Raw genomic sequence first — 60,052 nt, forward strand, 5'->3', positions numbered from 1 at the left:
ACCTCTTTTTCGGTCCGTGTCTTAAAGGCCCGTGCCTTGGCAGACTACTAAATCGGTCTGAGACACCTTACCCCATATCGACTACCCGAACATAAAAATACGTTTAAAAAATGTACGTCACTAAAATAACTAACATACTTGCGGCAAGTCCCTGTTATGTCTGCGTCCACAAGTACAATGTTTTGTTCTGTGTGTCATTTGTAATTTACGTCGAAAAGAATTTTTGAAAATTCCAAGATTCTACCAAGATCTATGTCCACACTTAATTATGACTGAAAGAAGGATCTCTCACTGGCAGGGATGGATTAAACTTTACAAATAAAGGTATAGTGTTTTTTTTTATTTACATGAATATAAACCTGTATATTCAAGTGGGGGTAGGGGTGACCCTAATTTACGGCACCGAGTGACATCTATACAGTAGCTCCAGTACATTGGCATAACGTTCTTGACAGTAGATTATTAAACAAATAACTAAGTCACATTGTCATATATTACATAGGCACACAGGTCGCAAGTTTATTATGTTTCCTTTCAAACCATTTAAAGTTATAATACATAATACAGAATTACAAAACACAAAATGAAATCGTTTTATGTTTATTAAACATGCTTTTATTTTTGTCTAAATACCAGTCATAAGTACGTTCAAACAATGTGATTATAAACTAGTGTCACTGCTGAAATTTTTAAATAGAAAAAAAAATCTCACTACAAATAATCTAGCGTCATTATTGATTTAAGAGCGCTCCTCTAACAAATATTTACTTTTAAAAACGTCCCACTGATGACTCTTTTCGTTCGATCAGATTTAAGAAAAACTACTTTAACTCTTATCATAACTCAAACAAACAAAAAAAAATCTAGCCTTACCGCATGCGATAAAACTTACATTTATTTTGATTCTTAAATTGAGGGGTGTTTTTTTTGGGGTTTTTTTTTTGCCAATAATTTTTTTTATCTGAAAGTTAAAATAAGTACCTAATTTTATAAGAGTGCTAAAGCTTCCTTAGTCGTGATAATGATAGCTAATCGTCTCCGCCAAAAACTGTTCCATCCAGTTTTTTAACCTTTGGACATTTTTTCCGAAATTCATTGAACCACTTCCCTGACTCCGAAAGCTCTTCCTCAATTGGATTCCCTATCTAAAAAATAAATAAATGTCACTCATTTTTGAAATAAATGATAATCAGAGATTGAAGGGGTGGGGGAAGTAAAGGTTGGGGTGTGGACTGCACCGTGTAACAAAATTGGTGTGTGGGTGGGGGTGACACCAAAAAATTTGAAAAATTTACAGATGAAAAATGCTTTTTGACATAAAACTGAATGATTAATTAAAGTTAAATTTTAAGTACAAATGACGACCCCGAGAAAGGAGGGTGTGACACCATGACATAAACTTGCTAACCATAGAGAACCATAGAGAAAGCTATGCTACATTCAGTTGTATTAATAACATTCAAACACACACAGACACACAAACACACACACACACATACACACACACGGTTACATGACAAATGATCTCAGTACAAATGATCTCAGGACAAATTTTGATGTGAGATATTTTGTCTGAGATATTTTGTCTGAGATCAATTGTCCATGGTATCATTTGTCCTGATATATTTTGTCCTGGTATCTTTTGTCCTTGAGATCATTAGTCCTGAGATCATTAGTCCTGTCACCACACACACACACACACACACACACACATATATATATATATATATATATATATATATATATATATATATATATATATATATATATATATATATATATATATATATATATATATATATATATATATATATATATATATATATATATATATATATACACTTTTTCTTGTATGGGGGTTATTGACACCATGAAGTTCCGCACCAGATAGCACCCGTTCGACCCAGCGACGCCACTGAACTGAACGTAAACTTAACTCACTATCACCACCACCCCCCCCCCCCCCCCAACCTTACCCACCAACATTAAGCCTCAAACGTATAACTAAGTTAAAAATGTTACTCACCAACAAATAAACCTCGAACTTTACTCACCAAGAGTACATCTTCCAGTGTTGAAATTCCTGAAAGTTTACCAACTTCTGCCAAATCAGATACTTTGTTGTGTGCCATAAATAAGACCTGCAACCGTAAAGTTACTGGTAAGACCGTGGTAGAAGCATTGTTTATCTCATTTTACAAGTAGAATTAGCATTGTGTAACTCATTCAAAACGTAAGAATTAGATGGTTTAACTTTAACTCATTCAGAACGTAAGAATTAGATGGTTTAACTCATTCAGAACGTAAGAATTAGATGGTTTAACTCATCCAGAACGTAAGAATTAGATGGTTTAACTCATTCAGAACGTAAGAATTAGATGGTGGTTTAACTCATTCTGAACGTAGGGGTGACATGGTTTAATTGATTATGAACGTAGCAGTAAGATTTTTAACTTATGTCGTTATAATTACATATATATATATATATATATATATATATATATATATATATATATATATATATATATATATATATATATATATATAATATATAAAGCTAAGTTCTGTATGTAATGCATTTGTATGTCGTTGGAATTGTACGAATTTAAGTGTTAGAAAATTATCGTGCGCATTTGTCTAAATTTATGAGCTAAAAAATTACCATTGAAAGTGTTGGGAAATCATTTTCATTTTTCAAATTACAGTAATAATTGTCGGCATGTTCATTAAACACAAGTTTAAAAAAAATATCATCTTTTAAAAAAATTCTAATTATGTCTTTATTTAGTCCTATAGCACTTACTTCCCTTTGATAAATTAGGAAAACAAAATTACTTCCCTTTATAAAACCATTGCATTAGTCGAAAATAATTTACTTTTTAATTACTTTGTTTTGGTGTTGGGAAAAAAAAATAATTACTTAATTAGCGGGGATTGATCAAGTGCAAATGTTGTAGGTATTTTACGGATAAGCTTGGAGTATTAAAATTGTTCATCAAATTGAAACAGGCGCGTTCGTTTAAGTGAGTGCAAAAGACTTTGAATAAGTTGGGGTACTATAGTCGTTCATTAAGCTAAAACAGGTGATTCCACCCCGGGCGTTTATGTTCGCGTTAGTGTTTTCTTTGTGTTTAGGTGGGTTAGCGTTAGTGGTTGCGTTTTGATTTGGTTCGTTTTTGTTCTTTCTTTTTTCGTTTTTGTTTGTGTTTTTTTGTTTGGGTTTGTATTTGTGTTTTTGGTTGGTTTTGTGTTTGGATTTGGTTTGTTTTCGTTTGCTTTTTCGTTGTTTTTTTTTTTTTGTTGGTATTGGTGTTTGTGGTTGGGTTTGTTGTTAGGTTTTTGTTTTCGTTTGCTTTTTTGTTTGTTTTTTCTTTGTGTTTGTATTGGTGGTTGTGGTTGGGTTTGTTGTTAGGTTTTTGTTTTCGTTTGTATTTGTAATTGTGTTAGCGTTATGTTTGCGTTTTGTTGTTTTTGGTTGGTTGTGGTTTGGGTGGGCAATGCCGGGTTTATGATGATTACTAAACACACAGGTAATGGTCTTTAACAGAAAGGTTTTTCACAGAAGCCAGAGCAGGGCCTGGCCGGGACGGCTAGTATATATATATATATATATGGTGACAGGACAAATGATCTCAAGGACAAATGATCTCACGGACAAAAGATACCAGGACAAAATATATCAGGACAAAAGATATCATGGACAAAAGATCTCAGACAAAATATCTCAGAAAAAATATCTCACAGCACAATTTTAAAAGTGTATCGGATAATTTTAGTTGATCTGAACATTTTTTTATTGACTGACATATGGTTTTGTTTACTATGTTTAATATTATTTATAGGCCTATACAATAATTGTAAGAAATTTTTGCCGTATAAATTTGCCAAAATGTACTAAGCATTTTAAAATTAAGATTACTAATATAGTATGCGAAGATTTAAGAATTTGTTTCGACAGATAGCGTAGGTGGGCTTGACAAACATCGCGGAGCTAAGTTTGTCGTAGCGTACATGCAAACAAACCAGTGTTAATGGTGATTACTCAGCTATGGCATCTTTCTTGACCTCGCAGATAGGGTATAGGGCATTAGTTTCTAATGAATTTCTGTTTATAAAAGCCATAAGTAGAGCAGCAGACAAAGAGATTTGGAAATGTCAAGTAAGAATATGATCACATAGTATTGGAAATGTGTGATCAAAACGATGTACCTGCCAGCAAAGTAACGTAAACTTCATTTTTGTGTTGAAGATGCAGTAAAAATAACAGTTTCAAGTGACGAACCTGAAGACCCATTCACATTTGTTTGTTAAGTTTAACAAATTCATTTTATAACAATCAATTACAATGCGTAAAAAGAGTAAATAAAACCATATTAACAGTCAATTAAAAAAAAAGTTCAAATCAACTAAAATCATCGTACATACTATTAAAATTTTGCTGTGAGATATTTTGTCTGAGATATTTTGTCTGAGATCTTTTGTCCATGATATCTTTTGTCCTGATATATTTTGTCCTGGTATCTTTTGTACGTGAAATCATTTGTCCTTGAGATCATTTGTCCTGAGATCATTTGTCCTGAGATCATTTGTCCTGAGATCATTTGTCCGTGAGATATTTTGTCTGAGATCATTTGTCATGGAACCATATATATATATATATATATATATATATATATATATATATATATATATATATATATATATATATATATATATATACTAGTTTACCCGTTATCATTAGATAACTGTGGGTTTCGGGGGTCATCCATATATGACATCACGTCTGTCACTTATCATCACAAAATAACCAGACCCCACATTCAAAAAGGCGTCACACCTCAGACGTTTTTGTCTTTAAAAGCACAGACTTCGTCTGAGCATGGGTCTAACAACATAATCTTTTCATATGCTGAGGTCACAAAAACAGGTCAACTCTACTTCACCTGCCCAGTGTCCTCCCAACTCAGACATGTTTTTATCTGTGAAAACACAGATTTTGGCTGAGCGTGGGTCTGACCACTCTATCTCTTCATATGCTGTCGTCACAGGTGAACTTTACACCTACCCAACACTACTTCAACTGCCCAGTGTTCCGCCAAGTCTCAGGCAACATGTTTTATCTTTTGGAAAAAAAAATATTCCGGCCGAGCATGGCTCTGACCACACTATCCACGTTACATACTGAGGACAAAGAAACAGGTGAACTCTACTTATCATTCACAACTAAAAAAAAACAAAAACAAAAAACACCGACATATCTAGAACCTATGCCACCCGCATATTAGCTTAATGTGCTAACCTCTTAGCTATCTAGACTCGTACTCTGAAAAAGTTAATAACTTATATATTTTACTTCTAAGCGGCGTAAGAATCTAGACCAGGGGTCGGCAACCTTTTGAAGCGGAAGAGCCAAAATTACAATTTTCAAAATTTCCCTGGTTTTAAAGAGCCACTAACATTTTTTTTATTTCAAATATTTTATTTTTTTATAAAGATTATTAGTATTTGTTCAAGGAGCTGGATAGCCGCATCTTGATATCAAAAGAGCCGCATGCGGCTCGCGAACCGCAGGTTGCCGACCCCTGATCTAGACATATTTCTGTAGATCTAGAGAAATGTGTTAAATAAAAAGGTTAAAACATTGATAATAGTGTTGAAACTTAATAAAAATTAGAAAACGAACGTATTGTTAAAGTTATAGCCGACAGAAAATTAGTTTAAGAACGCGTTAAACATCTGAATCGGCAACTAAATCTTGGATTGAAGCCGCCATTTATTGTACTAAAAAGTAAACAAATCATGTGACATCACTATTATTCCCACAAAGTAAAGTCAATGTTTTAAACTTTTAAAATTAATATGATTAATCTACCTATGAATAAATCAATAAATTGATTAACGTCTGTAAATAAATTTGTGATTAACAGTCTGTCTGAAAACAAAATTTTTTCTCTACCTACATACTATTTTACATCTCTCCACATAGAGCAAATTCTCTCCAGTAGTCAATCAGACAAAAAAAAAACAAATAAATATTCAATCATGTAAACAAATTTGAGTTTTAGTAGTATCTATATATATAATTCACTTCTGGGAGCCGTTAGAAAACAAGCTGCAAGCGCCTTCTTGCAGTCCCCTCTCTTTCTCTCTATCACTATCACTACCACCCCCACCCCACCCCCACATTGTCTGGTGAGCTGTTGTCACGCTAAATGTTTACAAAGCTAAATGATTACAAATCGTAGCGCCGTAGAGTCGGGTTTCTATTAGGGGCAGATAATTTAGTTCGATTTTAAACTTACAGGAGGTAACTAAGAAATAACTAAGAGGAGGCTGCTTTCACGGGGGGGGGGGGGGGGGTGTAGGGTCGGGGTTAGGGGAAAGGGGGGGAGGGGGTAGTGTTTTAAAGCAAATATTTTCAGTGGCAGCATTGGTACTGTCGAATTCACAAATTATGAATTACTGAAAAGTAGAAAATAAAACAACTAAATAGCGGCGTATGATACGCTGCGGGTCGGCTCGTAGAGATATAATTCTCTACATGGGCGCACGCAAGCCGACTATCTAACCCTCACCCCACCCCCCTCGCTCTCCAGGCATGCGCAACTACCAAATCGCTATCATATCTGGTGAGCTGTGGTTCACGCCGACGCCGAATGTTTACAATCGTAGAGCCGGGTTTAGTGACGGCTATTAGGGGCAGATAATTTAGTTTTAAAAACGATGTTGAGGTAACACGTTCTGCTTGATCTTTTCGTTGTCGTCTGTAAACTGTCTTCAGTGACACACACCGAGCCCTACGGACACAATTGCAAAGCCCAGTTTTTCCGACTCGATGACGCGTAAAATGCCGAGATTTTGATGCAATGACCAGCCATGCAATGTCCAGACATGCAATGACCAGACATGCAATGACCAGACACGCAATGACCAGACACGCAATGTCCAGACACGCAATGTCCAGACATGCAATGACCAGACATGCAATGTCCAGACATGCAATGTCCAGACATGCAATGTCCAGACATGCAATGTCCAGACACGCAATGTCCAGACAGACCTTTAGCTTTTTCATCCCAGTTATTCCCTTGAATCTGTCGATCTGATTGTAGGAGCACCAAAGTTCCTGAAGTGTGTCGTTGCATGCCTCGATTCCAGCAAGCGACTTGAGCGAGTTTCTGCCAATAGACAGCACTCTAAGGTGCTTCAGACCGTTTAGGTTGGCTATCTTTTCTATCTTATTTGTAGACAAAGACAGGTGTTCACACGCCTAGGTAGAGGTAAAGGAATTCTTTTGTTAAACAAAACCGGAATACGTCAAAAGCTGAGTAGAGGCGAGTGGTAAGTGCTGAGTAGAGGCAAGTGGTGAGTGGTGAGTAGAAAAAAGTGGTGAGTGGTGAGTAGAGGCAAGTGCTGAGTAGAGGCAAGTGGTGAGTGGTGAGTAGAGGCACGTGGTGAGTGTTGAGTAGAAGTAAGTGGTGAGTGGTGAGTAGAAAAAAAGTGGTGAGTGGTGAGTAGAGGCAAGTGCTGAGTAGAGGCAAGTGGTAAGTGGTGAGTAGAGGCACGTGGTGAGTGGTGAGTAGAGGTAAGTGGTGAGTGGTGAGTAGAAAAAAGTGGTGAGTGGTGAGTAGAGGCAAGTGGTGAGTGGTGAGTAGAGGCAAGTGGTGAGTAGAGGTAAGTGGTGAGTGGTGAGTAGAGGTAAGTGGTGAGTGGTGAGTAGAGGTAAGTGGTGAGTAGAGGCAAGTGGTGAGTAGAGGTAAGTGGTGAGTGGTGAGTAGAGGCAAGTGGTGAGTGGTGAGTAGAGGTAAGTGGTGAGTGGTGAGTAGAGGCAAGTGGTGAGTGGTGAGTAGAGGTAAGTGGTGAGTGGTGAGTAGAGGCAAGTGGTGAGTGGTAAGTAGAGGCATGTGGTGAGTGGTGAGTAGAGGCAAGTGGTGAGTGGTGAGTAGAGGCAAGTGGTGAGTGGTGAGTAGAGGTAAGTGGTGAGTGGTGAGTAGAGGTAAGTGGTGAGTGGTGAGTAGAGGTATGTGGTGAGTGGTGAGTAGAGGCAAGTGGTGAGTAGAGGTAAGTGGTGAGTGGTGAGTAGAGGCAAGTGGTGAGTAGAGGTAAGTGGTGAGTGGTGAGTAGAGGCACGTGGTGAGTGGTGAGTAGAGGTAAGTGGTGAGTGGTGAGTAGAGGCAAGTGGTTAGTGGTGAGTAGAGGCAAGTGGTGAGTAGAGGTAAGTGGTGAGTGGTGAGTAGAGGTAAGTGGTGAGTAGAGGCAAGTGGTGAGTAGAGGTAAGTGGTGAGTGGTGAGTAGAGGCAAGTGGTGAGTAGAGGTAAGTGGTGAGTGGTGAGTAGAGGCACTTGGTGAGTAGAGGTAAGTGGTGAGTGGTGAGTAGAGGTAAGTGGTGAGTGGTGAGCTGAAAAAAGTGGTGAGTGGTTAGTAGAGGCAAGTGCTGAGTAGAGGTAAGTGGTGAGTGGTGAGTAGAGGCAAGTGCTGAGTAGAGGCAAGTGGTGAGTGGTGAGTAGAGGCAAGTGGTGAGTAGAGGTAAGTGGTGAGTAGAGGCAAGTGGTGAGTAGTGAGTAGAGGAAAGTGGTGAGTAGAGGTAAGTGGTAAGTGGTGAGTAGAGGTAAGTGGTGAGTGGTGAGTAGAGGTAAGTGGTGAGTGGTGAGTAGAGGCAAGTGGTGAGTGGTGAGTAGAGGCAAGTGGTGAGTGGTGAGTAGAGGCAAGTGGTGAGTAGAGGTAAGTGGTGAGTGGTGAGTAGAGGCAAGTGGTGAGTGGTGAGTAGAGGCAAGTGGTGAGTAGATGCAAGTGGTGAGTGGTGAGTAGAGGTAAGTGGTGAGTAGAGGCGATGGGTGAGTGGTGAGTAGATGCAAGTGGTGAGTAGAGGTAAGTGGTGAGTGGTGAGTAGAGGCAAGTGGTGAGTAGAGGTAAGTGGTGAGTAGAGGCAAGTGGTGAGTGGTGAGTAGAGGTAAGTGGTGAGTAGAGGCAAGTGGTGAGTGGTGAGTAGAGGAAAGTAGTGAGTGGTGAGTAGAGGTAAGTGGTGAGTAGAGGCACGTGGTGAGTGGTGAGTAGAGGTAAGTGGTAAGTGGTGAGTAGAGGTAAGTGGTGAGTGGTGAGTAGAGGCACGTGGTGAGTGGTGAGTAGAGGTAAGTGGTAAGTGGTGAGTAGAGGTAAGTGGTGAGTGGTGAGTAGAGGCACGTGGTGAGTGGTGAGTAGAGGTAAGTGGTTAGTAGAGGTAAGTGGTGAGTGGTGAGTAGAGACACGTGGTGAGTGGTGAGTAGAGGTAAGTGGTGACAGTGAGTAGAGGTGAGTGGTGAGTAGAGGCAAGTGGTGAGTAGAGGTAAGTGGTGAGTAGAGGTAAGTGGTGAGTGGTGAGTAGAGGTAAGTGGTGAGTGGTGAGTAGAAAAAAGTGGTGAGTGGTGAGTAGAGGCAAGTGCTGAGTAGAGGTATGTGGTGAGTGGTGAGTAGAGGCAAGTGGTGAGTAGAGGCAAGTGGTGAGTGGTGAGTAGAGGCAAGTGGTGAGTAGAGGTAAGTGGTGAGTGGTGAGTAGAGGTGAGTGGTGAGTAGAGGTAAGTGGTGAGTGGTGAGTGGTGAGTAGAAAAAAGTGGTGAGTGGTGAGTAGAGGTAAGTGGTGAGTAGGTGCAAGTGGTGAGTGGTGAGTAGAGGTAAGTGGTGAGTGGTGAGTAGAGGCAAGTGATGAGTGGTGAGTAGAGGCAAGTAGTGATTGGTGAGTAGAAGTAAGTGGTGAGTAGAGGCACGTGGTGAGTGGTGAGTAGAGGTAAGTGGTAAGTGGTGAGTAGAGGTAAGTGGTGAGTGGTGAGTAGAGGCACGTGGTGAGTGGTGAGTAGAGGCAAGTGGTGAGTAGAGGTAAGTGGTGAGTGGTGAGTAGAGGCAAGTGGTGAGTAGAGGTAAGTGGTGAGTGGTGAGTAGAGGTAAGTGGTGAGTGGTGAGTAAAGGCAAGTGGTGAGTGTTGAGTAGAGGCAAGTGGTGAGTAGAGGTAAGTGGTGAGGGTTCCATGACAAATGATCTCAGGACAAATGATCTCAGACAAAATATCTCAGACAAAATATCTCACGGACAAATGATCTCAAGACAAATGATCTCAGGACAAAAGATCTCAAGGACAAATGATCTCACGGACAAAAGATACCAGGACAAAATATATCAGAACAAATGATATCATGGACAAATGATCTCAGACAAAATATCTCAGACAAAATATCTCACAGCAAAATTTCAATAGTTTTTTTAATGATTTTAGTTGATCTGAACATATTTTCTTTATTGACTACAATATGGTTTTGTTCACTTTTCTACGCATAATAATTGTGAATAAAATGAATTTGTTAAACTTAACAAAACATCAAAAGATTTATTAAACTTAACCTTTGTAAAAGCATTTGATTTGAAAGTAAAAATATAAAGAAAACTTACTCCTTTAGCCTGAAAGGTTTGATAAATGATAATGTATAAAAAAAAATAAAGTTATTTATACAACATTAATGTTCAAAACACGCGAAATATTTTTCAAAAATGTGAATGGGTCTTCGGGTTTGTTACGTAAAACTATTATTTATTGTATCATCAACACAAACATAACGCTTACGTTTCTTTACTGGCAAGTACATCGTTATGATCACACCTCTCCAATACTATGTGATCATCTATTGTGTGAACTCTTTCGCGACATGTTTTAACTTCACATTTGCAAATCTCTTTGCCTGCTGCTCTACTTTTGGCTTTTATACACATAAAATCACAAGAAACAATGTCCTAAAACCTTTCAGCGAGGAAACAAAATCACCACTAATACTGTTTTGTTTGCATGCACACTACGACAAACTTAGCTCCACGATGACCGCTGTCGTTTAACTAAGCATTTGTAACCTGATCACTAAGGTGTGACCGACGCATAACTATTGACTTTAGAGGCTAGTTGTATTATCCATCGAGGGCGGATGTCTTTCCAATAAGGCATGTCTCTGCGGTCAAAGCGGGCGGCCACCTTGATACGAAGGTGTTTCTTTATTGTTATTTCATTCCCTTTGATCTAGTTTTTTCCACCTGACATGGTAAGATTGTCTCATTTTTGGCAAGCCCACCTACGCTGTCTATCGAAAAAAATGCTTTAATCTTCGCATACTATATTTGTAATCTTAATTTGAAAATGTTAAGTGCAATATGACAAATTTATACGGCAAATATTTCTTACACTAATTATACAGGCCTGTAAACAATATTAAACATAGTAAACTAAACCATAAGAAAGTCAATAAAAAAAACTGTTCAGAACAACTACAATCATCCAATACACTATTAAAATTTAGGTGTGAGATATTTTGTCTGAGATATTTTGTCTGAGATCAATTGTCCATGGTATCATTTGTCCTGATATATTTTGTCCTGGTATCTTTTGTCCGTGAGATCATTTGTCCTTGAGATCTTTTGTCCTGAGATCATTTGTCCTGAGATCATTTGTCCGTGAGATATTTTGTCTGAGATATTTTGTCTGAGATCATTTGTCCTGAGATCATTTGTCCTGTCACCGTGGTGAGTGGTGAGTAGAGGTAAGTGGTGAGTTGTGAGTAGAGGTAAGTGGTGAGTAGAGGTAAGTGGTGAGTAGAGGCAAGTGGTGAGTAGAGGTAAGTGGTGAGTGGTGAGTAGAGGTAAGTGGTGAGTGGTGAGTAGAGGTAAGTGGTGAGTAGAGGCAAGTGGTGAGTGGTGAGTAGAGGCAAGTGGTGAGTAGAGGTAAGTGGTGAGTGGTGAGTAGAGGTAAGTGGTGAGTGGTGAGTAGAGGTAAGTGGTGAGTGGTGAGTAGAGGTAAGTGGTGAGTAGAGGCAACTGGTGAGTAGACGTAAGTGGTGAGTGGTGAGTAGAGGTAAGTGGTGAGTGGTGAGTAGAGGTAAGTGGTGAGTGGTGAGTAGAGGCAAGTGGTGAGTGTTGAGTAGAGGCAAGTGGTGAGTAGAGGTAAGTGGTGAGTGGTGAGTAGAGGTAAGTGGTGAGTGGTGAGTAGAGGTAAGTGGTGAGTAGAGGTAAGTGGTGAGTAGAGGCAAGTGGTGAGTAGAGGTAAGTGGTGAGTGGTGAGTAGAGGTAAGTGGTGAGTAGAGGTGAGTGGTGAGTGGTGAGTAGAGGCAAGTGGTGAGTGGTGAGTAGAGGCAAGTGGTGAGTAGAGGTAAGTGGTGAGTGGTGAGTAGAGGTAAGTGGTGAGTAGAGGTAAGTGGTGAGTAGAGGCAACTGGTGAGTAGAGGTAAGTGGTGAGTGGTGAGTAGAGGTAAGTGGTGAGTGGTGAGTAGAGGTAAGTGGTGAGTGGTGAGTAGAGGCAAGTGGTGAATAGAGGTAAGTGGTGAGTGGTGAGTAGAGGCAAGTGGTGAGTAGAGGTAAGTGGTGAGTAGAGGTAAGTGGTGAGTGGTGAGTAGAGGCAAGTGGTGAGTGGTGATCAGAGGCAAGTGGTGAGTAGAGGCACGTGGTGAGTGGTGAGTAGAGGCAAGTGGTGAGTGGTGAGTAGAGGCAAGTGGTGAGTAGAGGCACGTGGTGAGTGGTGAGTAGAAAAAAAGTGGTGAGTGGTGAGTAGAGGCAAGTGGTGAGTGGTGGGTAGAGGTAAGTGGTGAGTGGTGAGTAGAGGTATGCGGTGAGTAGAGGCAAGTGGTGAGTAGATGCAAGTGGTAAGTGGTGAGTAGAGGTGAGTAGTGAGTGGTGAGTAGAGGTATGTGGTGAGTAGAGGCTAGTGGTGAGTAGATGCAAGTGGTGAGTTGTGAGTAGATGCAAGTGGTTTGTGGTGAGTAGAGGTAAGTGGTGAGTGGTGAGTAGAGGCAAATGGTGAGTAGATGCAAGTGGTGAGTGGTGAGTAGAGGTAAGTGGTGAGTGGTGAGTAGAGGCAAGTGGTGAGTAGATGCAAGTGGTGAGTGGTGAGTAGATGCAAGTGGTGAGTGGTGAGTAGATGTAAGTGGTGAGTGGTGAGTAGAGGTAAGTGGTGAGTGCTGAGTAGAGGCAAGTGGTGAGTGGTGAGTAGAGGTAAGTGGTGAGTGGTGAGTAGAGGCGAGTGGTGAGTAGAGGCAAGTGGTGAGTGGTGAGTAGAGGCAAGTGGTGAGTAGAGGTAAGTGGTGATTGGTGAGTAGAGGCAAGTGGTGAGTGGTGAGTAGAGGCAAGTGGTGAGTAGATGCAAGTGGTGAGTGGTGAGTAGAGGTAAGTGGTGAGTAGAGGCGATGGGTGAGTGGTGAGTAGATGCAAGTGGTGAGTGGTGAGTAGAGGTAAGTGGTGAGTGGTGAGTAGAGGTAAGTGGTGAGTAGAGGTAAGTGGTGAGTAGAGGCAAGTGGTGAGTAGAGGTAAGTGGTGAGTGGTGAGTAGAGGTAAGTGGTGAGTAGAGGCAACTGGTGAGTAGAGGTAAGTGGTGAGTGGTGATTAGAGGTAAGTGGTGAGTGGTGAGTAGAGGCAAGTGGTGAGTGTTGAGTAGAGGCAAGTGGTGAGTAGAGGTAAGTGGTGAGTGGTGAGTAGAGGTAAGTGGTGAGTGGTGAGTAGAGGTAAGTGGTGAGTAGAGGTAAGTGGTGAGTAGAGGCAAGTGGTGAGTAGAGGTAAGTGGTGAGTGGTGAGTAGAGGTAAGTGGTGAGTAGAGGTGAGTGGTGAGTGGTGAGTAGAGGCAAGTGGTGAGTGGTGAGTAGAGGCAAGTGGTGAGTAGAGGTAAGTGGTGAGTGGTGAGTAGAGGTAAGTGGTGAGTGGTGAATAGAGGTAAGTGGTGAGTAGAGGCAACTGGTGAGTAGAGGTAAGTGGTGAGTGGTGAGTAGAGGTAAGTGGTGAGTGGTGAGTAGAGGTAAGTGGTGAGTGGTGAGTAGAGGTATGCGGTGAGTAGAGGCAAGTGGTGAGTAGATGCAAGTGGTAAGTGGTGAGTAGAGGTGAGTGGTGAGTGGTGAGTAGAGGTATGTGGTGAGTAGAGGCTAGTGGTGAGTAGATGCAAGTGGTGAGTTGTGAGTAGATGCAAGTGGTTTGTGGTGAGTAGAGGTAAGTGGTGAGTGGTGAGTAGAGGCAAATTGTGAGTAGATGCAAGTGGTGAGTGGTGAGTAGAGGTAAGTGGTGAGTGGTGAGTAGAGGCAAGTGGTGAGTAGATGCAAGTGGTGAGTGGTGAGTAGATGCAAGTGGTGAGTGGTGAGTAGATGTAAGTGGTGAGTGGTGAGTAGAGGTAAGTGGTGAGTGCTGAGTAGAGGCAAGTGATGAGTGGTGAGTAGAGGTAAGTGGTGAGTGGTGAGTAGAGGCGAGTGGTGAGTAGAGGCAAGTGGTGAGTGGTGAGTAGAGGCAAGTGGTGAGTAGAGGTAAGTGGTGATTGGTGAGTAGAGGCAAGTGGTGAGTGGTGAGTAGAGGCAAGTGGTGAGTAGATGCAAGTGGTGAGTGGTGAGTAGAGGTAAGTGGTGAGTAGAGGCGATGGGTGAGTGGTGAGTAGATGCAAGTGGTGAGTGGTGAGTAGAGGTAAGTGGTGAGTGGTGAGTAGAGGTAAGTGGTGAGTAGAGGTAAGTGGTGAGTAGAGGCAAGTGGTGAGTAGAGGTAAGTGGTGAGTGGTGAGTAGAGGTAAGTGGTGAGTGGTGAGTAGAGGTAAGTGGTGAGTAGAGGCAAGTGGTGAGTGGTGAGTAGAGGCAAGTGGTGAGTAGAGGTAAGTGGTGAGTGGTGAGTAGAGGTAAGTGGTGAGTGGTGAGTAGAGGTAAGTGGTGAGTAGAGGCAACTGGTGAGTAGAGGTAAGTGGTGAGTGGTGAGTAGAGGTAAGTGGTGAGTGGTGAGTAGAGGTAAGTGGTGAGTGGTGAGTAGACGCAAGTGGTGAGTGGTGAGTAGAGGCAAGTGGTGAGTAGAGGTAAGTGGTGAGTGGTGAGTAGAGGTAAGTGGTGAGTGGTGAGTAGAGGTAAGTGGTGAGTAGAGGTAAGTGGTGCGTAGAGGCAAGTGGTGAGTAGAGGTAAGTGGTGAGTGGTGAGTAGAGGTAAGTGGTGAGTAGAGGTGAGTGGTGAGTGGTGAGTAGAGGCAAGTGGTGAGTGGTGAGTAGAGGCAAGTGGTGAGTAGAGGTAAGTGGTGAGTGGTGAGTAGAGGTAAGTGGTGAGTAGAGGCAACTGGTGAGTAGAGGTGAGTGGTGAGTAGAGGTAAGTGGTGAGTGGTGAGTAGAGGCAAGTGGTGAGTGTTGAGTAGAGGCAAGTGGTGAGTAGAGGTAAGTGGTGAGTGGTGAGTAGAGGTAAGTGGTGAGTGGTGAGTAGAGGTAAGTGGTGAGTAGAGGTAAGTGGTGAGTAGAGGCAAGTGGTGAGTAGAGGTAAGTGGTGAGTGGTGAGTAGAGGTAAGTGGTGAGTAGAGGTGAGTGGTGAGTGGTGAGTAGAGGCAAGTGGTGAGTGGTGAGTAGAGGCAAGTGGTGAGTAGAGGTAAGTGGTGAGTGGTGAGTAGAGGTAAGTGGTGAGTGGTGAATAGAGGTAAGTGGTGAGTAGAGGCAACTGGTGAGTAGAGGTAAGTGGTGAGTGGTGAGTAGAGGTAAGTGGTGAGTGGTGAGTAGAGGTAAGTGGTGAGTGGTGAGTAGAGGTATGCGGTGAGTAGAGGCAAGTGGTGAGTAGATGCAAGTGGTAAGTGGTGAGTAGAGGTGAGTGGTGAGTGGTGAGTAGAGGTATGTGGTGAGTAGAGGCTAGTGGTGAGTAGATGCAAGTGGTGAGTTGTGAGTAGATGCAAGTGGTTTGTGGTGAGTAGAGGTAAGTGGTGAGTGGTGAGTAGAGGCAAATTGTGAGTAGATGCAAGTGGTGAGTGGTGAGTAGAGGTAAGTGGTGAGTGGTGAGTAGAGGCAAGTGGTGAGTAGATGCAAGTGGTGAGTGGTGAGTAGATGCAAGTGGTGAGTGGTGAGTAGATGTAAGTGGTGAGTGGTGAGTAGAGGTAAGTGGTGAGTGCTGAGTAGAGGCAAGTGGTGAGTGGTGAGTAGAGGTAAGTGGTGAGTGGTGAGTAGAGGCGAGTGGTGAGTAGAGGCAAGTGGTGAGTGGTGAGTAGAGGCAAGTGGTGAGTAGAGGTAAGTGGTGATTGGTGAGTAGAGGCAAGTGGTGAGTGGTGAGTAGAGGCAAGTGGTGAGTAGATGCAAGTGGTGAGTGGTGAGTAGAGGTAAGTGGTGAGTAGAGGCGATGGGTGAGTGGTGAGTAGATGCAAGTGGTGAGTGGTGAGTAGAGGTAAGTGGTGAGTGGTGAGTAGAGGTAAGTGGTGAGTAGAGGTAAGTGGTGAGTTGAGGCAAGTGGTGAGTAGAGGTAAGTGGTGAGTGGTGAGTAGAGGTAAGTGGTGAGTGGTGAGTAGAGGTAAGTGGTGAGTAGAGGCAAGTGGTGAGTGGTGAGTAGAGGCAAGTGGTGAGTAGAGGTAAGTGGTGAGTGGTGAGTAGAGGTAAGTGGTGAGTGGTGAGTAGAGGTAAGTGGTGAGTAGAGGCAACTGGTGAGTAGAGGTAAGTGGTGAGTGGTGAGTAGAGGTAAGTGGTGAGTGGTGAGTAGAGGTAAGTGGTGAGTGGTGAGTAGACGCAAGTGGTGAGTGGTGAGTAGAGGCAAGTGGTGAGTAGAGGTAAGTGGTGAGTGGTGAGTAGAGGTAAGTGGTGAGTGGTGAGTAGAGGTAAGTGGTGAGTAGAGGTAAGTGGTGCGTAGAGGCAAGTGGTGAGTAGAGGTAAGTGGTGAGTGGTGAGTAGAGGTAAGTGGTGAGTAGAGGTGAGTGGTGAGTGGTGAGTAGAGGCAAGTGGTGAGTGGTGAGTAGAGGCAAGTGGTGAGTAGAGGTAAGTGGTGAGTGGTGAGTAGAGGTAAGTGGTGAGTTGTGAGTAGAGGTAAGTGGTGAGTAGAGGCAACTGGTGAGTAGAGGTAAGTGGTGAGTGGTGAGTAGAGGTAAGTGGTGAGTGGTGAGCAGAGGTAAGTGGTGAGTGGTGAGTAGAGGCAAGTGGTGAATAGAGGTAAGTGGTGAGTGGTGAGTAGAGGCAAGTGGTGAGTAGAGGTAAGTGGTGAGTAGAGGTAAGTGGTGAGTGGTGAGTAGAGGCAAGTGGTGAGTGGTGAGTAGAGGCAAGTGGTGAGTAGAGGCACGTGGTGAGTGGTGAGTAGAGGCAAGTTGTGAGTGGTGAGTAGAGGCAAGTGGTGAGTAGAGGCACGTGGTGAGTGGTGAGTAGAAAAAAAGTGGTGAGTGGTGAGTAGAGGCAAGTGGTGAGTGGTGAGTAGAGGTAAGTGGTGAGTGGTGAGTAGAGGTATGCGGTGAGTAGAGGCAAGTGGTGAGTAGATGCAAGTGGTAAGTGGTGAGTAGAGGTGAGTGGTGAGTGGTGAGTAGAGGTATGTGGTGAGTAGAGGCTAGTGGTGAGTAGATGCAAGTGGTGAGTTGTGAGTAGATGCAAGTGGTTTGTAGTGAGTAGAGGTAAGTGGTGAGTGGTGAGTAGAGGCAAATGGTGAGTAGATGCAAGTAGTGAGTGGTGAGTAGAGGTAAGTGGTGAGTGGTGAGTAGAGGCAAGTGGTGAGTAGATGCAAGTGGTGAGTGGTGAGTAGATGCAAGTGGTGAGTGGTGAGTAGATGTAAGTGGTGAGTGGTGAGTAGAGGTAAGTGGTGAGTGCTGAGTAGAGGCAAGTGGTGAGTGGTGAGTAGAGGTAAGTGGTGAGTGGTGAGTAGAGGCGAGTGGTGAGTAGAGGCAAGTGGTGAGTGGTGAGTAGAGGCAAGTGGTGAGTAGACGTAAGTGGTGATTGGTGAGTAGATGCAAGTGGTGAGTGGTGAGTAGAGGTAAGTGGTGAGTAGAGGCGATGGGTGAGTGGTGAGTAGATGCAAGTGGTGAGTGGTGAGTAGAGGTAAGTGGTGAGTAGAGGCAATGGGTGAGTGGTGAGTAGATGCAAGTGATGAGTGGTGAGTAGATGCAAGTGGTGAGTGGTGAGTAGAGGTAAGTGGTGAGTGGTGAGTAGAGGTAAGTTGTGAGTAGAGGCAATGGGTGAGTGGTGAGTAGATGCAAGTGGTGAGTGGTGAGTAGATGCAAGTGGTGAGTGGTGAGTAGAGGTAAGTGATGAGTGGTGAGTAGAGGTAAGTGGTGAGTAGAGGCAAGTGGTGAGTTGAGACAAGTGGTGAGTGGTGAGTAGAGGTAAGTGGTGAGTAGAGGCAATGGGTGAGTGGTGAGTAGATGCAAGTGGTGAGTGGTGAGTAGAGGTATGTGGTGAGTGGTGAGTAGAGGTAAGTGGTGAGTAGAGGCAAGTGGTGAGTGAGGAGTAGAGGCAATATGTGAGTAGAGGCAAATGGTGAGTGGTGAGTAGAGGCAAGTGGTGAGTGGTGAGTAGAGGTAAGTGGTGAGTGGTGAGTAGAGGCAAGTGGTTAGTGGTGAGTAGAGGCAAGTGGTGAGTAGAGGTAAGTGGTGAGTGGTGAGTAGAGGTAAGTGGTGAGTAGAGGCAAGTGGTGAGTAGAGGTAAGTGGTGAGTGGTGAGTAGAGGCAAGTGGTGAGTAGAGGTAAGTGGTGAGTGGTGAGTAGAGGCACTTGGTGAGTAGAGGTAAGTGGTGAGTGGTGAGTAGAGGTAAGTGGTGAGTGGTGAGCTGAAAAAAGTGGTGAGTGGTTAGTAGAGGCAAGTGCTGAGTAGAGGTAAGTGGTGAGTGGTGAGTAGAGGCAAGTGCTGAGTAGAGGCAAGTGGTGAGTGGTGAGTAGAGGCAAGTGGTGAGTAGAGGTAAGTGGTGAGTAGAGGCAAGTGGTGAGTGGTGAGTAGAGGAAAGTGGTGAGTAGACGTTAGTGGTAAGTGGTGAGTAGAGGTAAGTGGTGAGTGGTGAGTAGAGGTAAGTGGTGAGTGGTGAGTAGAGGCAAGTGGTGAGTGGTGAGTAGAGGCAAGTGGTGAGTGGTGAGTAGAGGCAAGTGGTGAGTAGAGGTAAGTGGTGAGTGGTGAGTAGAGGTGAGTGGTGAGTAGAGGCAAGTGGTGAGTAGATGCAAGTGGTGAGTGGTGAGTAGAGGTAAGTGGTGAGTAGAGGCGATGGGTGAGTGGTGAGTAGATGCAAGTGGTGAGTGGTGAGTAGAGGTAAGTGGTGAGTAGAGGCAATGGGTGAGTGGTGAGTAGATGCAAGTGATGAGTGGTGAGTAGATGCAAGTGGTGAGTGGTGAGTAGAGGTAAGTGGTGAGTGGTGAGTAGAGGTAAGTTGTGAGTAGAGGCAATGGGTGAGTGGTGAGTAGATGCAAGTGGTGAGTGGTGAGTAGATGCAAGTGGTGAGTGGTGAGTAGAGGTAAGTGATGAGTGGTGAGTAGAGGTAAGTGGTGAGTAGAGGCAAGTGGTGAGTTGAGACAAGTGGTGAGTGGTGAGTAGAGGTAAGTGGTGAGTAGAGGCAATGGGTGAGTGGTGAGTAGATGCAAGTGGTGAGTGGTGAGTAGAGGTATGTGGTGAGTGGTGAGTAGAGGTAAGTGGTGAGTAGAGGCAAGTGGTGAGTGAGGAGTAGAGGCAATATGTGAGTAGAGGCAAATGGTGAGTGGTGAGTAGAGGCAAGTGGTGAGTGGTTAGTAGAGGTAAGTGGTGAGTGGTGAGTAGAGGCAAGTGGTTAGTGGTGAGTAGAGGCAAGTGGTGAGTAGAGGTAAGTGGTGAGTGGTGAGTAGAGGTAAGTGGTGAGTAGAGGCAAGTGGTGAGTAGAGGTAAGTGGTGAGTGGTGAGTAGAGGCAAGTGGTGAGTAGAGGTAAGTGGTGAGTGGTGAGTAGAGGCACTTGGTGAGTAGAGGTAAGTGGTGAGTGGTGAGTAGAGGTAAGTGGTGAGTGGTGAGCTGAAAAAAGTGGTGAGTGGTTAGTAGAGGCAAGTGCTGAGTAGAGGTAAGTGGTGAGTGCTGAGTAGAGGCAAGTGCTGAGTAGAGGCAAGTGGTGAGTGGTGAGTAGAGGCAAGTGGTGAGTAGAGGTAAGTGGTGAGTAGAGGCAAGTGGTGAGTGGTGAGTAGAGGAAAGTGGTGAGTAGACGTAAGTGGTAAGTGGTGAGTAGAGGTAAGTGGTGAGTGGTGAGTAGAGGTAAGTGGTGAGTGGTGAGTAGAGGTAAGTGGTGAGTGGTGAGTAGAGGCAAGTGGTGAGTGGTGAGTAGAGGCAAGTGGTGAGTAGAGGTAAGTGGTGAGTGGTGAGTAGAGGTGAGTGGTGAGTAGAGGCAAGTGGTGAGTAGAGGCAAGTGGTGAGTGGTGAGTAGAGGTAAGTGGTGAGTAGAGGCGATGGGTGAGTGGTGAGTAGATGCAAGTGGTGAGTAGAGGTAAGTGGTGAGTGGTGAGTAGAGGCAAGTGGTGAGTAGAGGTAAGTGGTGAGTGGTGAGTAGAGGTAAGTGGTGAGTAGAGGCAAGTGGTGAGTGGTGAGTAGAGGTAAGTGGTGAGTAGAGGCAAGTGGTGAGTGGTCAGTAGAGGCAAGTAGTGAGTGGTGAGTAGAGGTAAGTGGTGAGTAGAGGCACGTGGTGAGTCGTGAGTAGAGGTAAGTGGTAAGTGGTGAGTAGAGGTAAGTGGTGAGTGGTGAGTAGAGGCACGTGGTGAGTGGTGAGTAGAGGTAAGTGGTAAGTGGTGAGTAGAGGTAAGTGGTGAGTGGTGAGTAGAGGCACGTGGTGAGTAGTGAGTAGAGGCAAGTGGTTAGTAGAGGTAAGTGGTGAGTGGTGAGTAGAGACACGTGGTGAGTGGTGAGTAGAGGTAAGTGGTGAGTGGTGAGTAGAGGCAAGTGGTGAGTGGTGAGTAGAGGCAAGTGGTGAGTAGAGGTAAGTGGTGAGTGGTGAGTAGAGGTAAGTGGTGAGTGGTGAGTAGAGGCAAGTGGTGAGTAAAGGTAATTGGTGAGTAGAGGTAAGTGGTGAGTGGTGAGTAGAGGTAAGTGGTGAGTGGTGAGTAGAAAAAAGTGGTGAGTGGTGAGTAGAGGCAAGTGCTGAGTAGAGGTATGTGGTGAGTGGTGAGTAGAGGCAAGTGGTGAGTAGAGGCAAGTGGTGAGTGGTGAGTAGAGGCAAGTGGTGAGTAGAGGTAAGTGGTGAGTGGTGAGTAGAGGTGAGTGGTGAGTAGAGGTAAGTGGTGAGTGGTGAGTAGAAAAAAGTGGTGAGTGGTGAGTAGAGGTAAGTGGTGAGTAGGTGCAAGGGGTGAGTGGTGAGTAGAGGTAAGTGGTGAGTGGTGAGTAGAGGCAAGTGATGAGTGGTGAGTAGAGGCAAGTAGTGATTGGTGAGTAGAAGTAAGTGGTGAGTAGAGGCACGTGGTGAGTGGTGAGTAGAGGTAAGTGGTAAGTGGTGAGTAGAGGTAAGTGGTGAGTGGTGAGTAGAGGCACGTGGTGAGTGGTGAGTAGAGGCAAGTGGTGAGTAGAGGTAAGTGGTGAGTGGTGAGTAGAGGCAAGTGGTGAGTAGAGGTAAGTGGTGAGTGGTGAGTAGAGGTAAGTGGTGAGTGGTGAGTAGAGGCAAGTGGTGAGTAGAGGTAAGTGGTGAGTGGTGAGTAGAGGTAAGTGGTGAGTGGTGAGTAGAGGTAAGTGGTGAGTAGAGGTAAGTGGTGAGTAGAGGCAAGTGGTGAGTAGAGGTAAGTGGTGAGTGGTTAGTAGAGGTAAGTGGTGAGTGGTGAGTAGAGGTAAGTGGTGAGTAGAGGCAAGTGGTGAGTGGTGAGTAGAGGCAAGTGGTGAGTAGAGGTAAGTGGTGAGTAGAGGTGAGTGGTGAGTAGAGGTGAGTGGTGAGTGGTGAGTAGAGGCAAGTGGTGAGTGGTGAGTAGAGGCAAGTGGTGAGTAGAGGTAAGTGGTGAGTGGTGAGTAGAGGTAAGTGGTGAGTGGTGAGTAGAGGTAAGTGGTGAGTAGAGGCAACTGGTGAGTAGAGGTAAGTGGTGAGTGGTGAGTAGAGGTAAGTGGTGAGTGGTGAGTAGAGGTAAGTGGTGAGTGGTGAGTAGAGGCAAGTGGTGAGTAGAGGTAAGTGGTGAGTGGTGAGTAGAGGCAAGTGGTGAGTAGAGGTAAGTGGTGAGTAGAGGTAAGTGGTGAGTGGTGAGTAGAGGCAAGTGGTGAGTGGTGATTAGAGGCAAGTGGTGAGTAGAGGCACGTGGTGAGTGGTGAGTAGAGGCAAGTGGTGAGTGGTGAGTAGAGGCAAGTGGTGAGTAGAGGTAAGTGGTGAGTGGTGAGTAGAAAAAAAGTGGTGAGTGGTGAGTAGAGGCAAGTGGTGAGTGGTGAGTAGAGGTAAGTGGTGAGTGGTGAGTAGAGGTATGCGGTGAGTAGAGGCAAGTGGTGAGTGGTGAGTAGAGGTAAGTGGTGAGTGGTGAGTAGAGGTATGCGGTGAGTAGAGGCAAGTGGTGAGTAGATGCAAGTGGTAAGTGGTGAGTAGAGGTGAGTGGTGAGTGGTGAGTAGAGGTATGTGGTGAGTAGAGGCTAGTGGTGAGTAGATGCAAGTGGTGAGTTGTGAGTAGATGCAAGTGGTTTGTGGTGAGTAGAGGTAAGTGGTGAGTGGTGAGTAGAGGCAAATGGTGAGTAGATGCAAGTGGTGAGTGGTGAGTAGAGGCAAGTGGTGACTGGTGAGTAGAGGCAAGTGGTGAGTAGATGCAAGTGGTGAGTGGTGAGTAGATGCAAGTGGTGAGTGGTGAGTAGATGTAAGTGGTGAGTGGTGAGTAGAGGTAAGTGGTGAGTGCTGAGTAGAGGCAAGTGGTGAGTGGTGAGTAGAGGTAAGTGGTGAGTGGTGAGTAGAGGCAAGTGGTGAGTGGTGAGTAGAGGCAAGTGGTGAGTGGTGAGTAGAGGCAAGTGGTGAGTAGAGGTAAGTGGTGAGTGGTGAGTAGAGGCAAGTGGTGAGTGGTGAGTAGAGGCAAGTGGTGAGTAGATGCAAGTGGTGAGTGGTGAGTAGAGGTAAGTGGTGAGTAGAGGCGATGGGTGAGTGGTGAGTAGATGCAAGTGGTGAGTGGTAAGTAGAGGTAAGTGGTGAGTAGAGGCAATGGGTGAGTGGTGAGTAGATGCAAGTGATGAGTGGTGAGTAGATGCAAGTGGTGAGTGGTGAGTAGAGGTAAGTGGTGAGTGGTGAGTAGAGGTAAGTTGTGAGTAGAGGCAATGGGTGAGTGGTGAGTAGATGCAAGTGGTGAGTGGTGAGTAGATGCAAGTGGTGAGTGATGAGTTGAGGTAAGTGATGAGTGGTGAGTAGAGGTAAGTGGTGAGTAGAGGCAAGTGGTGAGTTGAGACAAGTGGTGAGTGGTGAGTAGAGGTAAGTGGTGAGTAGAGGCAATGGGTGAGTGGTGAGTAGATGCAAGTGGTGAGTGGTGAGTAGAGGTAAGTGGTGAGTGGTGAGTAGAGGTAAGTGGTGAGTAGAGGCAAGTGGTGAGTGAGGAGTAGAGGCAATATGTGAGTAGAGGCAAATGGTGAGTGGTGAGTAGAGGCAAGTGGTGAGTGGTGAGTAGAGGCAAGTGGTGAGTGGTGAGTAGAGGTAAGTGGTAAGTGGTGAATAGAGGCAAGTGCTGAGTGGTGAGTAGAGGCTAGTGGTTACTAGAGACAAATAGTGAGTGGTGAGTAAATGAACGGCAAGTTCGGTGTGTTTCTCGATCAATAAATTTAAATAATGAGAACTGTTGTTAACAAAGCCTGGATAGAACAATGAATTATTCAAGCGTGTTGGTACAAACATCCATATGACTTTCACAACTGGTACACACCCCTGTAATTCACACAAGTGACTCACACATACATGTGACTCACACAACTGGTACACACATCCCTGTAATTCACACAAGTGACTCACACATTCATGTGACTCACACAACTGGTACACATACATCTGACTCACACAACTGGTACACACATCCCTGTTACTCACACAACTGGTACACATCCCTGTAATTCATACAACTGGTACACACATCCCTGTTACTCACACAACTGACTCACACATCCATGTGACTCACACAACTGGTACACACATCCCTGTTACTCACACAAGTGACTCACACATCCATGTGACTCACACAACTGGTACACACATCCCTGTTACTCACACAACTGACTCACACATCCATGTGACTCACACAACTGGTACACACATCCCTGTTACTCACACAAGTGACTCACACATATGGTACACACATCCCTGTTACTCACACAAGTGACTCACACATCCATATGACTCTTACAACTGGTACACACATCCCTGTAATTCACACAACTGACTCACACATCCCTGTTACTCACACAACTGGTACACACATCCCTGTAATTCACACAACTGACTCACACATCCATATGACTCACACAACTGACTCACACATCCATATGACTCACACAACTGACTCACACATCCATATGACTCACACAACTGACTCACACATCCCTGTTACTCACACAACTGGTACACACATCCCTGTTACTCACACAACTGGTACACACATACATCTGACTCACACAACTGACTCGCACATTCATGTGACTCACACAACTGGTACACACATACATCTGACTCACACAACTGACTCGCACATCCATGTGACTCACACAACTGGTACACACATACATCTGACTCACACAACTGACTCACACATCCATGTGACTCACACAACTGGTACACATACATCTGACTCACACAACTGACTCACACATCCATATGACTCACACAACTGGTACACATACATCTGACTCACACAACTGACTCACACATCCATATGACTCACACAACTGACTCACACATCCCTGTTACTCACACAACTGGTACACACATCCCTGTTACTCACACAACTGGTACACACATACATCTGACTCACACAACTGACTCGCACATCCATGTGACTCACACAACTGGTACACACATACATCTGACTCACACAACTGACTCGCACATCCATGTGACTCACACAACTGGTACACACATACATCTGACTCACACAACTGACTCACACATCCATGTGACTCACACAACTGGTACACATACATCTGACTCACACAACTGACTCACACATCCATGTGACTCACACAACTGGTACACATACATCTGACTCACACAACTGGTACACACTTCCATGTGACTCACACAACTGGTACACACATCCCTGTAATTTACACAACTGACTCACACATACATCTGACTCACTAAACTGACTCACATATCCATGTCACTTTAATGACTCAGAAGCTGGTATGTAATAATATGTAAGAGCTTGGATTTTTTGGTATGATTATACGTTGATTTTTTTTTTTACATTAAGATTATGGTTGTATATTTCATTCTACAAGTTTATGATTATATTTCTTACCCAGCATCAAGGTTATGGCTACATGGTTAGCCTACATTAAGTACTTGGTTAAATGTTAGCTTACGTTAAGTACTTGGTTAAATGTTAGCCTACATTAAGTACTTGGTTAAATTTTAGCCTACATTAAGTACTTGGTTAAATGTTAGCCTACATTAAGTACTTGGTTAAATGTTAGCCTAAATAATTACTTGGTTAAATGCTAGCCTACATTGAATACTTTAAATACTTTTTTATTGATAAAAAAATTTAATAAAACATTATCAAGGTTCGCTCGTGCATCAGTCCGTATTTATAATGCATGAACGAATATTATTTATGTGTTTTGATTTGGGAATGGTTAAGCTGTAAATGATACATTGAGTAAGGCTGTAAAGGCGTAGGCCAGTTTATTGCTAGGGTTTCAGATAGTATTCACCTCTAGTTGCGATAAGCTGGCGTCCATTTTGTCGATGAAAGGTATCCTTGCTATGAGCTTGACCACTTTAGCGTCTTTAGCTTTTTCCTTGCTCTCCTCTTCAAACTGCTTCAACGCGTCTTTGATGGCCATCCCCTTAGACATTTTCTGCTGTGGATGCTGCCTGTCTGATCAATGAAGCAAGATAAGATGCTAGATATATGTTCTAGCTAAGTTTGGTCTTTTAGCTTTCGTTTTCATATAAGTTTACAAAAGTGGTGCTATTTGGTGCGTCACAAATGATTGGGAATTGCGAGCTTCTAATTTTCTACTAAAGGATGTGATGCTTAGAGGGCAAGTCAAGTTTTTTTACTAGCTTTTATTTAATTAGCCGTTGGTAATTTGTGCTATTTACTCATCAGTTCGTGTTTGCTATTTGTTGTTGTTTTTACTGCGTGAGACGTTTTGATTAAACGAAATTGTATTATTTTTCTAATTAGTAATATCTTAAGTGTAGCAAAGCTTTTTATGAATTCTTTGTGAAAAAAATCAAAGCTATTTTATTATAAATTAACAAAGCCTAGACTGTTTTATGGTCTGAAATAATTTAGCTTAAAAAAACAGTAACTAAATCTGACGGCACAAATTAGGATAATATACAAAGCGAGCGTAAGCGTTCTTGTATCCTTGGATATTTTGTTTTCTAAGGGTTTCTCATGAGTATTTTTCTCCGACTTACTTACTTTATATTACTTACTTTCTTACATTATATTACTTACGTTTTACAATATATTTTACTTTCTTACATTATATTACTTACTTTCTTACATTATATTACTTACTTTCTTACATTTTGTTACTTTCTTACATTATATTACTTACTTTCTTACATTATATTAATTACTTTCTTACATTATATTACTTACTTTCTTACATTATATTACTTACTTTCTTACATTATATTACTTACTTTCTTACATTATATTAATTACTTTCTTACATTATATTACTTACTTTCTTACATTATATTACTTACTTTCTTACATTATATTACTTACTTTCTTACATTATATTAGTCGGATGGTAGAGCTTACAACTGCTAACCAGAAATTTCTGTAGGACTTCCCTGAGTATACTCAGCTCTGATGGGTACCAGGCGCACGTTAAGAAAACCAAGGCGGGTATAGTGCTGACCACACTATTCCCCCTGTATGCCGTGGACGTTGAAAATGGTTAACTCTACTTAATCTGCCTCATATGTCTTGGGTGCGAACGGGAAAAGACTTATTTTAAAATTCTATGCTTGTTTGAGAAATATATTATATAATAGTTATTGATAAAAACGAAAAGTGCTTTACTCCGTGTTGGAAGATATTTGTGACAAAATATGGAAGGAACTTAAAAGCTAAAAGTCATTGTGTTCTGATATAGATCAAAGTTACTATATTAGGTAAAAAAATAAAATTTAGTATTGTTATAAATAAAATCATTTCCCAATTTTACTTACTCCATTGTCAAGTGACAGAGATTAATATAACTGATTTAGTTTTCTGAAATAACTGAATTTTAAAAAATACTCAGTAACTTTGTGAAATCGTACCATAATGGCAATCAAGCGAAAGATGAAATTTCCGACACATTTAATATAACATGCGCTGCCCATTCCAATTAGAAAAATTAAATGCCCAAACTGCCCAAAGTGTCATAAATAATTCCGCTAAAAAATCATAAAAAACGTTTTAATAACAAGCTTTTTATGTAATAATGCACTAAAAAGTAGAAAATAAATTATAGACTACTATTTAAATAACTGTAAAGAAAAGCGTAGGTGTCTTCCTTAACATTACTAAAGATATCCAATAGATACTAAAATAGTTATTTAAATAGTAGTCTATAATTTATTTTCTACTTTTTAGTGCATTATTACATAAAAGCTTGTTATTAAAACGTTTTTTATGAATTTTTTTTCAGTACTTTACATGTTTTATTTACAATAGCCTTACATGACTGAAAACCATTGCTCGCCTACTGAACGTGATGGCGCAGCCATTGAACGTGATGGCGAAGCTATTGAACGTGATGACGCGTGTGGTGTGGTTGGATAGACATGCTTATTAATTCGGTCCAAATTTTAAATAATTCATAAAAAAATAATTAGGCATCCAACTAAGTCAAATTTAATTTCAGATTGTATTGTCTTCATGTCTTGACCCACGTGCCAAATGTGAATTGTATCGGTCAAGTAGAAGTGTCCGAATTTTCACTCCGGCGTTTCGATCTAGACAGACAGACAGACAGAGGAAGTGAGTTAAATAAAAGCTTGTAAAAAAATTCATAAAAAAAAACATGAAAAAATTCATTAAAAAAACGTTTTAATAACAAGCTTTTATGTAATAGTGCTCTAAAAAGTATAAAATAAATTATAGACTACTATTTAAATAACTAGAAAGAAAAGCGTGGGTCACTTTAGTATCTATTGGATACCTTTACTAATGTTAAGGAAGACACCCACGCTTTTCTTTCAAGTTATTTAAATAGTAGCCTATAATTTATTTTCTACTTTTTAGTGCACTATTACATAAAAGCTTGTTATTAAAACGTTTTTTTATGAATTTTTTTCCAGTACTTTACATGTTTTATTTACAAGAGTTATATGACTAAAAATCATTGCGCGCCTACTGAACTTGATGTCGCAGCCATTGAACGTGATGGCGCAGCTATTGGAAGTGATGACGCGTGTGGTGTGGTTGGATAGACATGCCCACTAATTCGGTCCAATTTTAATTAATTCATAAAAATTAATTAGGCATCCAATTAAGTCAAATTTAATTTCATATTGCATTGTCTTCATGTCTTGACCCACGTGCCAAGTGTGAACCATATCGGTCAAGTAGAAGTGTCCTGATTTTCGCTCCGGCGTTTCGATCTAGACAGACAGACAGACAGACAGAGGAAGCGAGTTAAATAAAAGCTTGTAAAAACCTGGTCATTTATTGGTATTTCTGTTATTTTCTAAACAATTTTTTACTTATTATTGGCCGATAAAACTGTGATATTATCCTAGACGTCAGCCTTGACAAGTCTAAACAAAATATGAATGTAACAGTTTATTTCTTCATATTCTCAAATTGGAAGATGTGTGGAGCGTATCTTATAAAAAAATGTATAGTATTGTTGGCAACTCATTGAAAAAAAACAACCAATGGCATTTATTGTTAAGCTATAGGCGACACAATAATACGTTAGAAAGTAGTAAACTTTTCAATTGAACACCCTAGTAGTGCTGTAATGTTGGGGGGAAATACATTACTTCTCAGGTTGCATAACTACATGACGTGTGTTATTACACTGTTCATTTGGTACGCATATCTCTAGGCGATTACACTCTGTTAAAAACACTTCTCTTTTTCTCTCTCTCTCTATCTCCCCCCCCCCCCCCCCCCCGCAACATTTTTGAGGCTATGTGATCAGTATGTTCAGCGATATATGGAGAACTTAAAAAATACGGAATTTTTTTGAAAATAATAGATTGGATGTTTTAAATGTATAAACTAAATTTTATTTAAAGAAAGAAAAGTAATATAAAGGCACATTCGAATGTAGAAACACATTTTTAATTATGCAACTGGAAAAGTGTTTATTGTTGTGACAAGAGCGCTAAAAACACTGACGTCAAACAGAAAGTACACAAAACTGATGGCGCCATCTTCCAATTTTAGAATATGAAGAAATGAACTATTTCATTAAAATTTGATTTAGATCTATAGATCTACTTATGAAGACGTACGCTATGAAATGTCTCCAATTTTCTACGCAAAAATTAATACAAATTACTTTAAAAAAAAAACATAAATACCATTGAACAGCCGGGTTTTTAACAGAATCATTTAAGTCTCTTAATCAGTTTGTACATTTAACATGGTTTTGTGTTGACTAATAAGGTATTTAATTTGGTTTTTCTAATAGTTATTGGTACCCTTTGTTATTTTAAATGTTTCGGTTTTTATCTTATTTGTTATTTCTTTGCTTTGTCACTAATATTGTTCAACGTGTAGTAAAGCACATTGCGTTTTAACCAATAACTATTTTATAAAATATTTTTCTCAAACAAGTATAACATTAAAATATATAGGCTTTAATTCACATGCAACGGGTACCCTAACCCTAGGGGAGATGACTCACGTTTTATTATTATTTTGTCTTCTGTCTTTTTAAGTCGTGACGGGTCTAAACTTGCGAGAGAAATGTCAACCATTTCTAAGAGTCGATTTCCTAACCCTAACCCTAACCCTAACCATCAGATAATTATGTTTTAATTTTTAAGTATATGAAAGATAAAATACTTTACATATGTTTTGATTTTTTTTAATATATGAAAGATAAAATACTTTATATTTCGTGCCATAAGACGAAGTTGGTGCTTATTTGTTACGAATGCATTTTTTCTATGTGTTGGGGTTTATCCGCATATACATAAACTGTGTGTGTACATATACATAAGCGTATGTGTGTACATATACACTAGCTGTGCGTTTAATTGTGAGTATAGTTATTTAACGGGTTTGCCAGTCAAATTGTGAATGTTTGTGTGTATGTTTGTAGGTGTGTGCGTTAGAGAGAGAGAGAGAGAGAGAGGGAGAGAGAGAGAGAGGTCACAGCAGGAACATTTCCACATCGCAACCACTAGAGAGACCAGTTACTTTGTGAGTAGGGTCAGGTACTAGCACGCGAGGAGGAGTTTATGCATCTAATTATCTAACGATGGCGACAGATGCTACCACCTGTGGCAGGTGTCAATGTTTTGTGCATCAACGCCATTTACAATGTAGCGGCTAGATGTAGTTATAAATCGACATCGGCATTAGTTTACTCAAATTCATGTAGGTGGATTGTTTTTTCATTCGTTGGGAATCTAAAGTCCATTAAAGTCTGAAGAAAGCAGCTTTAATGAATGAATTTTCTCAAACAATTTTTTATAGCAATTGATGGATTAACTAAAGATATTGTGACATAAATAGGGTTTAAATCATTACTATTATTTAAATAACTCTAAAGAAAAGCGTGGGTATCTTCCTATATAAATATTAGTAAAGGTATCCAATAAATAATTTAGTAACCCACGCTTTTCTTTATAGTTAATTAAATACTAGTGTCTTATTACACATTTAAAGAATCATTTATTCTCTCTTTTATAGTGCATTATTACATTTTTATTACATTGTGTTGTGTTGACTAAGAACATAATTTGGTTTTAATTTTTCTCTTAGGTATTGGTAGTCTATGTTATTTTAAAAATTAAATGTGTACGTTTTTAGATTTGTTACTAATATCGTTCAATTTGTAGTAAAACACATTGCGTTTTGACCGATTACTATTTGATGAAATATTTTTCTCAAACGAGTAAAACATTTTTAAAATATACTAAACTTACCCATCATCCCTTGGATGACTGTGGGTTTGGGGGTCATCCATAAATGACATCATGTCTGTCACTTATCATCACAAAATAACCAGACCCCACATTCAAAAAGACGTTTTTTATCTTTTAAAAACACCGATATCGGCTGAGCTTGGGTTTGACCACACTATCCCTTCATATACTGACGTCACATGTGACCTGTTAAAAGTTCTATTAATTTTAATGACACCGACTTTAAAATTTAGTCTTCATTCTCCAAAGCAAATTTTTAAAATGCTTTTCTGGCATATCTAGCCGTGGCCACATATAGCATGTTTATATAACACGAAAACCCGCCATTTTGCTCGTGGTAAACATTTTTAATAGTAATTCTAAGAAGGTCTCTGGAATTTGGCCTAAAAATTGTCGGAAGTCATGCGTCCGGTCCGGACGTCAAATTGTTGTTAGCAACTGACCACGCCTCCAAGTTAGCGAGTGATCCTACTATATCTAGATCTAGAACCTAGATAGACAACTCCCATGCATTCTCGAATTAGATGATCATTGAAGCTAAACAAAGATTTATATAAAATAATTAAGGCCTGAAATAGATTCTAGATGTAGAATTTACATTAAGTCTAGTGACCTAGATCTAGATCTAGATTCTAGATTCATAACTTTTTCTGGTAATCTATCGTTTTGGGTACGTAAAATCGCCCGCGATTTGTAATGTGAAAAACAGGTGACTCCTTAAATTTTAATAATTATTTCACATTTTGATGAGGATTTAAGTTTTAAAAAATTCAAAAATGTTTCCTTGATTCATTTATGTACATGTTTTTAAACAATTGAATTAAAACTTTTCCGTAATTAATGAAGACTAGCGATGTTTCCAACAGATGCAACAATGCTCATTTACTACAGCAGCCATCTTGTCTAAGTTTTATTTTCATAAGCTTTTAGCGCCAGATTCAGGGGGAAGCCATTCTATTTTACAAATGGCTGCTGTTTATATAGCAAATCTTGCTCTCAGACACTGCTGTTTAAAATTAATTTCTGGCCTATATCGATATATTTAGCCATTGATTTAGGTTTATTATTCATTTATCTATAATATTTGACACAAACATATGACAATATAATTCTATTAAAGCCTTGACAATGAGGTAACGTTTTCGTACATAAATAGCCGCGGGCGATTTTACGTACCCAAAACGATAGATTACCCTTTTTCTTCCTTCGACAGCTGATCTGTAGATCTAGAGAAATTTATTGTATAATAAAATAAAAAGAACTGTTAAAACATTGATAATAGTGTTGAAATGTAAAAAAAACAACAGCAAACGGACGTATTGTTAAAGTTATAGCCAACAGGAAATAAGCTTTAGAACGCGTTAAACATTGGAATGGGAACACACTCTTCGATGGAGGCCGCCATTGTTGACGTAAAAAGTAAACAAATCATGTGACGTCACTATTCACTCAAAGTAAAGCCATCTTTCTAAACTTTTATAATTAATGTGGTTAATCTACCAATGAATAAATCAATTAATTAATTAACGCCTTTAAATAAATTTGTGATTAAAAGTTTGTCTGAAAACAAAAATTGTTCTCTACCTACATACTATTTTACAGCTCTACACATAGTGCAGATTCTCTCCTGTAGTCCTCTATCCAATAGATTTTGAGATTTGCTCAGGGGAATTCACTCCCATTTTATTTAGAATAGTTTAAGACGTCTCATTCAGAGCTGGTAAGTATGCTTTGGAGATCAATAAAAATATCCAGCTAGCCATTGATTTGACGGTCTTATATTTGAACTTACAACAGATGTATCTGTGGCTCTGATGTTTGAAGTAAATACAATTCTGTCTACACAGATTCGTGGGTTTTATTACAGTTTAAATCATTTGATTTTAAAAAAAAAGTTTTCGTTTTTTTTTTGTGATCACTTGTGTTTAACAAACGTCGAGATATTAACATTCTCATTTAACTTTTAGACAAGAGAGAGACATGAGTGAGACAATACCATACAAAGATAGCAATACTGAAAGTATTAGTTTTAAATGTGATTCTTCTGGAATTTTCCACAGTCAGGAGAAACCAGAAATCGGCAGGAAATTTTCGGCCAGTGGTCAGCGTCAACAGGGGCAGGTAGCTATCCTTGCGACGGATAGTGTCCATGAGAGGGACATCAGTGCCCATGAGAGGGACATCAGTGCCCATGAGAGGGACATAAGTGCCCATGAGAGGGACATCAGTGCCCAGGACAGTCAATCAAAAAACTATTATTTCGCCCTATTTCTTGGCTACAAAGCTCCCGAATCCCAGATTTTATTTGACAATACAAGCAGTTCTCGCGTGGGCAGTTCGTTTGGAGGACTAATATTTAAGCGATGTTCTTCAAGTTTTTCCAGACAAGTTCCACGAAAATTTTTAAGAACTTGTAGTGACCAAAACTGTCCAAGAAAATCACTAGGTACTACATGTGAACCAAGTTCTCAAGAGCTTTTAGATACTGTCAATAAACACAAGAAATTCATTGAATCATTCAAGCTTTTGGACTATGTGCACAATATTTCATACCTCACACAACACTTGAAACAGAGTCTGAATGTTACTGGATGTTCCAACCCTTCTTATGAGAGCCTACAGGAATCCTTTAAAATTAGCCTGAGCAAACATCGCTTAGATCAATCAGAAGCTATGGACCGAATTCGAAGACAGTCTAGTTTGCCGCCTCAGCCACTGAGTCAGATTTTACGAAGCGATGAGCCCAGAAAGCCCGCCGTTAGGACAGAACGCAAACTCTCCCCTATAAAAAAACAGACGACGCTTTCAGAGACAGGGAATCGTGGGCTCGTCAAGGTTCGAAAAACAGCAGGGAACCACGAGGATGTCTATGGGAACATGGAAAAAGAACAAGGTGCAGAAAAGGCAACAGCGCAGATGTTCCATATCAAGTTCTCGGAAAACAATCTCTCGCGACAGAAAACCACTGACAGATCTCTACCTTCTCCAACGGGCGATAATTCGGCGAGTTCACACGCGTCTTCCGATGTCAGTTGTAAGAGGTTCCATCTGCGTCACAGCACCCGTCAAGAGTCGACTGATCAGGATTTAGGCAACGCTCATTATGTAACGCCACTAAAACGAAGCCAACTAGAAGTCAAAGAACTCAGAAGCGAGGTTAGTTTGTTGATTCATTTAATAGCCGTCCTAAATAAACAATACAAGTCAATTTGAAAGAAGTATATCAAGTCGAGCATCCATCCCCCTCTACCCAATCCATCTCAACTCAATGATTTCCACCCAACCTCACACACAAACCTCTCTCCCTCGTCCTCAACCCACATTTTTTAAACTGTCATCCCCGTCCCCAGCCATTTCACTACCAGCCTACCCTCAATCTAGATCGCAATTGTAACAGATATTCTAATGGCTAACTATCACGTTAAAACATCTTTTACTTGCTACAACATCACGTAAAATATCTAAATATTTGTACCATCATGTAAAATACCTAAATATTTGTACCATCACGTAAAATATCTAAATATTTGTACAATCACGTAAAATATCTAAATATTTGTACCATCACGTAAAATACTTAAATATTTGTACCATCATGTAAAATATCTAAATATTTGTACCATCACGTAAAATATCTAAATGTTTGTACCATCACGTAAAATATCTAAATATTTGTACCATCATGTAAAATACCTAAATATTTGTACCATCACGTAAAATATCTAAATATTTGTACAATCACGTAAAATATCTAAATATTTGTACCATCACGTAAAATACTTAAATATTTGTACCATCAGGTAAAATATCTAAATCTTTGTACCATCTCGTAAAATATATAAATCTTTGTGCCCTCACTTAAAATATCTAAATCTTTGTGCTATCACATAAAATATCTAAATATGTGTACCATCACGTAAAATATCTAAATCTTTGTACCATCATGTAAAATATCTAAATCTTTGTGTTATCAGATAAAATATCTTTATCGTTGTGGCCTCACCTAAAATATCTAAATCTTTGTGCCCTCACCTAAAATATCTAAATCTTTGTGCTCTCACATAAAATATCTAAATCTTTGTGCCCTCACCTAAAATATCTAAATCTTTGTGCCCTTAAATAAAATATCTAAATCTTTGTGCCCTCACATAAAATATCTAAATCTTTGTGCTCTCACATAAAATATCTAAATCTTTGTACTATCACGTAAAATATTTAAATCTTTGTGCCCTCACCTAAAATATTTAAATCTTTGTGCTCTTACATAAAATATCTAAATCTTTGTACCATCACATAAAATATCTAAATATTTGTACCATCACGTTAAATATCTGAATCTGTAATCCATCAAGTTCTGACATCTGACTCTGTTTAATTTATGTGGTATCTGTTACACATGTTTATTTTGTTATAGGTCGCCCAGCTGTTACAGGAAATCGAAGAAAAAAAAGCCGAGGTAGTGTCCCTTACCAGTAGCCTCGAGAATGAGAAAGTAAAATCTGTAGCTGAGCGAGATAAAGAAATTGAAGAATTGAAAAGGATTTTAAACTTAATCGAACGACAGAGGGATGATTGCACGAAAGAAATCAATGCGCTTAAAGAAGAGCTCAGAAAAATGGATAAAAGATATTCGGATTTAAAAGTTAGTATCTTAGCCAGTCGGTTGGTGGGTCCGTGTGTTTGTCTGTCTGTCTGTCTGTCTGTCCGTCAAGTTCTTTAATTGACAAAGCACGTAAATACTTTATTAAATACCAAAACTGATTTATTGACCTTTAAAAAATTCATTCATAAACACGGTGATTTGTTTGTATGGCTTTTTACTTTCTCGTATATACGTAGTATAGAGAAAGTATTGTAATCGTGCAAAAAAAAATCGAGATTTTTACAAATCTCGACGTTTTACACCTCACTGATACGGAAAAACATAATTTTGCAATCTTGTCCGTATGTCTGTGTGTGTGTGTGTCTGTGTGTCTGTGAGTCCGTGTGTAAACACGATAACTTGAGTACCGTTACAGCTAGGTTGATGAAATTTCATATATAAGTATTTTATCAAAATCGTAGATCCGTATCAACTTTTGAGCGATTTCCGATAACCGGAAGTGGTACTTTTTCTACTTTGAATTTTTCAAAAGCCTATAACTTGAGTACTATTTCAGATAGATAAATGAAATTCGATATGTAAATAAAAGATCTTATTCTCTACCTTCTATCAAATTTTGAGTAATTTCCGTTGACGGGAAGTACTAATTTACGCTATTTCCGATTTCTCAAAAAACGCATGTGAATTTATAAAGTACTAATAATATTGCGCACTATTACGCACATTTGGTTTTGGTGCTCGCTTGGTGCGCAATTTTTTTTCTACTAGATTTTATTCTATTTTTAAAAGTTTAAGTAAACAAAAATCATGTCTATATTCCGAGTTGACATCCCACGTAGTGTTATATTAGAATATTCGAGAAAGTTTAGGGGAGATCACTCCCGGTTTATTTTGTGTGTCTTTTTTTTTACTTTCTCGTATATACGTAGTATAGAGAAAGTATTGTAATCGTGCAAAAAAAAATCGAGATTTTTACAAATCTCGACGTTTTACACCTCACTGATACGGAAAAACATAATTTTGCAATCTTGTCCCTATGTCTGTGTGTCTGTGTGTGTGTGTGTGTGTGTGTGTGTAAACACGATAACTTGAGTACCGTTACAGCTAGGTTGATGAAATTTCATATATACGTATTTTATCAAAATCGTAGATCCGTATCAACTTTTGAGCGATTTCCGATAACCGGAAGTGGTACTTTTTCTACTTTGAATTTTTCAAAAGCCTATAACTTGAGTACTATTTCAGATAGATAAATGAAATTCGATATGCAAATAAAAGATCTTATTCTCTACCTTCTATCAAATTTTGAGTAATTTCCGTTGACGGGAAGTACTAATTTACGCTATTTCCGATTTCTCAAAAAACGCATGTGAATTTATAAAGTACTAATAATATTGCGCACTATTACGCACATTTGGTTTTGGTGCTCGCTTGGTGCGCATTTTTTTTTCTACTAGATTTTATTCTATTTTAAAAAGTTTAAGTAAACAAAAATCATGTCTATATGCCGAGTTGACATCCCACGTAGTGTTATATTAGAATATTCGAGAAAGTTTAGGGGAGATCACTCCCGGTTTATTTTGTGTGTCTTTTTTTTTACTTTCTCGTATATACGTAGTATAGAGAAAGTATTGTAATCAAAATCGAGATTTTTACAAATCTCGACGTTTTACACCTCACTGATACGGAAAAACATAATTTTGCAATCTTGTCCCTATGTCTCTGTGTGTGTGTGTGTGTGTGTGTGTGTGTGTGTGTGTGTAAACACGATAACTTGAGTACCGTTACAGCTAGGTTGATGAAATTTCATATATAAGTATTTTATCAAAATCGTAGATCCGTATCAACTTTTGAGCGATTTCCGATAACCGGAAGTGGTACTTTTTCTATTTTGAATTTTTCAAAAGCCTAAAACTTGAGTACTATTTCAGATAGATAAATGAAATTTCACCTGTAAGTAAAAGATCTAATTCTCTACCTTCTGTTAAATTTTGAGTAATTTCCGTTGACGGGAAGTACTAATTTACGCTATTTCCGATTTCTCAAAAACGCATCTAAATTTATAAAGTACTAATAATATTGCGCACCATTATGAACATCTTTATTCGGCGTTCGCTTGGTGCGCAATACTTTTTTCTATGAGATTCTATTCTATTTTAAAAAGTTTAAGTATTTAAAATGGATTAAAAATCATAACTAGATCTATATCCCGAGTTCCCATCCCCTGTTGATTTATATAAGAATATTCGAGAAAGTTTAGGGGAGATCACTCCTGGTTTATTTTCTAATGAAAAAGCACTTTTGTATGGTCCGTCCCTAGCAGTCTGCTGCACTGTACAATACAAACCTATATCCTAATATGCTCACCTCACACTTTATAAAGCCTTTTAACCCCAAATGAATTCCTGTTCCTAGACCCAAACTACCGCCCTGTCCCCTCACGACATCCATTTACAAAGTCCATGTGGGAAAAGAGGGAGAAGGGGGGATCATAAGGAACTCGGGTTTTGTGGACGCTTGCACATCATTTTTTTAAAATATCGTATACTATTACGAAACAAAAATCTATTTTAACGAACAAAACACCATATTACTGTATTGCCATAAGAAAATTCAGTAAATTATGTTGTTGTTGTTTTTTATGAAATATTGTTGTTTTTTTTCAGCCAACAAAAACCAAATATCCCTTAATGCTCTGTGCCAAAGCCGGTACATAAAATAATGAATATAAACATTATTTCTTCATATTCTCCAATTGGGAGATCAGTAACACATGTCCAATAGAAAATTATCGTAGTAGAAATCACTAAATCATTTACGAAATTAGGTTCTGAATGAAATTTTTACTTAAACAATGTGTTATTATAACGCTTTTGTCAAGTTTAAAGCATAAGTCGAAGGAAATTTCGTTCCGTAAATTTTTAGTGACACAAACATATATTGGTATTTATAAGTACCGTCAGAAATGTAGGACAATATTTTCCAAAAAAAAAATAATTACAAAACAGGAACAAACGATACAATTTATTAACTAATAACATGGCAATCATTATAACAATAGTTTTTTTTTTGTAATTTTCACACATATACAGCACAAAAGTATATTTTGAGTACGATTTTTACTGGATTTTCTATCGGAACACATCTTAGACCTCAAACACAGCAAAAGTTGTCCACATGTCATGCTCCCCCATTCTTGTCTGTGGTCTTTCTGGTGTAGCAACGGTTGGGTTAGGGCTAACCCTAACCCTACACATACACACGCGCACACACACACACACACACACACACAGACATACGGACAAGATTGCAAAACTATGTTTTTCCGACTCAGGGAGGTGTAAAACGTCGAGATTTGTAAAAATCTCTATTTTTTTTTTTGCACGATTACAATACTTTCACTATACTTCGTACATACGAGAAAGTAAAAACATATTATGTTTGAATACAATACATACGAGAAAGTAAAAATATATTATGTTTGAATACAATACATACGAGAAAGTAAAAACATATTATGTTTGAATACAATACATACGAGAAAGTAAAAACATATTATGTTTGAATACAATACATACGAGAAAGTAAAAACATATTATGTTTGAATACAATACATACGAGAAAGTAAAAACATATTATGTTTGAATACAATACATACGAGAAAGTAAAAACATATTATGTTTGAATACAATACATACGAGAAAGTAAAAACATATTATGTTTGAATACAATACATACGAGAAAGTAAAAACATATTATGTTTGAATACAATACATACGAGAAAGTAAAAACATATTATGTTTGAATACAATACATACGAGAAAGTAAAAACATATTATGTTTGAATACAATACATACGAGAAAGTAAAAACATATTATGTTTGAATACAATACATACGAGAAAGTAAAAACATATTATGTTTGAATACAATACATACGAGAAAGTAAAAACATATTATGTTTGAATACAATACATACGAGAAAGTAAAAACATATTATGTTTGAATACAATACATACGAGAAAGTAAAAACATATTATGTTTGAATACAATACATACGAGAAAGTAAAAACATATTATGTTTGAATACAATACATACGAGAAAGTAAAAACATATTATGTTTGAATACAATACATACGAGAAAGTAAAAACATATTATGTTTGAATACAATACATACGAGAAAGTAAAAACATATTATGTTTGAATACAATACATACGAGAAAGTAAAAACATATTATGTTTGAATACAATACATACGAGAAAGTAAAAACATTTTATGTTTGAATACAATACATACGAGAAAGTAAAAACATATTATGTTTGAATACAATACATACGAGAAAGTAAAAACATATTATGTTTGAATACAATACATACGAGAAAGTAAAAACATATTATGTTTGAATACAATACATACGAGAAAGTAAAAACATATTATGTTTGAATACAATACATACGAGAAAGTAAAAACATATTATGTTTTAATACAATTTCAGAATATTTTAAGAATCAGTGATATAACACGATGAACCCGAAAATATTTGTTTTTACATTTAGGGCTACATTTCTATTTTTTTAATAAAGCCTAAATTATAACTTGAAGTTTCACTTTTGTAAGACAGGTAGGCCTATTGATTGACTGTACAGAACCTCTTAAATCGATCTTTTAAAAACACTACTTTCTAGAAATTTAAACGCAAAACTTTGCTAAAAACATTTCAAAATAAAGGTATACTTTTTAAAACCATATTATGGCCTAGTTATGCCTTGTTTATATTAATTTGCAATGACAAAATGTAAACAACCAAATTGTTTTTGGCGTTTTATAAAATGGTGTTTAGTTACCGAAAACACTAAAAACATCAAATATATGCAATCTTTATAAATTGCAACAAAAACCTGTAAGATTTTTTAAACCATATACTTTAATGAAATCTAATATTGACATGATTTAAAAATAAGTTATGTGCCTTTCGAATAATTTTGAGATTATTCTCGGTTGGGTCCGGGGCTAATTAGATGTGTCATTATCTTTTAAAAATTAATAAATTTTTCCTTTATAAGTACTAATTTTCCGTTCTATAATATTCACATTATTAGAATTCATTTGACGTGAAATTCTTTTTACTTTCTCGTATATATACGAATTATAGAGAAAGTCTTTTAATCGTGCAAAAAAAAAAATCGAGATTTTTGCAAATCTAAACGTTTTACAGCTCCCAGTGTCGGAAAAACATAGTTTTGCAATGTTGTCCGTATGTCTGTGTGTGTATGTGTGTGTGTAAACACAATAACTTGAGTACCGTTACAGCTAGGTTGATTAAACTTCATATATAAATATTATATCAAAATCGTAGATCCGCATCAACTTTTGAGCGATTTCCGATAACCGGAAGTGGTACTTTTTCTACTTTGAATTTTTCAAAAGCCTAAAACTTAAGTACTATTTCAGATAGATAAATTAAATTTAATAAGTTAGTAAAAGATCTAATTCTCTACCTTTTGTAAAATTTTGAGTAATTTCCGTTGACCGGAAGTAGTAATTTACGCTATTTCCGATTTCTCAAAAAAACACATGTGAATTTATAGTGTACTAATAATATTCCGCACTATTATGCACTTTTTATTTGGCAATCACTTGGTGTTTAATTCTTTTTTTCTACGAGATTTTATAATATATTTTTAAAAGTTTAAGTAGTTACAATGGATTAAAAATCATAACTATATCCCGAGTTCCCATCCCCTGTTGTTTTATATAAGAATATTCGAGAAAGTTTAGGGGAAATCACTCCCGGTTTATTTTTTCCGCCGCCATGAAAGAAAACTTAAATATCCATGACAACAAGAATTGATGAAGAATTCTCGTAAGCTCTTTGATGTCCATTAAGTCACTTTCTGTCACACTGCATTGTCATCGAGTCTTGGTCTGCGTTCTAGTTTAAAAATATTGACCCGGTAGAACTGGTCAAATTTTTCCCAGGACGGAAAATAGAAAGTGGAATCAAGATAGATAAGGTTTTTTTATAAATCGGAAATAGCGTAAAGTACTACTTAATGACATCGGAAATCACTCAAAATAGAAAATAGTAAATAATATTTTGTTACTAGATCTACTTGTGAACATTTCATCCACCTAACTGAAATGGTATTCGTGTTAACATTTTTAGAATTATTTTAGAAACCAGATATAAAGTAAAGTTGGCCTACCACTTTTGGATATCGCAATGCACTCGGAAATTGCAAGTAATCCTAATATTTGATCTTATACTTATGCACGAAATTTCGTTTACCGAAATGAAATAGTACCCTGGTTATCGTGTTCATATGGAAATAGTGCAATGTATTATTTCCGTTTACCGGACATCGTTCAAAATTTCACATAAATTTGCATGTAAATTAGAAACAAAAACATAATTATCAAAACCTTAACAAGACCTGTATACATTAATTTATTAACAAATTAATGTTAACAAGACTTAATGAGAAATGCTAGTGACAGACTCGACCAGAACGTTTAGAAAGAAATTATTTGCTAAACAAAGCTAGACAAAAGCAGTTATTGAAAAAAATAATTTACCAAACTTCTAGTTATATGTCTTTAACTCATTATTATTTACACTATCAATATTTACGTTTCTTTTTACTATGTACCGCAATCTCCTTTAATACAACTGACGATACTTTCTAACCGTCTGATCAAATGTAAATATTTCAGTTGGAGTTTACCAAGAATGAAGAAAAGTTTGAAATCTACCTCTTGGACATGTACAACAAGGGCCTAGAGGCGGCGCGGTTTGAACGGGAGGAGGAGGTGTGTCATCATAACTAAATCTATAAGCTTCACGGCGTTTGTTAATTTATCAAGGGGTTAGGCTCGAGAAAAATCTTTTAATTAAAAAGCCTTTTGTAGAAATAGTTTTTTCAATTGATTACTTTAAAAGCACCCTAACTAACATATACACAAATAAAAAAATAACACGTATTAAACACGTATTATTATTGAGCTTACCCCCCATAAACCAACTCTAGGCTTGACAGTCTAGTGTTGGTCTGACAGTGTTGGTCTGACAGTGTTGGTCTGACAGTGTTGGTCTGACAGGCTAGTGTTGGTCTGACAGTGTTGGTCTGACAGTCTAGTGTTGGTCTGACAGTGTTGGTCTGACAGTGTTGGTCTGACAGTGTTGGTCTGACAGTGTTGGTCTGACAGTGTTGGTCTGACAGGCTAGTGTTCGTCTGACAGTGTTGGTCTGACAGTGTTGGTCTGACAGTGTTGGTCTGACAGTGTTGGTCTGACAGTGTTGGTCTGACAGTCTAGTGTTGGTCTGACAGTGTTGGTCTGACAGTGTTGGTCTGACAGTCTAGTGTTGGTCTGACAGTGTTGGTCTGACAGTGTTGGTCTGACAGTGTTGGTCTGACAGTCTAGTGTTGGTCTGACAGTCTAGTGTTGGTCTGACAGTGTTGGTCTGACAGTCTAGTGTTGGTCTGACAGTGTTGGTCTGACAGTGTTGGTCTGGCAGTCTAGTGTTGGTCTGACAGTGTTGGTCTGACAGTGTTGGTCTGACAGTGTTGGTCTGACAGTGTTGGTCTGACAGTGTTGGTCTGACAGTCTAGTGTTGGTCTGACAGTGTTGGTCTGACAGTGTTGGTCTGACAGTGTTGGTCTGACAGTGTTGGTCTGTCAGTGTTGGTCTGTCAGTGTTGGTCTGACAGTGTTGGTCTGACAGTGTTGGTCTGACAGTGTTGGTCAGACAGTGTTGGTCTGACAGTCTAGTGTTGGTCTGACAGTGTTGGTCTGACAGTGTTGGTCTGACAGTGTTGGTCTGACAGTCTAGTGTTGGTCTGACAGTCTAGTGTTGGTCTGACAGTGTTGGTCTGACAGTGTTGGTCTGACAGTGTTGGTCTGACAGTGTTGGTCTGACAGTCTAGTGTTGGTCTGACAGTCTAGTGTTGGTCTGACAGTGTTGGTCTGACAGTATTGGTCTGACAGTGTTGGTCAGACAGTCTAGTGTTGGTCTGACAGTGTTGGTCTGACAGTCTAGTGTTGGTCTGACAGTCTAGTGTTGGTCTGACAGTGTTGGTCTGACAGTGTTGGTCTGACAGTCTAGTGTTGGTCTGACAGTCTAGTGTTGGTCTGACAGTCTAGTGTTGGTCTGACAGTGTTGGTCTGACAGTGTTGGTCTGACAGTGTTGGTCTGACAGTGTTGGTCTGACAGTGTTGGTCTGACAGTCTAGTGTTGGTCTGACAGTGTTGGTCTGACAGTGTTGGTCAGACAGTCTAGTGTTGGTCTGACAGTGTTGGTCTGACAGTCTAGTGTTGGTCTGACAGTGTTGGTCTGACAGTGTTGGTCTGACAGTGTTGGTCTGACAGTGTTGGTCTGACAGTGTTGGTCTGACAGTGTTGGTCTGACAGTGTTGGTCTGACAGTGTTGGTCTGACAGTGTTGGTCTGACAGTGTTGGTCTGACAGTGTTGGTCAGACATTCTAGTGTTTGTCTACCCCTTATCCTAAATGTCAAAGTAAATTACAACCACCCTAACTCACCAGCCTAACCCTAACCCTAACCCACCACCCTAACCCACCACCCTAACCCACCACCCTAACCCACCAACCTAACCCACCACCCTAACCCACCACCCTAACCCACCACCCTAACCCACCACCCTAACCCACCACCCTAACCCAACACCCTAACCCACCAATCTAACCCACCACCCTAACCCACCACCCTAACCCTAACCCTAACCCACCACCCTAACCCACCACCCTAACCCACCACCCTAACCCACCACCCTAACCCACCAACCTAACCCACCACCCTAACCCACCACCCTAACCCAACACCCTAACCCACCACCCTAACCCACCACCCTAACCCACTAACCTAACCCACCACCCTAACCCACCACCCTAACCCACCACCCTAACCCTAACCCACCAACCTAACCCTAACCGTTGAGCGTTAGTACCACCTACCTTAGGCGTAACATGCAATAACTATCATGTAAATGTACGAGAAAAATTGATATTATTGACAGCTATCATTGAAATTCTAATAGGTAAAGAACATCAGATATTCAAATGAGATCAAATGAGATCAAATACTAAATTTTAATGATTAGAGAAAGGCAATTAATTCTAACCCTAACTTAATCACAAGTTTTTTAACAAACTTGTTTACCCTAAAACGTTCCCAACAATTTAACATGTATTATTGTACTTACCTTTACCCATACATTTTTTATCAGATAAAATTATATTTAACTCAAAAGCTAATCCACAAATGTAGCACATATTCTAATTTAACTCTAAGCTATCCCCTAAATGCAACACGCATTCTGGATTAACTTGACACTAGCCGTCAAGTCTAGCATACAGTGCCGGCGCCAGGTTATTTAGCGCCCTGGGCAAAACTTATTGACCCCTTCCTAGCAATTTTATTTTTCGGTCCACACACACACACACACATATATATATATATATATATATATATATATATATATATATATATATATATATATATATATATATATATATATATATATATATATATATATATATATATATATATATATATATATATATATATATATATATATATATATATTTTTTTTTTTTTTTTTTTGCGCCCCCCTATGGATAGCGCCCTAGCGCCTAGTTCGCTTTATAGGTAGCGCCGGCCTTGCTAACATACATTACAATTTAACACTAACGCTAACCCAGATTTAGCATGCCATCTAACTTCAACCTTTTAAAATCTTCAGCTAGAGATGCTTGTCAAGGACGATAAATCAAGCGTGACGGTGAGGGAACTAACCCGCAAGCTGTCCCGCACTGAGGCACAACTGGCTATGTGGCAAGGTCTCAAGTTAGGCGAGTCATACACGAGTACAGAGCTACCCCACACAGAGGCCGAGGCGACCCTGAGCTTCTTGAGGGACTCCTTCTATCACTTCTTAACTGATCGTTCGGGCAGTGAGGAGCATCTGCGCGCCATGATCAAAATCTTGCACTACTCAGACGTCCAGCTGCTCAAAATATGGAGAGGTTTAGAGGAGTTTAAACATTTGGATCGGAAAAAAGTTTTGGATAAAACAGAAATCGTAGAGGGTGAGAGAAAAAATAATAAAAAGTTTAGAAAGCAAATTACCAAGTAGAAATTAGAGGACAGTTACGTCACCAAGTAGAAATTAGATGACAGTCACGTCACCAAGTAGAAATTAGAGGGCAGTCACGTCACCAAGTAGAAATTAGAGGACAGTCACGTCACCAAGTAGAAATTAGAGGACAGTTACGTCACCAAGTAGAAATTAGAGGACAGTCACGTCACCAAGTAGAAATTAGAGGACAGTTACGTCACCAAGTAGAAATTAGAGGACAGTCACGTCACCAAGTAGAAATTAGAGGACAGTCACGTCACCAAGTAGAAATTAGAGGACAGTCACGTCACCAAGTAGAAATTAGAGGACAGTCACGTCACCAAGTAGAAATTAGAGGACAGTCACGTCACCAAGTAGAAATTAGATGACAGTCACGTCACCAAGTAGAAATTAGAGGACAGTTACGTCACCAAGTAGAACTTAGAGGACAGTCACGTCACCAAGTAGAAATTAGAGGACAGTCACGTCACCAAGTAGAAATTAGAGGACAGTCACCTCACCAAGTAGAAATTAGAGGACAGTCACGTCACCAAGTAGAAATTAGAGGACAGTCACGTCACCAAGTAGAAATTAGAGGACAGTCACGTCACCAAGTAGAAATTAGAGGACAGTCACCTCACCAAGTAGACATTTTTAGGAATCGAAAATACCGTAAAGAACTATTTCAAGTCACCGAGAATCACTCAAAATTTGATAAAATCAAGAAAATAAATTCTTACACCTCAGCAAAAATTGCCGTTAACCAAAATAAAACGATACTAAAGTTATCGTGTTATCTATCTATCTATCTATCTATCTATCTATCTATCTATCTATCTATCTATCTATCTATCTATCTATCTATCTATCTATCTATCTATCTATCTATCTATCTATCTATCTACCTATCTATCTATCTATCTATCTATCTATCTATCTATCTATCTATCTATCTATCTATCTATCTATCTATCTATCTATCTATCTATCTATCTATCTATCTATCTATCTATCTATCTATCTATCTATCTATCTATCTATCTATCTATCTATCTATCTATCTATCTATCTATCTATCTATCTATCTATCTATCTATCTATCTATCTATCTATCTATCTATCTATCTATCTATCTATCTATCTATCTATCTATCTATCTATCTATCTATCTATCTATCTATCTATCTATCTATCTATCTATCTATCTATCTATCTATCTATCTATCTATCTATCTATCTATCTATCTATCTATCTATCTATCTATCTATCTATCTATCTATCTATCTATCTATCTATCTATCTATCTATCTATCTATCTATCTATCTATCTATCTATCTACCTATCTATCTATCTCTCTATATCTATTTATCTATATATCTATCTATCTATCTATCTATCGACTACTAAAATTCAAGTTGTTTACAAGATTGTATATTTAATTTTTTGTTTGTCTGTTCCGTTAGACGAGAGCATCTGCACTATTTTTAGAACTGTAAAATACGTATTTATGAAGATAATAATATTCTTCTACCCAAAAATATTATTCACAAATTTATGTAAAGAAGATAATTAATTTATTGATATATTCATTTATAGAAACACCTCTTTAATCATAATAGTTCAGAACAAATACTTTATTTTCACATAAAATTACAATACTCTAACCGGCTAAGTGACGTCACTAGATTTATTTACTTATTTTCACAACAAAAGTGGCGGCTTCCATGAAATACCATGTTGCCCATTGAAAAGTTTAAAGACAAAAACATGTTGTCTGAGGCTTGGCGGGACATGTGGCAGGTGGAGTTGAGTTCATCTGCTTCAGTGACCTCAGCATAAGTAGGGATATTATGTTCACACTCATGGTCAACCGAAATTGGTGTTTTATAAGATAAAAACTTGTAGTCTGAGCTGTGGTGTCTTTTTTAATGTGGCGTCTGGCTATTATGACGATGTGTTTGATAGTGGGGAGGGGTAGGGTAAAGATAAAAATCGTCAAACAAACTAGATGTCTTCTATGCATGACCCCCGAAACACACTTATCCAAGGATAACAGGTAGCCTAATATCGTTTAAATTTGAGTAAGGATTTCAATATAATTTATTATTATACAACAAATGATATAAAAGCAAGTTGAATTTTGTCCGGCTGCCTGTTAAGAAAAAATAGATATTGTACTTGCGAATATTTTTCAGAGGAATTTTTCTTGCCAAACTGCAGTTCGAGAAAACTATAGCCATTTCAATCATCGCTTTTAACGGAACAAAGGCTGGCTTAGACTATTAAATTAGAGCATAGCAGTTATTTTTTTTTACAAAAATATTGAATACTTACAAGTAGTATTAAGGCAAAGCGTTAATGAGAAAACGTTAAGAAAAGGAATTATAAAAAAGTTTCGATGAAAGATCCATGACGGTTAAATCTAATATGTTCAAAGTTGATTGATGGGGCTGAATGTTCGTCCACACCACAACCCACAGAACTTAATGTTTGGAAGCCTTGGGTGTATTATTGAAATAGAACAAACCTCGGAGACTGCCCAGGTGCCAAGGGCATCGCAGGGCGATCTTGGTAACCACTGGTTACACAACCAGTAACCACTGGTTACACAACCTCAGGGTTGCCGGATACGGCACCTGGTTCGGTTAAATTAACGTATGCCGTGTGCTACAATATTTTGTGTTCTCTTAATAACGAATGTAGGCGTCAAAGTGTTCATGGGGGGGGGGGGGGGTGCTTCAGGTCACTCTAATGTCGGATGCCGGTGGACGAAACTGATTCGCCTTAGTCAACAATTACAGAAGCCCATTATTTCCATAGTGTGTAGCACTCTTTAAAATGAACGTAAGCGCCACACGAGAAAGTATGGTAGGTGGTTCAAGTATATCTTAGAAAAGAGTGCAAAACAGATTTTAGTAAGTGTCGATACCAGTTATACGATCTACCATATATATATATATAAATATATATATATATATATATATATATATATATATATATATATATATATATATATATATATATACTCGTTAATTTAATTTCAACTTAACGGACTAGGAATCCGAAAATAATATTTGGTACGAACATATAATATCTGGACTTTTACAGGGCCCCATTTCTCAAATTTGCTGGATCATGTTTTGCAAGCGTTTAATGGCTTCAAACTAAAGCGAATGTTTGCATTACTCGAATTGTTAATGGCTGTGTTTGACATGGAACAGCTCGGGTCCACCTTATTGACGCACAAATATTGAGCCTGCTGATTAACACACTAGTTTAGTGCCGCGCTAACTAAATCATCCGATCATCGGTATTGATCTTTTTAGTTTGGATATTTTCTAGAAAGCGCTCGAAACATTTTGCCTTAGTTTCTCGCAATACAAGTTGTATCCGACAATAATTACTTTGGCACATCCTGGTTTTTTTTCATAGACTGCTACATAAAGGTAAGTCGTGATAAATAGTTCCAGGTTTCAAACGACTTAGCCATACTTTGTTACCGTATGGCTTAGCGACACTTTGTTGCCGTATGAGACGACAGCGTACAACCAGGCCACAAGATATGGCCCATGCTACCTATAGGTGTTGTCCCTAACCCTAACCCTGCTACCTATAGGTGTTGTCCCTAACCCTAACCCTGCTACCTATAGGTGTTGTCCCTAACCCTGCTACCTATAGGTGTTGTCCCTAACCCTAACCATGCTACCTATATGTGTTGTCCCTAACCCTAATCCTGCTACCTATAGGTGTTGTCCCTAACCCTAACCCTGTTACCTATAGGTGTTGTCCCTAACCCTGACCCTGCTACCTATATGTGTTGTCCCTAACCCTAACCCTGCTACCTATAGGTGTTGTCCCTAACCCAGCTACCTATAGGTGTTGTCCCTAACCCTAACCCTGCTACCTATAGGTGTTGTCCCTAACCCTAACCCTGCTACCTATATGTGTTGTCCCTAACCCTAACCCTGCTACCTATAGGTGTTGTCCCTAACCCTAACCCTCCTACCTATATGTGTTGTCCCTAACCCTAACCCTGCTACCAATAGGTGTTGTCCCTAACCCTGCTACCTATAGGTGTTGTCCCTAACCCTAACCCTGCTACCTATAGGTGTTGTCCCTAACCCTAACCCTGCTACCTGTAGGTGTTGTCCCTAACCCTAACCCTGCTACCTATAGGTGTTGTCCCTAACCCTAACCCTGCTACCTATAGGTGTTGTCCCTAACCCTAACCCTGCTACCTATAGCTGTTGTCCCTAACCCTAACCCTGCTACCTATAGGTGTTGTCCCTAACCCTAACCCTGCTACCTATAGGTGTTGTCCCTAACCCTAACCCTGCTACCTATAGGTGTTGTCCCTAACCCTGCTACCTATAGGTGTTGTCCCTAACCCTAACCCTGCTACCTATAGGTGTTGTCCCTAACCCTAACCCTGCTACCTATAGGTGTTGTCCCTAACCCTAACCCTGCTACCTATAGGTGTTGTCCCTAACCCTAACCCTGCTACCTATAGGTGTTGTCCCTAACCCTGCTACCTATAGGTGTTGTCCCTAACCCTGCTACCTATAGATGTTGTCCCTAACCCTAACCCTGCTACCTATAGGTGTTGTCCCTAACCCTAACCCTGCTACCTATAGGTGTTGTCCCTAACCCTGCTACCTATAGGTGTTGTCCCTAACCCTAACCCTGCTACCTATAGGTGTTGTCCCTAACCCTAACCCTGCTACCTATAGGTGTTGTCCCTAACCCTGCTACCTATAGGTGTTGTCCCTAACCCTAACCCTGCTACCTATAGGTGTTGTCCCTAACCCTGCTACCTATAGGTGTTGTCCCTAACCCTAACCCTGCTACCTATAGGTGTTGTCCCTAACCCTGCTACCTATAGGTGTTGTCCCTAACCCTGCTACCTATAGGTGTTGTCCCTAACCCTAACCCTGCTACCTATAGGTGTAGTCCCTAACCCTGCTACCTATAGGTGTTGTCCCTAACCCTAACCCTGCTACCTATATGTGTTGTCCCTAACCCTAACCCTGCTACCTATAGGTGTTGTCCCTAACCCTAACCCTGCTACCTATAGGTGTTGTCCCTAACCCTGCTACCTATAGGTGTTGTCCCTAACCCTAACCATGCTACCTATAGGTGTTGTCCCTAACCCTAACCATGCTACCTATAGGTGTTGTCCCTAACCCTAACCCTGCTACCTATAGGTGTTGTCCCTAACCCTGCTACCTATAGGTGTTGTCCCTAACCCTAACCCTGCTACCTATAGGTGTTGTCCCTAACCCTAACCCTGCTACCTATAGGTGTTGTCCCTAACCCTAACCCTGCTACCTATAGGTGTTGTCCCTAACCCTGCTACCTATAGGTGTTGTCCCTAACCCTGCTACCTATAGGTGTTGTCCCTAACCCTAACCCTTCTACCTATAGGTGTTGTCCCTAACCCTGCTACCTATAGGTGTTGTCCCTAACCCTAACCCTGCTACCTATAGGTGTTGTCCCTAACCCTAACCCTGCTACCTATAGGTGTTGTCCCTAACCCTAACCCTGCTACCTATAGGTGTTGTCCCTAACCCTAACCCTGCTACCTATAGGTGTTGTCCCTAACCCTAACCCTGCTACCTATAGGTGTTGTCCCTAACCCTAACCCTGCTACCTATAGGTGTTGTCCCTAACCCTAACCCTGCTACCTATAGGTGTTGTCCCTAACCCTAACCCTGCTACCTATAGGTGTTGTCCCTAACCCTAACCCTGCTACCTATAGGTGTTGTCCCTAACCCTGCTACCTATAGGTGTTGTCCCTAACCCTAACCCTTCTACCTATAGGTGTTGTCCCTAACCCTAACCATGCTACCTATAGGTGTTGTCCCTAACCCTAACCCTGCTACCTATAGGTGTAGTCCCTAACCCTGCTACCTATAGGTGTTGTCCCTAACCCTAACCCTGCTACCTATAGGTGTTGTCCCTAACCCTAACCCTGCTACCTATAGGTGTTGTCCCTAACCCTAACCCTGCTACCTATAGGTGTTGTCCCTAACCCTAACCCTGCTACCTATAGGTGTTGCCCCTAACCCTAACCCTGCTACCTATAGGTGTTGTCCCTAACCCTAACCCTGCTACCTATAGGTGTTGTCCCTAACCCTAACCCTGCTACCTATAGGTGTTGTCCCTAACCCTAACCCTGCTACCTATAGGTGTTGTCCCTAACCCTGCTACCTATAGGTGTTGTCCCTAACCCTGCTACCTATAGGTGTTGTCCCTAACCCTAACCCTGCTACCTATAGGTGTTGTCCCTAACCCTAACCCTGCTACCTATAGGTGTTGTCTCTAACCCTAACCCTGCTACCTATAGGTGTTGTCCCTAACCCTAACCCTGCTACCTATAGGTGTTGTCCCTAACCCTGCTACCTATAGGTGTTGTCCCTAACCCTGCTACCTATAGGTGTTGTCCCTAACCCTAACCCTGCTACCTATAGGTGTTGTCCCTAACCCTAACCCTGCTACCTATAGGTGTTGTCTCTAACCCTAACCCTGCTACCTATAGGTGTTGTCCCTAACCCTAACCATGCTACCTATAGGTGTTGTCCCTAACCCTAACCCTGCTACCTATAGGTGTTGTCCCTAACCCTGCTACCTATAGGTGTTGTCCCTAACCCTGCTACCTATAGGTGTTGTCCCTAACCCTAACCATGCTACCTATAGGTGTTGTCCCTAACCCTAACCCTGCTACCTATATGTGTTGTCCCTAACCCTAACCCTGCTACCTATAGGTGTTGTCCCTAACCCTAACCATGCTACCTATAGGTGTTGTCCCTAACCCTAACCCTGCTACCTATAGGTGTAGTCCCTAACCCTGCTACCTATAGGTGTTGTCCCTAACCCTAACCCTGCTACCTATAGGTGTTGTCCCTAACCCTAACCCTGCTACCAATAGGTGTTGTCCCTAACCCTGCTACCTATAGGTGTTGTCCCTAACCCTAACCCTGCTACCTATAGGTGTTGTCCCTAACCCTAACCATGCTACCTATAGGTGTTGTACCTAACCCTAACCCTGCTACCTATAGGTGTTGTCCCTAACCCTGCTACCTATAGGTGTTGTCCCTAACCCTAACCATGCTACCTATAGGTGTTGTCCCTAACCCTAACCATGCTACCTATAGGTGTTGTCCCTAACCCTAACCCTGCTACCTATAGGTGTTGTCCCTAACCCTAACCATGCTACCTATAGGTGTTGTACCTAACCCTAACCCTGCTACCTATAGGTGTTGTCCCTAACCCTGCTACCTATAGGTGTTGTCCCTAACCCTAACCCTGCTACCTATATGTGTTGTCCCTAACCCTAACCCTGCTACCTATAGGTGTTGTCCCTAACCCTAACCCTGCTACCTATAGGTGTTGTCCCTAACCCTGCTACCTATAGGTGTTGTCCCTAACCCTAACCATGCTACCTATAGGTGTTGTCCCTAACCCTAACCATGCTACCTATAGGTGTTGTCCCTAACCCTAACCCTGCTACCTATAGGTGTTGTCCCTAACCCTGCTACCTATAGGTGTTGTCCCTAACCCTAACCATGCTACCTATAGGTGTTGTCCCTAACCCTAACCATGCTACCTATAGGTGTTGTACCTAACCCTAACCCTGCTACCTATAGGTGTTGTCCCTAACTCTTTTTTTCTCCCTCTCTTGTTGCTATGTCCATATATTGTGTTGTTGTTTGGTCGATGTATTTGGTTGTTTTGTCCATATATTGTGTGTTGTTTTGTTCCCGTATTGTGTTGTTGATTTGTCCATGTATTGTGTTGTTGTTTTGTCCATGTATTATATTTTTTTATGTTGTTCAATACGGGTTTCATAGGAGGAGCGCATTGTTTGTCTATGTGAATTGGATAACTTACAGACCATAGTGTACAATAGAACATAAAATATAATCACGTAAAGTAGAACATCAGAAAACCTTCATTTTACCAAGAAATATAGCAACCGAAACGCTAGTTTATTTTTCTGGATTTAGGTGTGATTGTATTTAGTCATTCATAACGTTATTTGAGTCCGTAGGATTAAAGATTAACTGTAAGGTTGAACTTATTATTGAACTTTTGTTTTAAATGGACAGTACGAAAAATAGTTCATTTGATGTTTTTTCTTAAACTCTGTCACATTTAGTAACCAAATATAACCTAAAATGGGAGTGGACAATGAATACTTACAATTAGAATACTTTTTACTACATGTTCCAGCGCACGCTCTTTGTATAAAGAGGGAGTGACTACCGCTCGACTTTCTCGTATATTTTTATACTAGCCTTCGGTACCTGTTATAAAATAGTTATTGCTCAAAACGCAAAGTGCTTTATTACTCGTTGAACGATATTATTGACAAAGCAAAGAAATAACCAAATAGCTAAAAATCTGACACATATAAAATGGCATAGGCTACCAATACCTATTAGAAACATTAAAACCAAATTATATACATTCTAAGTCAACACAACACCATATTCAATGCATACACTGATTAAGAGACTGTTCAATGGTATTTATGTTATTTTTAAAAGTAATTTTGTTAGTTTTGGCCAAGAAAACTGTATGAGTTTTCATACGTCTTGATAAGTAGATCTATTGATCTAAATCAAATTTGAATGAAATAGTTCATTTCTGCATATTCTACAATTTTAAGATGTGGGAAGTGAATCTTATTGAAGATAACGTCATTATTATTGTGTATCATTTACGACATTCGATGTTTAATTCTATTTTTACCAGCTTTTATTTAACTTGCTTCCTCTGTCTGTCAGTCGACAGTCTGTCTATCTGTCGTCATAGATCGAAAGGCTCGAGTTAAATTTCGGACACTTCTAACTGACAGATTCGTTTCAAAATTGGCACGTGGGTCAATACATGGAGACAATGCAATCGGAAATTAAATTTGACTTAATTAGATGCCCAATTTATTTTTTATAGATTAATTACTCATCCAACTATTCCGCACTATTATACGCGCGTTATCATGTTCATTAGGTACGCAATAGTTTTAGTCATGCAACTCTATTGTAAATATTTTAAATTTAAAGTATTGAAAAAAATTCATTAAAAACGTTTTAATATCAAGATTTTATGTAATAATCCACTAAAAAGTAGAAAATAAATGATTCTTTAAATATATAGTAATGACTACCATTTAAATAACTATTTAAAAAAGCTTGGGTTTCTTCCTAAATATTAGTGAAGGTATTCAATAAATAATAGTGACCCACGCTTTTCTTTATAGCTATTTAAATAGTAGTGTATTATTATATATTTAAAGAAAATCATTTTTATTACAAGCTTGCTTCCTCTGTCTGTTGTCAGTCTGTTTATCTGTCGTCATAGATCGAAACGCTCGAGCGAAATTTCGGGGACTTCTCACTGACAGATTCGTTTCAAAGTTAGCACGCGTGTAATAAAGTGACCCACAAAATAGTAGTAGTAGTATTATAGATTTAGAGAAAATCATTTATTTTCTAATTTAATGCGTTTTTACATAAAATGTTGTTAATAAATCGTGTTTTGTGATTTTTTGTGTCCTACATTCAATGACGCCTTTGGTGTTGTGTACTTTCCGTAGTTGTGACATGTGAAATCATTGTTTTAGTGTTACTTGTATCTTCTCTAGAGCGTTCTTGTCTTTTCCGGTTTCATAGTTAAAAATTTGTTTCTACATTCCAATATGTCTTTATTTTTATTTCCCTTCTTTAAATAAAATGTAGTTTATACATTTAATTCATATAACATATTATTTTCAACAATAATCCGTATCATTAAGTTCTCCATACATCGTGGAAGATACTGATCCCATAGTCCAGGAACAGAGGGGGGGGGGGGGAGAAGTGCGCACATGAGCTTTATATATATATTAGGGTACCAGTAATCGGGCTATATAAAAATAGTATTAATATTTTATCTATTAAACAATGTTTGAACATAGTCGGTGATTAAGAACTAAATATTTTTATTGAAATGTAATTCAACATAACACTTTTATTTTTTTCTTATTTGAATCAAGTGAGATCCATGCACCTGATGCTATAAGATCTCAGTGTAATTTACGTCTTTTTTTTTGTTGCCGCGTTGTATCCAAAAACAGTTATTTTACAGCAAAACGTTTTTGACACTATACCGACAATGAGCTAAAAATGAAGATAGAAACAGAATCATTTGTTATTTTGTGTTGTCGAATTTAGATATTTGATTTCTGTTTCATTAGCGTTTTGGTTTTCTTGATGCCGCGGTTTTTTTTTTTTCTAGGCAGTTCTCCTGGCGATATTTCATTAGCGTTTTGGTTTTCTTGATGCCGCGGTTTTTTTTTCTAGGCAGTTCTCCTGGCGATATTTCATTAATGTTAAATGAGCCTCTGAACTACGCCTCAAATTGTTCTTATTTTGTTCCTCAGAGAATAGAAGCCCACATTTTGCACTATTTTGTTCCTTAGAGAATAGAAGCCCACATTTTGCACTATTTTGTTCCTCAGAGAATAGAAGCCCACATTTTGCACTATTTTGTTCCTCAGAGAATAGAAGCCCACATTTTGCACTATTTTGTTCCTCAGAGAATAGAAGCCCACATTTTGCACTATTTTGTTCCTCAGAGAATAGAAGCCCACATTTTGCACTATTTTGTTCCTCAGAGAATAGAAGCCCACATTTTGCACTATTTTGTTCCTCAGAGAATAGAAGCCCACATTTTGCACTATTTTGTTCCTCAGAGAATAGAAGCCCACATTTTGCACTATTTTGTTCCTCAGAGAATAGAAGCCCACATTTTGCACTATTTTGTTCCTCAGAGAATAGAAGCCCACATTTTGCACTATTTTGTTCCTCAGAGAATAGAAGCCCACATTTTGCACTATTTTGTTCCTCAGAGAATAGAAGCCCACATTTTGCACTATTTTGAATAACTCTTAAAGGTTCAAATTTTCGAATAGTCTTCTGAAACATCGCACTGCCTGCCCAGAGTTTGTTCCAGGCATCTCTTCGGGGACACACCGACCCCCCCCCCCTCAAAAAAATTTCATATGACCCCCACCCCACACCCTAACCCTAACCCCAACACCTCATTTGTTTTCGAGCCTACCCTAACCCTTGCACTAACTCTAGTGCTAAGTACAGTTATTTATTTTTCCTTTGTAAATTACTTGTAACAGCATATGTCTATTTTTTCATAGCTCAGTATGTACAACGAGACTAGCTGTGAGAAATATTTTTTCATGGCCTCGAGTCATCCGTCCATCATCTTCAGCAATCTTAACCTCGTCGTTTTTATCTGCGTCCTTCTCTCCATCTTGGCGAGCCTGACTGCCTTCACCAATTTCACCGTTACTCTCTCCATGATTTACTCCTTCATCTACTACAGGAGCCATGGGCTCACGGGTCGGGTTCAAAGTTCAAGCGAGTTTACTTTAGCCAAGCTTTTGATAACGTCTATGGCAGCAAACGACGGCTTTATCGGGGCTGTGCTGATGCCTCTCTCAATGATGGAAATTTTACACAACGGCAAATGGTTGGTGCAACGTCATTGGTGTCTGCTCGTTATTTCTCTAAACATGATCTTCTGCACTGTCTCCATCTACCACGTCCTGAGTCTAGCACTAGACCGTTACCTTGCTGTTTGTCGACCCCTTCTTTACAGGATCCTGTCGATTAGGGTTAGGGTTGCTGTCATCTGCTGTTGTTGGCTTGTCCCAATCCTCTCCTATACCATCGCCATTAGTGTTGATGTGTTTTCTACAGTTAGACAACCGTCTGGCCAATGCCATATTTGCTACACCTCCTTTAGTGTACGCTTCTATACAGTGGCGGTAGTTGTTGCCTTTTACATCCCTTTCATTGTCATCCTCATTCTGTACATCATCATCTTCCATAAAATTCGACAAGTGACTAACTACCAAGAAAGAAAGAGATTGAATATAAAGAAACAAATCTCTTTTCACTTTTCTCTTAGTAAATGTTTACACAGGACCAGTTGTGAAGCTAACTCGAAGATCTCGGAAACTGGCAGAAAAATTTCTTGTGTTGAGGTCACGTGTAGGACACACAATGAAGCGAAACATCTACCAACAGATCCACCCAAAGAACCACCAACACAAGTGCGTCTTATGTCGGGTTCACCCAGAAAATCCTCCAAGGCTTGCCGCACCATTGGGATGGTCATTGTTTGTTTCACATTGTGCTGGCTGCCCTTTATCATTTACCTGCCTGTCAAGGGAAACCAAAACCTGGACATTCCATTGTGGGTCAGTATTGTCACCTGTTGGCTCGCCTACCTCAACTCCACCATTAATCCATTTCTGTTTTACACCAACAGAAGCGTGCAGGATGCCATCAAGCTACTTCTGTGTGCTAAAAATTAAACACTTTAAAGTTAGGGTTTACAAGGCAGAGGAGCTGCCAGTGCAATTAAATCCCCAAAGTTCTTGATATATATATATATATATATATATATATATATATATATATATATATATATATATATATATATATATATATATATATATATATATATATATATATATATATATATATATATATTTATTTATTTATTTATTTATTTATTTATTTATTTATTTATTTATTTATTTATTTATTTATTTATTTATTTATTTATTTATTTATTTATTTATTTATTTATTTATTTATTTATTTATTTATTTATTTATTTATTTATTTATTTATTTATTTATTTATTTATTTATTTATTTATTTATTTATTTATTTATTTATTTATTTATTTATTTATTTATTTATTTATATATATATATATACATATTTATATACATATATATATATATATATATATATATATATATATATATATATATATATATATATATATATATATATATATATATATATATATATGTATGTTTGTGTGTATGTGTGTGTATGTGATATGAATTGATAATTATATTGAAGACGGCATTGCCGTTGAGGTGACCTTATGTTAACTATCGGTATGGTCACTTTGTGTACGCCTGTATCGAAGAAAGTGAATTTTTATTATTATTTGTTGCCAATCAACCATCTCTTTAGCTTTAGAAATACAATGATAAGTATAGATTGCTTTCATTTGTGAAAAGAAAATGTCATCACATGAACGCATTGCTTTATCACCTTATGTAAAGGCTTCATTTTTTAGAATATTGTCTAAGATTTAAAAAGTTTGAATTTTTCGAATAAACATACATAATCATTGTCAAATCATATTTTTTTATAGAACAAAAATAATAAATATTAATATGAGTGGAACTAATGAAATTAATTAATTAATTGTTTTAATGCAGGGGAAGTATATACAAATTAGATATTGCTGCTACATGAGTATATAAATTTAAGAAAAACTTTTTTTTAAAATTTAGTTTGTGATCGTTTTTTGTTCATATGAATATTTAAAAATATTTATTTTAAAAGAAATCAATCCATGTACTATAAATTTAACATGGCTTACCATTTTGCGTAAACATTTGCGTTGATGTTCGGGTTCAGTTTAGGATTACTGGTTACCGTTAAACTTAGGGTTATGGTTATGGTTAGGGTTAAGGGTTAGAGTTAGGGTTAGGTTAAGGGTTATGGTTAGGGTTAGGTTAAGGCACGGGTTCCCAACCTGGGGGTCGCGACCCCCCTGGGGGTCGCGAAGGTCTTTCTGGGGGGTCGCCAACTGCTATACTAAACCTTAGTAATTTGAAACAAAACATAAATATTTAGAAGAATTTTTTAAATTCGGCTTCATTAACATCACTGGAAATGTAATAGAGAAGAAACAAAGCGCACTGTACAAAGTTGTTCTCAGTCACGAATCTATGAAATCTTTAAAACTAAAACGTCATTTGAGACGAGTCATTCGGAGCACACCAAAAAATATATGGAGTTCTTTCGTCGGTAAGAAGCTAGCTGCAAACGCCAGAGACTTGATCGAACAGGAAGTTTTCACCAGCATTAGTGCAAGCATCAAATGAAGTCGCGATAGAAAATGCCAAGCAAAAAAAAAAAAAAACAAAAAAAAAAACAATAGGAGAAAATCTCATCAAACGCTGCATGTACGTAAATGTTAAATAACACATTTTTATTAAAATTAAGCTTTCACCATTGTTTGCTTTTCAAGTTGATATATCAACAGACGTGAGTTCGTGTTTGCAGTTGCTGGTCTGTGTCTATATTCATTCGGATGATAGCAAAGAAGAGTTGCTCTTTTGTGAAGATAGCAGCATGGAGAAAATAAATACCTTTTTTGAAACTGGATGATTAAAATGGGTTAGAACGGCTGTGGGGGTTTGTACGGATGGTGCGCCATCTATGTTTAGCTCAAAATCGGCCTTTCAGAAAACAGAAAAGGTTTAGCTCCCTAACCACTGCCCTAAC

The 60,052-nt window shown here is 39.3% G+C and overlaps 4 protein-coding genes across 8 annotated transcripts; 2 read left to right on the forward strand and 2 right to left on the reverse strand.

Annotated features, from left to right (window-relative positions):
• Positions 1 to 605: 605 nt before the first annotated feature.
• LOC131951919 (dynein axonemal light chain 1) lies at positions 606 to 35,342 on the reverse strand. Of its 4 annotated transcripts, none has more exons than XM_059314389.1 (5): positions 35,244 to 35,342; positions 25,518 to 25,684; positions 7,061 to 7,270; positions 2,055 to 2,141; positions 606 to 1,145 (listed from the first exon to the last, which is right to left on the reverse strand). In XM_059314389.1, the coding sequence occupies exons 2-5, from the start codon at positions 25,659 to 25,661 to the stop codon at positions 1,029 to 1,031; spliced, it is 558 nt and encodes a 185-aa protein (XP_059170372.1). In that variant the 5' UTR covers positions 25,662 to 25,684; positions 35,244 to 35,342; the 3' UTR covers positions 606 to 1,028. The 4 variants fall into 4 exon arrangements, with proteins under 4 accessions (XP_059170372.1, XP_059170355.1, XP_059170364.1 ...); XM_059314372.1 differs by lacking the exon at positions 35,244 to 35,342 and adding an exon at positions 32,516 to 32,582; XM_059314381.1 differs by lacking the exon at positions 35,244 to 35,342 and adding an exon at positions 32,512 to 32,555.
• Positions 30,229 to 46,470, forward strand: LOC131951903 (protein quick-to-court). Of its 2 annotated transcripts, none has more exons than XM_059314350.1 (5): positions 30,229 to 30,376; positions 32,988 to 34,083; positions 35,342 to 35,569; positions 42,247 to 42,342; positions 45,292 to 46,470. In XM_059314350.1, exons 2-5 carry the CDS (start codon positions 33,601 to 33,603, stop codon positions 45,682 to 45,684), a joined length of 1,200 nt encoding a protein of 399 aa, XP_059170333.1. In that variant the 5' UTR covers positions 30,229 to 30,376; positions 32,988 to 33,600; the 3' UTR covers positions 45,685 to 46,470. The 2 variants fall into 2 exon arrangements, with proteins under 2 accessions (XP_059170333.1, XP_059170325.1); XM_059314342.1 differs by lacking the exon at positions 30,229 to 30,376 and adding an exon at positions 32,532 to 32,647.
• Positions 46,471 to 56,064: 9,594 nt separating this feature from the next.
• Positions 56,065 to 57,057, reverse strand: LOC131951752 (uncharacterized). Its single transcript, XM_059314139.1, has 2 exons — positions 56,883 to 57,057; positions 56,065 to 56,582 (listed from the first exon to the last, which is right to left on the reverse strand). Exons 1-2 carry the CDS (start codon positions 57,055 to 57,057, stop codon positions 56,065 to 56,067), a joined length of 693 nt encoding a protein of 230 aa, XP_059170122.1.
• A 63-nt stretch (positions 57,058 to 57,120) lies between these two features.
• LOC131951761 (D(2) dopamine receptor-like) lies at positions 57,121 to 58,047 on the forward strand. The gene has a single exon (XM_059314150.1). The coding sequence runs from the start codon at positions 57,121 to 57,123 to the stop codon at positions 58,045 to 58,047; it is 927 nt and encodes a 308-aa protein (XP_059170133.1).
• The last annotated feature ends 2,005 nt before the right edge of the window (positions 58,048 to 60,052 follow it).

The sequence above is a fragment of the Physella acuta genome, unplaced genomic scaffold (genome assembly GCF_028476545.2).
Source record: "Physella acuta isolate Inbredline_101_S28 unplaced genomic scaffold, ASM2847654v3 ptg000067l, whole genome shotgun sequence".
Taxonomy (NCBI): domain Eukaryota; kingdom Metazoa; phylum Mollusca; class Gastropoda; family Physidae; genus Physella; species Physella acuta.

What these genes read in the sequence shown, in the direction of transcription:
- LOC131951919 (XM_059314361.1), bottom strand. Translation starts at nt 30,964, where the DNA reads ATGACCCCCAAACCCACAGTCATCCAAGGGATGATGG. An exon ending in AGTCATCCAAGGGATGATGG is followed by an intron (nt 25,685 to 30,927) that starts GTAAGTTTAGTA and finishes TTCATTGATCAG; the next exon opens with ACAGGCAGCATCCACAGCAG. An exon ending in CACTGGAAGATGTACTCTTG is followed by an intron (nt 1,146 to 2,054) that starts GTGAGTAAAGTT and finishes TTTATTTTTTAG; the next exon opens with ATAGGGAATCCAATTGAGGA.
- LOC131951903 (XM_059314350.1), top strand. Translation starts at nt 33,601, where the DNA reads ATGGACCGAATTCGAAGACAGTCTAGTTTGCCGCCTCAGCCACTGAGT. An exon ending in TCAAAGAACTCAGAAGCGAG is followed by an intron (nt 34,084 to 35,341) that starts GTTAGTTTGTTG and finishes ATTTTGTTATAG; the next exon opens with GTCGCCCAGCTGTTACAGGA. An exon ending in GGTTTGAACGGGAGGAGGAG is followed by an intron (nt 42,343 to 45,291) that starts GTGTGTCATCAT and finishes TAAAATCTTCAG; the next exon opens with CTAGAGATGCTTGTCAAGGA.
- LOC131951752 (XM_059314139.1), bottom strand. Translation starts at nt 57,057, where the DNA reads ATGGCTCCTGTAGTAGATGAAGGAGTAAATCATGGAGAGAGTAACGGT. An exon ending in AAAAATATTTCTCACAGCTA is followed by an intron (nt 56,583 to 56,882) that starts GTCTCGTTGTAC and finishes TATTCAAAATAG; the next exon opens with TGCAAAATGTGGGCTTCTAT.
- LOC131951761 (XM_059314150.1), top strand. Translation starts at nt 57,121, where the DNA reads ATGGCAGCAAACGACGGCTTTATCGGGGCTGTGCTGATGCCTCTCTCA.